At 41.5% G+C, this 72,089-nt stretch overlaps 1 protein-coding gene across 1 annotated transcript; it reads right to left on the bottom strand.

Moving 5' to 3' along the window:
• Positions 1-16,623: 16,623 nt before the first annotated feature.
• On the bottom strand, positions 16,624-57,715 carry LOC123743368 (NLR family CARD domain-containing protein 3). Its single transcript, XM_082972248.1, has 10 exons — positions 57,520-57,715; positions 42,102-42,173; positions 38,194-38,310; positions 37,820-37,904; positions 34,371-34,599; positions 32,205-33,975; positions 25,348-25,521; positions 19,977-20,150; positions 19,666-19,712; positions 16,624-19,331 (listed from the first exon to the last, which is right to left on the bottom strand). The coding sequence occupies exons 2-10, from the start codon at positions 42,155-42,157 to the stop codon at positions 18,778-18,780; spliced, it is 3,207 nt and encodes a 1,068-aa protein (XP_082828374.1). The 5' UTR covers positions 42,158-42,173; positions 57,520-57,715; the 3' UTR covers positions 16,624-18,777.
• Between the last annotated feature and the right edge of the window lie 14,374 nt (positions 57,716-72,089).

Below are 72,089 nucleotides of genomic sequence, written 5' to 3'. Positions count from 1 at the left end.
TACAGGTGTAGTGTACAGATGTAGTGTACAGGTGTAGTGTACAGGTGCAGGTGTAGTGTACAGGTGTAGTGTACAGGTGTAGTGTACAGGTGTAGTGTACAGGTGTAGTGTACAGGTGTAGTGTACAGGTGTAGTGTACAGGTGTAGTGTACAGGTGCAGTGTACAGGTGTAGTGTACAGGTGTAGTGTACAGGTGTAGTGTACAGGTGTAGTATACAGGTGTAGTGTACAGGTGTAGTGTACAGGTGTAGTATACAGGTGTAGTGTACAGGTGCAGGTGTAGTGTACAGGTGTAGTGTGCAGGTGCACTGTGCAGGTGCAGTGTACAGGTGTAGTGTACAGGTGTAGTGTACAGGTGCAGGTGTAGTGAACAGGTGTAGTGAACAGGTGTAGTGTACAGGTGTAGTGTACAGGTGTAGTGTACAGGTGTAGTATACAGGTGTAGTGTACAGGTGTAGTCTACAGGTGCAGTGTACAGGTGTAGTGAACAGGTGTAGCGTACAGGTGCAGGTGTAGTGTACAGGTGCAGTGTACAGGTGCAGTGTACAGGTGCAGTGTACAGGTGTAGTGTACAGGTGTAGTGTACAGGTGTAGTGTACAGGTGTAGTATACAGGTGTAGTGTACAGGTGTAGTGTACAGGTGTAGTGTACAGGTGTAGTGTACAGGTGCAGTGTACAGGTGTAGTGTACAGGTGTAGTGTACAGGTGTAGTGTACAGGTGTAGTATACAGGTGTAGTGTACAGGTGTAGTGTACAGGTGTAGTATACAGGTGTAGTGTACAGGTGCAGGTGTAGTGTACAGGTGTAGTGTGCAGGTGCACTGTGCAGGTGCAGTGTACAGGTGTAGTGTACAGGTGTAGTGTACAGGTGCAGGTGTAGTGAACAGGTGTAGTGAACAGGTGTAGTGTACAGGTGTAGTGTACAGGTGTAGTGTACAGGTGTAGTGTACAGGTGTAGTATACAGGTGTAGTGTACAGGTGTAGTGTACAGGTGCAGTGTACAGGTGTAGTGAACAGGTGTAGCGTACAGGTGCAGGTGCAGTGTACAGGTGCAGTGTACAGGTGCAGTGTACAGGTGTAGTGTACAGGTGTAGTGTACAGGTGTAGTGTACAGGTGCAGGTGTAGTGTACAGGTGTAGTATACAGGTGTAGTGTACAGGTGTCGTGTACAGGTGTAGTGTACAGGTGTAGTATACAGGTGTAGTGTACAGGTGTAGTGTACAGGTGTGGTATACAGGTGTAGTGTACAGGTGTAGTGTACAGGTGTAGTATACAGGTGTAGTGTACAGGTGTAGTGTACAGGTGTAGTGTACAGGTGCAGGTGTAGTGTACAGGTGTAGTATACAGGTGTAGTGTACAGGTGTAGTGTACAGGTGTAGTATACCGGTGTAGTGTACAGGTGTAGTGTACAGGTGTAGTATACAGGTGTAGTGTACAGGTGCAGGTGTAGTGTACAGGTGTAGTGTACAGGTGTAGTGTACAGGTGTAGTGTACAGGTGTAGTGTACAGGTGTAGTGTACAGGTGTAGTGAACAGGTGTAGTGTACAGGTGTTGTATACAGGTGTAGTGAACAGGTGTAGTATACAGGTGTAGTGTACAGGTGTAGTATACAGGTGTAGTGAACAGGTGTAGTGTACAGGTGTAGTGTACAGGTGTAGTATACAGGTGTAGTGTACAGGTATAGTGAACAGGTGTAGTGAACAGGTGTAGTGAACAGGTGTAGTGTACAGGTGTAGTGAACAGGTGTAGTGTACAGGTGTAGTATACAGGTGTAATGTACAGGTGTAGTGAACAGGTGTAGTGAACAGGTGTAGTGTACAGGTGTAGTGTACAGGTGTAGTGTACAGGTGTAGTGAACAGGTGTAGTGTACAGGTGTAGTGTACAGGTATAGTGTACAGGTGTAGTGTACAGGTGTAGTGTACAGGTGTAGTGTACAGGTGCAGTGAACAGGTGTAGTGTACAGGTGTAGTATACAGGTGTAGTGTACAGGTGTAGTATACAGGTGTAGTGTACAGGTGTAGTATACAGGTGTAGTGTACAGGTATAGTGTACAGGTGTAGTGAACAGGTGTAGTATACAGGTGTAGTGTACAGGTATAGTGTACAGGTGTAGTGAACAGGTGTACTGTACAGGTGTAGTGTACAGGTGTAGTGTACAGGTGTAGTGTACAGGCGTAGTGAACAGGCGTAGTGTACAGGCGTAGTATACAGGCGTAGTGTACAGGCATAGTGAACAGGTGTAGTGTACAGGTGTAGTGTACAGGTGTAGTGAACAGGTGTACTGTACAGGTGTAGTATACAGGTGTAGTGTACAGGTGTAGTGTACAGGTATAGTGTACAGGTGTAGTATACAGGTGTAGTGTACAGGTATAGTGTACAGGTGTAGTGAACAGGTGTAGTGTACAGGTGTAGTGAACAGGTGTAGTGTACAGGTATAGTGTACAGGTGTAGTGAACAGGTGTAGTATACAGGTGTAGTGTACAGGTATAGTGTACAGGTGTAGTGTACAGGTGTAGTGAACAGGTGTAGTGTACAGGTGTTTGTTAGCCAGGGGCTCTCTCAGGAGAGGAGTCTCTTCAACTCTGTCCTCCATCAACAACAGGAGTACAGTACTTCTCTTAGAACAGTCTTTACAATGTGTCACAATGACTATCAAGATGTTCACCTTGATGATGACATCAAATTCAATTCCTTTACATTGATTCTGTGTATATTTGTATCCTAACTCTTTCCCTGAACATGAGGCCTCTGATCTAAATGATGATAATAGAATGGTTGCTGCTACTGTTGAAAACATGGAACCACTCTGCTAAAGCCTCAGAGCCAGGCTCTGATTTAGCATCATGGGACATGGTCCTGGTGAGGGTGGTCCTGGTGAGGGTGGTCCTGGTGAGGGTGGTCCTGGTGGACATGGTCCTGGTGAGGGTGGTCCTGGTGAGGGTGGTCCTGGTGGACATGGTCCTGGTGAGGGTGGTCCTGGTGAGGGTGGTCCTGGTGAGGGTGGTCCTGGTGGACATGGTCCTGGTGAGGGTGGTCCTGGTGAGGGTGGTCCTGGTGGACATGGTCCTGGTGAGGGTGGTCCTGGTGAGGGTGGTCCTGGTGAGGGTGGTCCTGGTGGACATGGTCCTGGTGAGGGTGGTCCTGGTGAGGGTGGTCCTGGTGGACATGGTCCTGGTGAGGGTGGTCCTGGTGAGGGTGGTCCTGGTGGGGGTGGTTCTGGTGAGGGTGGTCCTGGTGAGGGTGGTCCTGGTGGGGGTGGTCCTGGTGAGGGTGGTCCTGGTGGACATGGTCCTGGTGAGGGTGGTCCTGGTGGACATGGTCCTGGTGGACATGGTCCTGGTGGGGGTGGTCCTGGTGTGGGTGGTCCTGGTGGACTAGTTCCTGGTGGGGGTGGTCCTGGTGAGGGTGGTCCTGGTGTGGGTGGTCCTGGTGGGGGTCGTCCTGGTGGACATGGTCCTGGTGAGGGTGGTCCTGGTGGTGTTGGTCCTGGTGGTGGTGGTCCTGGTGGTGTTGGTCCTGGTGGTGGTGGTCCTGGTGGTGTTGGTCCTGGTGGATGTGGTCCTGGTGGTGGTGGTCCTGGTGGTGTTGGTCCTGGTGGATGTGGTCCTGGTGGTGGTGGTCCTGGTGGTGTTGGTCCTGGTGGTGGTGGTCCTGGTGGTGGTGGTCCTGGTGGATGTGGTCCTGGTGGTGTTGGTCCTGGTGGTGGTGGTCCTGGTGGTGGTGGTCCTGGTGGATGTGGTCCTGGTGGTGGTGGTCCTGGTGGTGGTGGTGGTCCTGGTGGATGTGGTCCTGGTGGATGTGGTCCTGGTGGATGTGGTCCTGGTGGATGTGGTCCTGGTGGTGGTGGTCCTGGTGGATGTGGTCCTGGTGGTGTTGGTCCTGGTGGTGTTGGTCCTGGTGGTGGTGGTCTGCCCAGAGGCAGTTAGTGTCATCTCCACTCCACACTTGAGTTAAACATCTAACCTGACGACTAGATGGTGAACCCAGGTGCTAGAAAACACCAGGAATGACGGACAATATAGTGAGTGTGTGTGTGTGTGTGTGTGTGCATGCGTACGTCCATCTGTTTGTGTGTACGTGCATATGTGTGTGTGTACGTCCGCGTCTGTGTGTGTGTGTGTGTGTGTGTGTGTGTCAGAATATATTTGGATTGATTGCCACACATCCAGGTTAGTGTAAAAGCATTAACCTTTCCAGGTGGGTTAAATTAATCCAATGTTCTGTTCTGTTCTATTCCTATGTGGACTCAATGACACAGCACTGCCTCACTGTCCTGTAACATATAGAGACTAGAGAGACAGACGACAGCCTCACTGTCCTGTAACATATAGAGACTAGAGAGACAGAACACACCACAGCCTCACTGTCCTGTAACATATAGAGACTAGAGAGACAGAACACAGCCTCACTGTCCTGTAACATATAGAGACTAGAGAGACAGAACACAGCCTCACTGTCCTGTAACATATAGAGACTAGAGAGACAGAACACAGCCTCGCTGTCCTGTAACATATAGAGACTAGAGAGACAGAACACAGCCTCACTGTCCTGTAACATATAGAGACTAGAGAGACAGAACACAGCACAGCCTCACTGTCCTGTAACATATAGAGACTAGAGAGACAGAACACAGCCTCACTGTCCTGTAACATATAGAGACTAGAGAGACAGAACACAGCACAGCCTCACTGTCCTGTAACATATAGAGACTAGAGAGACAGAACACAGCACAGCCTCACTGTCCTGTAACATATAGAGACTAGAGAGACAGAACACAGCACAGCCTCACTGTCCTGTAACATATAGAGACTAGAGAGACAGACCACAGCACAGCCTCACTGTCCTGTAACATATAGAGACTAGAGAGACAGAACACACCACAGCCTCACTGTCCTGTAACATATAGAGACTAGAGAGACAGAACACAGCACAGCCTCACTGTCCTGTAACATATAGAGACTAGAGAGACAGAACACAGCACAGCCTCACTGTCCTGTAACATATAGAGACTAGAGAGACAGACCACAGCACAGCCTCACTGTCCTGTAACATATAGAGACTAGAGAGACAGAACACACCACAGCCTCACTGTCCTGTAACATATAGAGACTAGAGAGACAGAACACAGCCTCACTGTCCTGTAACATATAGGGACTAGAGAGACAGAACAGAAGCACACTAGTATTGCACCCTATTATCTATATAGTGCACTACATTTGACCAGGGTCTATATCTAGGGTGCAGTGGAGGCTGCTGATGGGAGGACGGCTCATAATAATAATGGTAGGAAAGGAGCAAATGGAATGGCATCAAACACATGGAATCCATGGAAACCATGTGTTTGGTGTATTTGATACCATGCCGCTAATTCCACTACAGCCATTACCAGGAGCCCGTCCTCCCCAATTAAGGTGCCACCAACCACCTGTGGTAGGGAACAGGGTGCCATCCAGGATGCAGATAAAGAGACAGAACAAACCTATATATATGTGGGAAGAGATTTATTCTGCTACAAACCCTGAAATCACACCAGAGAATACACTCTGGAGAGAAACCTTTTGGCTGTGATCAATGTGGGAAGAGTTTTACTCAGCTAAACAACCTGATAGTACACCAGCGGACACACACAGGAGAGAAACCTTATGGCTGTGATCAATGTGGGAAGAGTTTTACTACATCTAGCTGTCTAACTATACACCAGAGAATACACTCTGGAGAGAAACCTTATGGCTGTTATCACTGTGGGAAGAGTTTTATTGGGCTACAAACCCCGAAATCACACCAGAGAATACACACTGGAGAGAAACCTTTTAGCTGTGATCAATGTGAGAAGAGTTTTACTACATCTAGCTGTCTAACTAAACACCAGAGAACACACACTGGAGAGAAACCTTTTAGCTGTGATCAATGTGAGAAGAGTTTTACTACATCTAGCTGTCTAACTAAACACCAGAGAACACACACTGGAGAGAAACCTTTTAGCTGTGATCAATGTGAGAAGAGTTTTACTACATCTAGCTGTCTAACTAAACACCAGAGAACACACACTGGAGAGAAACCTTTTAGCTGTGATCAATGTGAGAAGAGTTTTACTACATCTAGCTGTCTAACTAAACACCAGAGAACACACACAGGAGAGAAACCTTATGGCTGTGATAAATGTGGGAAGCGATACTCTGATAAAAGATCTCTGATTAAACATCAGAAAATACATGAAGGAGTTGTTTCATGATATCGATGAAATAATGTCAGAATGTAAAATGTTTTAACATTGTAGTAGGAGTATTTTAATGATGTCACAATGTAGAGTGTTTTAACATTGTAGTAGGAGTATTTTAATGATGTCACAATGTAGAGTGTTTTAACATTGTAGTAGGAGTATTTTAATGATGTCACAATGTAGAGTGTTTTAACATTGTAGTAGGAGTATTTTAATGATGTCACAATGTAGAACCTGAACGTTTGTCCCCTGTTCTATTGATTTCAACATGATATGGATATTAGCCTCAGGGGGAAAATCCAGGCTCTGAGTTGGAAGAGTTACTATTTATGAGATTTAACAAAAAGTGACAAAAAAAATGTGTTACACTTACCATGTTGGTGACCCACTTGAATCAAAATGCAACACTTCAAAATGTTTAGGTTTTCAATTTATCACAAACTGTCTACATATTGGTTATTGATTTGGACACGTTAAAACTGTGTTTTGACATTGCACTATTCTCATTTAGCAAAATGTCATTGAAAAGACGTTGAAAATAAGACTATGCCCGAGGTCCAATATATGTTTGGTTGTTGTTGAAAGTGAAAGTGGAAAAGATGCATTTTCGGGTTGTTTTTTCAATGACTTGAAAACAGCTTCATTTCAACCTACTTGCAGCCTATACACATGGACGCAGTATAATAAATTGGTCTATAATCAATTTTATTAACAATCCTACATCACTCCAGTATTTCTTTACAACATTCAAGTGCTAATTGTCTTTATTCCACTACTGAAGAAGCATGACTCAAATCACCTCATATTTAAAAAATAAAAAATACAAAAATAAAATACAAAAATAAAATGTATGAAATGTATGTATTCACTACTGTAAGTCGCTCTGGATAAGAGCGTCTGCTAAATGACTAAAATGTAATGTAAAATGTATATCTGATGGTTCCGTATTACTGGTACAGCTGGTAGTAACCTCAGTCAACCATAGAGGGCAGTAGTGGTCTGTCATTTAGAGTTGGAATGAACTGTCGATCTCTAACTGAGAATGAATAGGCCAAACGTATTTACACACAGTGCAGTTACAAATACTGCTCTCTCACTGCCTGCTGCTCTGTTAGGAGGGTTTGTTGGATGTCATTACATGAATGAAAATAGATCCTAGTCTTATCTTGAACTTTGAAGTTAATCCTACCATCTTGAAGGCGGAGGCAGTACAGGTGTATCAAAGCTGGGACCGAGAGACTGAGAAACAGCTGCTATCTCCAGGCCATCAGACTGTTATTCACCACCTGCCGGCCTCCGCCCAGTAACCTGCTCTGAACTTAGACACTGTTACTATCCGGCTATCACCCGGTACTTTACCCTTCACCTTAGAGACTGCTGCCCTATGTACAGTAAATAGTCATTGAACACTGGCAACTTTAATAATGTTTACAAATTGTTTCAACCACTTTAAACACTATATTTAAAGTATGTGGACACCCCTTCAAATTAGTGGATTCGGCTATTTCAGCCACACAGGTATGTAAAATGGAGCACACAGCCATGCGATCTCCATAGACAAACATAAGCAGTAGAATGGCCTTACTGAAGAGCTCAGTGACTTTCTTTTTTTTATTTCTTTTTTTAATATATTTTATTTTTGCATTTTCCAATTAAGAACATTCAAAACAAAAGTGAAAATATGTTAGACAACGAAGGACAAAGTGACGGTAACAGACGAGCGTAATAAAAAATAAAAATTATATATACGGACATACATAATACATAAAAACCATACATGATACATAAGTCATAATAAAGAGTAAAATAAAAAATAATAATAATGAGACATTGAATCATATGGTCACCTGCCGTAAGCTACATATTATACATTACGTGCTAAACATTATATACGAATTATATAGAGATTCAATCAATGTGATGTGAGGGGAGATTCTCCATATAGTCAATAAAAGGTTGCCAAATTCTGTAAAATGTCTTTAACTTATTCCTCAAGCAGTAAGTGATTTTCTCCAGTGGGATACAACTTCCGATAGCCACATTGCAACTGGTAGGAAGGAATCCGATTTCCATTTCAAGGCAATACATTTCTTGGCAATCGCTAGCAATATTTCTGTTAGCTTTATAGTATGACTTTGCCTAAGATTGGTGTTAGTATAGTTACCCAGTAGACAGACCTCTGGGTCTAAAGGGAATGCAACCCCGTGGATTGAGGATATGGTATCGCATACCCCCTGCCAGAAACCGTGTAGTTTTGAACACTGCCAAGTTCCTTCATCTGAGCCACATCTAAAACATAGGGAGGAGATATCAGGGTTGAACTTGTGCAGTCTAGATGGGGTGATATAGAGCTGATGGAGGAAATGAAACTGGATCAGTCTGTATCTGGAGTTCAATGTGGATGTAACACCATCCCTGCATAGGTCACTCCATAGACCCTCATCAAGATCAATACCCAGATCTTTTTCCCATCTAAGTAGGGGTTTATCTAGCTCAGGCAGTGTTAGTCCTGACATAAGAGCATCGTAAACACGGGAAATGGTCTTGAATAGTGGTTGGTCTGCGTGGCAGAGTTGTTCAATAAGTGACATCTTAGGTAGGTTCCATTGTCCCTTGAGAGTCACCCTAATAAAGTCTCGTAGTTGTAGGTAGCTAAAGAAGTCCCTGTTAGACAAGTGGTATTTCTGTTTCAGCTGTTCAAAAGACATAAGAACTCCCTCCTCATAACAGTGTTCCAGAAGAGTGATCCCCTTATCAGACCATGGTCTAAAGTTACTATTCTGGAAAAACATAGGGATCAATCTATTGTTCCATAGAGGGGGTTTAGGGGAAAGAAATCCCTCTCGTCTGAACAGCTCATGCAGTTTGCACCATGCCAGGACAGAATGTATGATTAAAGGGTTGTCTGTCCTGGTTTTAATAGATTTTCTGTCCCATTTGTAAAACAATTCTGCCCCCGTGTCATCATTCACCTCAAGCTTTTCAATGTTCAACCATGAGGGAGAGGGACCATTGTCAAACCTCTGAGCCAGAAACCTAGACTGTGCAGCCCAGTAGTACATTTTAAATTGGGGAGGTTTAAGCCCCCTTGACCGTAATCCAGGGTCAGTTTGTCCAGGCTTACCCTCGGGGTTTTGCCATGCCAGATAAACCGTCTGGTCAGCTTGTCGAGAGAGGAAAAGAATGCTGCGGGCACAGGGATAGGGAGAGATTGAAACAAATATAGAAATCTGGGCAGGATATTCATTTTAATCACATTGATTCTACCCAGTAGAGTGAGAGGCAAGTCCATCCACTTACACATGTCACCCTCCACCTTTTGCAACAAGCTGGCCAGATTGAGTTTATAGAGGTTGTTCAGGTTACCATCCACCATTATGCCCAAATATGTGAAGCCCAGAGACGACCATCGAAAAGGAAACTTGTGCTTGATGGTATGATGGTCAAAGACAGACAACGGTAAGATTTCGCTTTTATCGAAGTTAACCTTATATCCAGAGAAAGAACTATAACACTGTAGTAGGATCTGCAAGTGAGAGAGGGAGTGTTCTGGGTTTGTTAGAAATAAGATAAGGTCGTCCGCAAAGAGTGATAATTTATGGGTATGGGGGCCCACCTCAAAGCCATGTATGTCAGGGCACGATCTAATAGCCTCAGCCAACGGTTCGATGGCGAGGGCAAAGAGGTGGGGGCTAATTGGGCAACCTTGTCTGCTCCCCCTATAGAGAGGGAAAGAGGAGGAAGTAATCCCATTGGTAGCAATCCTAGCTTTAGGAGATTTGTAGAGTGATTTTATCAAATTTACAAACACAGTACCTAAACCAAACTTTTCCAAGACGCGATAGAGGTATGGCCATTCAACCCTATCAAAGGCCTTTTCAGCATCGAGGGAGACTGCGACACTAGGTATTTTGTTTTTGTTAGCAAGGTGAATTATATCAAAGAACCTTCTGAGATTATTGGAGGACAGTCTATTAATTATGAAGCCAGTCTGATCTGGGTTGACCAGCAGGGGAAGACATGACTCCAGTCTCTTAGATAGCATCTTGGTGACCAGTTTACAATCTGTGTTAAGGAGAGAGATTGGTCTATAGGAGGCGCACTTTAGCGGGTTTTTCCCTTTCTTGTGGATTACAGTAATCACTGCTTGAGAGAAAGACTCTGGAAAGCAGTTGTCTTCCCCGGCTTTTTTAAGTACCTCCATAAGGTAGGGGACCAACAGCTACCTAAATTCTTTATAGGACTCTGGAGGGAAGCCATCCTCCCCAGGAGATTTATTAGTCTTTGAACGAAAACAACGACTCCCGGTCGGAATATTATCGCTATTTTACGAGAACAATTGCATAAAAATTGATTTGAAACATTTGACATGCGTTTGACATGCTTCGAAGTACGGTAATGGAATATTTAGAAATTTTTTGTCACGATATGCGCCGGGCGCGTCACCCTTCGTTATCCTTCGGATAGTGTCTTGAACGCACAACAAAACACCGCTATTTGGATATAACTATGGATTATTTGGAACCAAAACAACATCGGGTGATGAAGTAGAAGTCCTGGGAGTGCATTCTGACGAAGAACAGCAAAGGTAATCCAATTTTTCTTATAGTAAATCTGAGTTTGGTGAGTGCCAAACTTGGTGGGTGTCAAAATAGCTAGCCATGATGGCCGGGCTATCTACTCAGAACATTGCAAAATGTGCTTTCACCGAAAAGCTATTTTAAAATTGGACACCGCGATTGCATAAAGGAGTTCGGTATCTATAATTCTTAAAATAATTGTTATGTTTTTTGTGAACGTTTATCGTGAGTAATTTAGTAAATTCACCGGAAGTGTTCGGTGGGAATGCTAGTTCTGAACGTCACATGCTAATGTAAAAAGCTGTTTTTTGATATAAATATGAACTTGATTGAACAAAACATGCATGTATTGTATAACATAATGTCCTAGGAGTGTCATCTGATGAAGATCATCAAAGGTTAGTGCTGCATTTAGCTGTGGTTTTGTTTTTTGTGACATTATATGCTAGCTTGAAAAATGGGTGTCTGATTATTTCTGGCTGGGTACTCTGCTGACATAATCTAATGTTTTGCTTTCGTTGTAAAGCCTTTTTGAAATCGGACAGTGTGGTTAGATAAAGGAGAGTCTTGTCTTTAAAGATGTAGTTTAAGTGTAACTCTGATGGTGTGTGAAGTTTGTAACTCTCCTCATTTGGTAATGCAGAAATTAGCCACCACACATGTTAAAAACAACACACCCTCAGCCTCATTAATCTGTTCCTCCATCAACATCACCATCGTTGTTGTAGTCAACACCCTCAACCTCATTAATCTGTTACTCCATCAATATCACCATCGTTGTTGTAGTCATCACCCTCAACCTCATTCATCTGTTCCTCCATCAATATCACCATCGTTGTTGTAGTCATCACCATCAGCCTCATTAATCTATTCCTCCATCAATATCACCATCGTTGTTGTAGTCATCACCCTCAGCCTCATTCATCTATTCCTCCATCAACATCACCATCGTTGTTGTAGTCATCACCATCAGCCTCATTAATCTATTCCTCCATCAATATCACCATCGTTGTTGTAGTCATCACCCTCATCCACTGAAGGCGAAACAATAAGTAGAACCTTGACTTACAGAATATTCAAGCCATGAATTGTCTTTATACCAGGAGCTGTTGAAAGCCCTTTTCCTAGAACAATGCTGAGTTATGGGAAATGTTTTCAAACACGGCTGTACAGGACCCTCTTCTCTGGATCTTGAAATGTCTGAAATACACGTTAAATAATGTGTCATATCTCCATGGAAATGTATCATTAATAAGGGATCCACAAGATTAGATACTAACAGCTGCTAACTAAAATGTGTAGTTTAAAGTATAGGCCTGGCCTACCATTGGGTCCTTTTGGAGCAGCATATATGGTGCTTGATGCAGTTGGGAGGGGCTCGATGACATCTCCTGGCAGCTCTGGCTCACTGTCTTGTTCAGAGCCAGAGGTCTCTGTGTCATCCCTTGATACATCTATTACATTACAATAACACAACAACCATTAGTGTATAATCACAATAAAAATGACACAGCTATCAGAACAAGAACACACATGAATCAACAACCAACATTTTAAAGTGAGGCTTAATCTGACAAAATCATCTATTACAAGCTGAAGCTCAACTTAAATTCTGAACTGGGCATGTGACCGACTGCCTGGTAGATGCTCTGACCTGGTGGTGGTAGACTGGGTCCTTGTGAAGTCTGACCACACTGACTCTGACTAGCCTCAGGTAGGGAGCTGCTCTGACCTGGTGGTGGTAGACTGGGTCCTTGTGAAGTCTGACCACACTGACTCTGACTAGCCTCAGGTAGGGAGCTGCTCTGGGATCCCCTGGTGATGCTAGACTGGGTCTGTTTGCACCTGATCTGCCTGTTTGTGCTTCTTTAAAAAGAAGTCTGATATCTCTCCCTTTCTTTTCATGTTTAATTGACCCTATGCATAAATACGTCAGTCTGTGGTTACATCTAAGCATCCAATTACCCACATTTTAGTCCAATCTCAATCTTAGTTACAAATCCCCATTATCATAACTGTACCTTAAAATCAACTACCAGCCTAAGTTACTTGTTAGATCATGGCCCTACTCTGCAGTAAGTAACTTAGCTAGCTATAATGTCTTACACCTTTCCGATAGCAAACAAGCTATCTGCATATTGTGGTAATCTGTTGAGTAACGTTACCAGATTGATAATAATAATTGTTCGTTTTGAGGTCAAGTACGAAAATCTAACTGAGTTAATGGATTTCAAATTGCTGAATGTTAACTTGCTGAACACTGACAGCTGTAGCCTACTAGTTACCCCACATTAGCTAAACATTCGTATACTGTAACTTACAACACTGTAAATGCTTATTTCAACAAGAGGTGAAATGAGATCAACTGTCAGTAGCAAATTACATTTTGGGGTTGCACCCAGGGTGGCAAATCAGCACCTAGCCCGAGGGGTGTCCGGGGTGGCACTGGACACCCCTGGCATCTGAATGCCACCCCGGACACCCCTCTGGCTCCGCCCCTGTTGTGATACAGCCTGGATTCGAACCAGGGTGTCTGTAGTGACACCTCTAGCACTGAGATGCAGCGCCATAGACCACTGCGCCACTCGGGAGCCCTAGAGATGTAAATAAATTGTGTTTCTTTAAAAAGATGGACCTGGCTGAAATGGACTGTTTCCTCACCTTATTCTCCTTGTGGTTATCCATGGTTGTTGGTTTTTTACCTGGTAATAACAAGTGAAAACGAAACAAGGACTGAAGCACTCCTTATTTTAGTCAATTAGCGACTGAATGAAATGGTGTTTCTTTGAAAAGATGGGCGTGTCTGATATGAAACATACATACAAGGGGAAAGGATCCACAGACACAGTCTGATATGAAACATACATACAAGGGGAAAGGATCCACAGACACAATCTGATATGAAACATATATACAAGGGTAAAGGATCCACAGACACAGAGGCTGATATGAAACATACATACAAGGGGAAAGGATCCACAGAGTCTGATATGAAACATACATACAAGGGGAAAGGATCCACAGAGTCTGATATGAAACATACATACCAGGGTAAAGGATCCACAGACACAGAGTCTGATATGAAACATACATACAAGGGGAAAGGATCCACAGAGTCTGATATGAAACATACATACAAGGGGACAGGATCCACAGACACAGAGTCTGATATGAAACATACATACAAGGGGAAAGGATCCACAGACACAGAGTCTGATATGAAACATACATACAAGGGGAAAGGATCCACAGACACAGTCTGATATGAAACATACATACAAGGGGAAAGGATCCACAGACACAGAGTCTGATATGAAACATACATACAAGGGGAAAGGATCCACAGACACAGAGTCTGATATGAAACATACATACAAGGGGAAAGGATCCACAGACACAGTCTGATATGAAACATACATACAAGGGGACAGGATCCACAGACACAGAGTCTGATATGAAACATACATACAAGGGGAAAGGATCCACAGAGTCTGATATGAAACATACATACAAGGGGAAAGGATCCACAGACACAGAGTCTGATATGAAACATACATACAAGGGGAAAGGATCCACAGAGTCTGATATGAAACATTCATACAAGGGGAAAGGATCCACAGAGTCTGATATGAAACATACATACAAGGGGAAAGGATCCACAGAGTCTGATATGAAACATACATACAAGGGGAAAGGATCCACAGAGTCTGATATGAAACATACATACAAGGGGAAAGGATCCACAGACACAGTCTGATATGAAACATACATACAAGGGGAAAGGATCCACAGACACAGAGTCTGATATGAAACATACATACAAGGGGACAGGATCCACAGACACAGAGTCTGATATGAAACATACATACAAGGGGAAAGGATCCACAGACACAGTCTGATATGAAACATACATACAAGGGGAAAGGATCCACAGACACAGAGTCTGATATGAAACATACATACAAGGGGAAAGGATCCACAGACACAGTCTGATATGAAACATACATACAAGGGGACAGGATCCACAGACACAGAGTCTGATATGAAACATACATACAAGGGGAAAGGATCCACAGACACAGAGTCTGATATGAAACATACATACAAGGGGAAAGGATCCACAGAGTCTGATATGAAACATACATACAAGGGGAAAGGATCCACAGACACAGAGTCTGATATGAAACATACATACAAGGGGAAAGGATCCACAGAGTCTGATATGAAACATTCATACAAGGGGAAAGGATCCACAGAGTCTGATATGAAACATACATACAAGGGGAAAGGATCCACAGAGTCTGATATGAAACATACATACAAGGGGAAAGGATCCACAGACACAGAGTCTGATATGAAACATACATACAAGGGGAAAGGATCCACAGAGTCTGATATGAAACATACATACAAGGGGAAAGGATCCACAGACACAGAGTCTGATATGAAACATACATACAAGGGGAAAGGATCCACAGACACAGAGTCTGATATGAAACATACATACAAGGGGAAAGGATCCACAGACACAGAGTCTGATTATCTTTCTGCACATCTCTTTATTTACAATGCTGGTTGCCATGGTTAACACAAACACAGGACATTAAGTGCTACCTGAATTGACTCAGAATAGTAACATAAGTAATCCTACAGTATCACAGAGAGGTCAAACTGTTGTGTGTGTTAGTCAGATTACCCAGTGTCCACAGCAACACTGGGATGGAAACTAAAACCTCCAGTCTATGAGTCTGGTCCCATTGCCAGGATGGAAACCAATACCTCCAGTCTATGGGTCTGGTCCCCTGGCTAGGATGGAAACTAATACCTCCAGTGTATGGGTCTGGTCCCCTGGCCAGGATGGAAACTAATACCTCCAGTCTATGGGTCTGGTCCCCTGGCTAGGATGGAAACTAATACCTCCAGTCTATGGGTCTGGTCCCCTGGCTAGGATGGAAACTAATACCTCCAGTCTATGGGTCTGGTCCCCTGGCTAGGATGGAAACTAATACTTCCAGTCTATGGGTCTGGTCCCCTGGCTAGGATGGAAACCAATACCTCCAGTCTATGGGTCTGGTCCCCTGGCTAGGATGGAAACTAATACCTCCAGTCTATGGGTCTGGTCCCCTGGCTAGGATGGAAACCAATACCTCCAGTCTATGGGTCTGGTCCCCTGGCCAGGATGGAAACTAATACCTCCAGTCTATGGGTCTGGTCCCCTGGCCAGGATGGAAACTAATACCTCCAGTCTATGGGTCTGGTCCCCTGGCTAGGATGGAAACTAATACCTCCAGTCTATGGGTCTGGTCCCCTGGCTAGGATGGAAACCAATACCTCCAGTCTATGGGTCTGGTCCCCTGGCCAGGATGGAAACCAATACCTCCAGTCTATGGGTCTGGTCCCCTGGCTAGGATGGAAACTAATACCTCCAGTCTATGGGTCTGGTCCCCTGGCCAGGATGGAAACCAATACCTCCAGTCTATGGGTCTGGTCCCCTGGCTAGGATGGAAACTAATACCTCCAGTCTATGGGTCTGGTCCCCTGGCTAGGATGGAAACCAATACCTCCAGTCTATGGGTCTGGTCCCCTGGCCAGGATGGAAACCAATACCTCCAGTCTATGGGTCTGGTCCCCTGGCTAGGATGGAAACTAATACCTCCACTCTTTCAGGTTTTTGATGAGGTCACATGAAGAAGTACATGGTCCTCGCCTGCAAAGAAGACTTCATCCAAGAGGTATTAGAAGTCTGTAAAAAGAGGACAACATCCAAGAGGTATTAGAAGTCCGTGATCAGAGTCAGAGAAAAAAGAGGACAACATCCCAGAGGTATTAGAAGTAATTGTATTTATGATATATTTATTTATGGATCCCCATTAGCTACTGCAGGAGCTACTCTTCCTGGGGTTCGGCAACATTTTAAAAACATTACAATACATTCACAACATATTTCACAACACACAATGTGTGCCTTCAGGCCCCTACTCCACTACCACATACAGTTGAAATCGGAAGTTTACATACACTTAGGTTGGAGTCATTAAAACTAGTTTTTCAACCACTCCACAAATTTCTTGTTAACAAACTATCGTTTTGGCAAGTCGGTTAGGACATCTACTTTCCAACAATTGTTTACAGACAGATTATTTCACTTATAATTCACTGTATCACAATTCCAGTGGGTCAGAGGTTTACATCCAGTAAGTAGACTGTGCCATTAAACAGCTTGGAAATTCCCGAAAATTATGTCATGGCTTTAGAAGCTTCTGATAGACCTCTACAAGTCTGGTTCATCCTTGGGAGCAATTTCCAAATGCCTGAAGGTACCACGTTCATCTGTACAAACAATAGTACTCAAGTATAAACACCATGGGACCACGTAGCCGTCATACCGCTCAGGAAGGAGACGTGTTCTGTCTCCTGGAGATGAACGTACTTTGGTGCAAGAAGTGCAAATCAATCCCAGAGCAACAGCAAAGGACATTGTGAAGATGCTGGAGGAAACAGGTACAAAAGTATCTATATCCACTGTAAAACGAGTCCTATATCGACATAACCTGAAAGGCCGCTCAGCAAGGAAGAAGCCACTGCTCCAAAATGCCATATAAAAAACAGAATACGGTTTGCAACTGCACATGGGGACAAAGATCGTACTTTTTGGAAAAATGTCCTCTGGTTTGATGAAACAAAAAAAGAACTGTTTGGCCATAAGTACCACCATTATGTTTGGAGGAAAAAGGGGGAGGCTTGCAAGCCAAAGAACACCATCCCAACCGTGAAGCCCGGGGGTGGCAGCATCATGTTGTGGCGGTGCTTTGCAGGAGGGACTGGTGCACTTCACAAAATAGATGGCATCATGAGGCAGGAAAATTATGTGGATATATTGAAACAACATGTCAAGACATCAGTCAGGAAGTTAAAGCTTGGTCGCAAATGGGTCTTCCAAATGGACAATGACCACAAGCATACTTCCAAAGTTTGACAACAACGTCAAGATATTGGAGCGGCCATCACAAAGCACTGACCTCAAGCCTATAGAAAATTTGTGGTCAGAACTGAAAAAGCATGTGCGAGCAAGGAGGCCTACAAACCTGACTCAGTTACACCAGCTCTGTCGAGAGGAATGGGCCGAAATTCACCCAACTTATTGTGGGAAGCTTGTGGAAGGCTACCCAAAATATGAGACCCAAGTTAAAAAATGTAAAGGTAATGCTACCAAATCTAATTGAGTGTATGTAAACTTCTGACCCACTGGGAATGTGATGAAAGAAATAAAAGCTGAAATAAATCCTTCTCTCTACCATCACTCTGACATTTCACATTCATAAAATAAAGTGGTGATCCTAACTGACCTAAGACTAGGATTAAATGTGAGGAATTGTGAAAAACTGAGTTTAAATGTATTTGGCTAAGGTGTATGTAAACTTCCGACTTCAACTGTATCTACAACACTAAATCCATGTGTACGTGTGTGTTTACAGCATCATACAGTAGTAGTAACAGAATGATTAGTGAGTGTGTACAGCATCATACAGTAGTAGCAACAGAATGATTAGTGAGTGTGTGTGTACAGCATCATACAGTAGTAGAAACAGAATGATTAGTGAGTGTGTGTGTACAGCATCATACAGTAGTAGCAACAGAATGATTAGTGAGTGTGTACAGCATCATACAGTAGTAGTAACAGAATGATTAGTGAGTGTGTACAGCATCATACAGTAGTAGCAACAGAATGATTAGTGAGTGTGTGTGTTTACAGCATCATACAGTAGTAGAAACAGAATGATTAGTGAGTGTGTGTGTGATCATAAAAGCTTCCTGTTCAACTGAACTGTACTGTCATATTGCGATCAATTACTGAACATGACTAGAGAGATATTCTACATTGTTGCTCCAGTGTGTCTTACTGAACATGACTAGAGAGATATTCTACATTGTTGCTCCAGTGTGTCTTACTGAACATGACCCTGATTAGAGTGAAACATCATGTTGTGTTTGACACAGGGACAACCTGACACAGGGACACTGAGGAGTCATCATAAACCCTAAACCCTGGATAGAGGGGCTCAGTGAATGTGGTGTGGAATGTGTACAGGTGGGTCAGTGTGTCAGAGGAAGCTCTATAGAAGGACAGAGTTCCGGCTGGCCAGTCCAGATACACTCCTACTCTGTGGGAGCTGGAGGAGGGGACGTCTATGGTAGTGTCATTATTATTGTGACAGGCAATGTAACTGTTGTCAGAGCAGTCCAGACTCCAGGACTTGTCATTGTATCCAAGACCACATTCCTCAACCACTCCTCTCCTGTTGATTCCTTTATATGTCACTCCTATATCAGACCTTCTCACACTCCACTCTACCTCCCAGTAACAGCGCCCAGTCAGACCCTCTCTACACAGCACCTGTCTACAGTCCTCAAATCTCTCTGGGTGATCAGGATACGGCTGCTCCTCTCTCCTACATGTCACCTTTCTGTTCTCCTCAGACAGAGAGAGGTGTCTGTTTACTGTGTTTGGGTCCAGTGTGAGATCACAGACATCTGATGGATGAAACCAGACACAATATTAGAAATCATCATTCACACACACGCACACACACACACACACACACACACACACACACACACACACACACACACACACACACACACACACACACACACACACACACACATACACACATACACACATACACACATACACACATACACAGACACACTCACATATTCAAAGCAACTCTTTGTAAACTTTGATGTCCCTGATTCCTGCTTCTGTAGAACTACAGCTGATATTTAATATGACCAAGTAAGTAATGATGGTGGTCTTTGACTTAACTTGAATTAAGACTTATTCTTAACAGCAGTCAACACTCACATTTTCTAAGCCCAGGTTTCATTGTGTTCTCTCCACCATGTTCCACACTGTAGCGGTAAGCAGAAGAACAGACAGTCATTGAGTGATACACCTAAACTCACACAGGACACACACACACACACACACACACACACACACACACACACACACACACACACACACACACACACACACACACACACACACACACACACACACACACACACACACAGCATATAACTTTGTCCAAGTGGTGGTCAGAATGTTTGTCTTAACTAGCCTGATAAGTCAAACATGTCTGATATGAACATTGACATAAACCCTATAAATACTTGAGTTTCTCCAGTCTGCAGTGTGGATCCTCCAGTCCAGCAGAGAGCAGCCTGACTCCTGAGTCTCCTGGGTGATTGTAGCTCAGGTCCAGCTCTCTCAGGTGTGAGGGGTTTGACCTCAGAGCTGAGACCAGAGAAGCACAGCCTTCCTCTGTGACTAGACAGCCTGACAGCCTGCAAAGAGTCAAATCATATTAAAATCACACTGCTATTCTTTGTGGTGAAAATAGCTGCAGTACATTTTTTTTTATTCGTAACTTATTTTGTACATAATGTTTCTGCCACTGTCTCTTATGACCAAAAATAGCTTCTAGATGTCAGGACAGCAATTACTCACCTCGTGCTGGACAAAGATTTTTTCTTTAACAAGTCGGACGCGAAGGATGTACTTTTGACACCCGACAAGGCCCAAATCCCCGTGATTCACATGAGAAAGAGACAGAGATATCGGGGACGTAGGTCGGGGATCCGACGGTGAGTGGGTAATCTGCCTCTAGCATCAGTCCTATTAGCCAACGTACAATCATTGGATAACAAAATAGACGAACTACGATCACGAATATCTATTGTTTCACCGAGTCGTGGCTGAACGATGACATGGATAAAATACAGCTGGCGGGTTTTACGCTGCATTGGCAAGGTAGAACAGCCGCCTCCGGTAAGACAAGGAATGACGGTCTGTGTATATTTGTAAACAACAGCTGGTGAACAGAATCTAATAGTATGGAAGTCTTGAGGTGTTTCTCGCCTGAGGTAGAGTATCTCATGATAAGCTATCGACCTATTTACCAAGAGAGTTTTCATTTATATTCTTTGTAGCTGTCTATTTACCACCAAAAATCGATGCTGGCACTAAGACCGCACTCAATGAGCTGTATACGGCCATAACCTAACAGGACACCCAGAAAAAAAAACTCTACATCACCTTTACTCCACACACAGAGATGCATACAAAGCTCTCCCTCACCCTCCATTTGGCAAATCTGTCCATAATTCCATCCTCCTGATTCCTGCTTACAAGCAAAATCTAAAGCAGGAAGCACAAGTGACTAGATCAATAAAAAAGTGGTCAGATGAAGCAGATGCTAAACTACAGGACTGTTTTGATATCACAGACTGGAATATGTTCCGGGATTCTTCCGATGGCATTGAGGAGTACACCACATCAGTCATTGGCTTCATCAATAAATGCATCGATGACGTCGTCCCCACAGTGACCGTACGTACATACCCCAACCAGAAGCCAAGGATTACAGGCAACATCCGCACTGAGTTAAAGAGCTGCCTCTTTCAAGGAGCGGGACTCTAACACGGAAGCTTATAGGAAATCCCGCTATGCCCTCCGACGAACCATCAAACGGGAAAAGCCTCAATACAGGACTAAAATCGAGTCATACTACACCGGCACCGATGCTCGTCGGATGTGGCAGGGCTTGCAAACTATTACAGACAAAGGGAAGCACAGACGCTAGCTGCCCAGTGACACGAGCCTACCAGATGAGTTAAGTTACTTCCATGCTCGCTTCAAGGCAAGCAACACTGAAGCATGCATGAGAGCATCAGCTGTTCTGGACAACTGTGGGATCACGCTCTCCGTAGCTGTTGTGAGTACAACTTTAATTAGGTCAACATTCACAAGGCCGCAGAGCCAGATGGATTACCAGGACGTGTACTCCGAGCATGTGCTAACCAACTGACAAGTGTCTTCACTGACATTTTCAACCTGTCCCTGACTGAGTCTGTAATACCAACATGTTTCAAGCAGACCATCATAGTCCCTGCGCCAAAGAACACTAAGGTAGCCTGCCTAAATGACTACCGACCCGTAGCACTCACATCTGTAGCCATGAAGTGCATTGAAAGGCTGGTCATGGCTCACATCAACACCATTATCCCAGAAACCCTAGACCCACTCCAATTTGCATACCACCCCAACAGATCCACAGATGACGCAATCTCTATTGCACTCCACACTGCCCTTTCCCACCTGGACAAAAGGAACACCTATGTGAGAATGCTATTCATTGACTGCAGCTCAGCGTTTAACATCATAGTGCCCTCAGAGCTCATCACTAAGCTAAGGACCCTGGGACTAAACACCTCCCTCTGCAACTGGATTCTGGACTACCTGACGGGCCGCCCCCAGGAGGTAAGGGTAGGTAACAACACATCTGCCATGCTGATCCTCAGCACGGGGGCCCCTCAGGGGTGCGTGCTTAGTTCCCTCGTGTACTCCCTGTTCACCCATGACTTCATGGCCAGGCATGACTCCAACACCATCATTAAGTTTGCCGACGACACGACAGTGGTAGGCCTGATCACAGAAAACGATGAAACAGCCTATAGGGAGTTGGTCAGAGACCTGGCCATGTGTTGCCAGGATAACAACCTCTCCCTCAACATGATCAAGACAAAGGAGATGATTGTGGACTACAGGAAAAGGAGGACCGAGCACGCCCCCATTCTCATCGATGGTGTTGTAGTGGAGCAGGTTGAGAGCTTCAAGTTCCTTGGTGTCCACATCACCAACAAACTATCATGGTCCAAACAGACCAAGACAGTCGTGAAGAGGGCATGACAAAGCCTATTCCCCCTCAGGAGACTGAAAAGATTTAGGATGGGTCCTCAGATCCTCAAAACGTTCTACAGCTGCACCATCGAGAGCATTCTGACTGGTTGCATCACTGCCTGGTAGGGCAACTGCTCGGCCTCCGACCGCAAGGCACTACAGAGGGTAGTGCGAATGGCCCAATACACCACTGGGGCCAAGCTTACTGCCATCCAGGACCTCTATACCAGGCGGTGTCAGAGGAAGGCCTAAAATTGTCAAAGACTCCAGCCACCCTAGTCATAGACTGTTCTCTCTGCTACCGCACGGCAAGCGGTACTGGAGCGCCAAGTCTAGGTCCAAGAGGGTTCTAAACAGCTTCTACCCCCAAGCCATAAGACTCCTGAACAGCTAATCAAATGGCTACTGCTACTCTTATGCTGCTGCTACTCTCTTTTTATTATCCATGCGTAGTCACTTTAACTCTACCTACATGCGCATATTACCTCAATTATCTCAACCAACCTGTGCTCATTGACTCTGGTACCGGTACATTGACTCTGTACCGGTAGCCCCTGTATATAGCCTCGCTGCTGTTTTTTTACTGCTGCTCTTTAATTATTTGTTATTTTTACTTACGTATCTATTTTTTACTTAAAACGTATTTTTCTTAAAACTGCATTGTTAGGGCTTCCCAGTGCCGCATCGGTCTAAGGCACTGCATCTCAGTGCAAGAGGTGTCAATGCAGTCCCTGGTTCGAATCCAGGCTGCATCACATCCAGCAGTGACTGGGAGTCCCATAGGGCAGCGCACAATTGGCCCAACGTCGTCTGCATTTGGCTGGGGTAGGCCGTCATTTTGTTCTTAACTGACTTGCCAAGTCAAATAAAGGTTAAATAAAAAATACGAATTAATTGTTGTAGGCTAATGTGATTAGCATGAGGATGTAAGTAACAAGACAATTTCCCAGAACATAGACATATCTGATATTGGCAGAAAGCTTAAATTCTTGTTAATCTAACTGTACTGTCCAATGTACAGTAGCTATTACAGTGAAATAATACCATTCTGTTGTTTGAGGAGAGTGCACAGTTATGAACTTGAAAAGTTATTAATAAACCAATTAGGCACATTTGGCAGTCTTGACACACACATTTTGAACAGAAATGTAATGGTTCATTGGATCGGCCTAAAAGTTTGCACATACACTGCTGTCATCTAGTGGCCAAAATCTAAATTGTGCCTGGGCTGGAATAATACAGTATGGCCTTTCTCTTGTATTTCAAAGATGATGGTACAAAAAAAACGCTTGGTTTATCTTTGTATTATCTTTTACCAGATCTAATGTGTTATATTTTCTTCCATTCATTTCACATTTCCACAAACTTCAAAGTGTTTCCTTTCAAATGGTATCAAGAATATGCATATCCTTGCTTCAGGTCCTGAGCTACAGGCAGTTAGATGTGTCGTTTTAGGCAACATTTAAAAAAAGGGGAGTATCCTTAATGCTTGTAAGTAAGCATTTCACTGTAAGGTCTGCACCTGTTGTATTAGGCGCAATTGTTATATTTGATTTGATTTAGTCCGCCCATTTGCAGAAGTCATAGGTATTCTGAAACATTTTCTTATAGAGTATTAAAGTAGTCAACAGATGAGTATTTGGTTGTAAATATGGTTGAATTTGCAGTTTGTTTTGGGTTATGTTTTGCCCAAAAGTAACTGAATGCTGGATGATGACTGGGGTAATTGTCTGTTTAAGTGTGTAGATAACATGTTTCTAAACACTACTAAATTGATCCTGATGATGCCATGATTAATACAAATCATAAATCAATCATGAAAAATGATGAGTGAGAAAGTTACAGAGGCTACAACAAAACAGCTAACCTCTCACCATTACCAATAACAGAGGCTACAACAAAACATGCTAACCTCTCACCATTACCAATAACAGAGGCTACAACAAAACATGCTAACCTCTCACCATTACCAATAACAGAGGCTACAACAAAACATGCTAACCTCTCACCATTACCAATAACAGAGACTACAACAAAACATGATAACCTCTCACCATTACCAACAACAGAGGCTACACCAAAACATGATAACCTCTCACCATTACCAACAACAGAGGCTACACCAAAACATGCTAACCTCTCACCATTACCAATAACATGAGAGGTTAGCATTTATTCTGATCTTTGTGCCTCTGTAACTTTCTCATTGATCATCATTCACGATTCATTCATGATTATTCATAATCATGGTAGCATCCACATGAATGTAGAAGTGTTCAGAAACATCTTCTATTCTTACTGACAATACAAGTGAAGTGACTCCAAAATGACAGGACATTATTCACCATTCAGTTTCTATTAGGAAAAACATCATCCAAAACACAACCAAGACAAACTGCAAATACATTTAACAAGTTAGTAGAATCACAAGCTCAATGTAATCACTGCAGGAATGGAATATGGGACCAAATACTTAAATGATGACTACTTTAATACAATATAAGTGAATTTATCCAAATAATTAAGACTTCTTCAAATGGGAGATCTAGATATAGAAAATGCTTTCATTTCTAAACGGTAGCACAGATATGTATGAAAACCCTCAAATAAAGGGTGACATTCTGTACTGTCACTTAACATGAAACATTCGATCTGAAATCCAAAATGCTGGAGCATAGCACCACATTTAAAACTGTAATCTTCACGGTCCAAACACATATGGTGTGGACTATGTGTGCCTGGTAAACACATGTGGATCTGGTGAACAGTTATCACTTGTTGACCAACTACAGGAATACTGACCTCAGAGTCTCCAGTTTACAGTGGGGATTCCCCAGTCCAGCAGAGAGCAGCTTCACTCCTGAATCCTTCAGGTCATTGTTACTCAGGTCCAGCTCTCTCAGGTGTGAGGGGTTTGACCTCAGAGCTGAGACCAGAGAAACACAGCCTTCCTCTGTGACTAGACAGTCTGACAGCCTGCAAAGAGTCAAATCATATTAAAATCACACTGCTATTCTTTGGTGGTGAAAATAGTGGCAGTATATTTTTTCAACATATTCAGATATCAGTGTCCTGAAACATTCCATATCTATTCATAAATGAATGTATCATTATTATAAACTACATATTATCAAGGTATTGCTTGTAGAGAGAAAAATGCATATTACAAATATTTGAGTAGACTGACCAGACCAGTTTAAAAAGCAGTATCAGTCAAAAGACAGACAGTGAGGTATAAGATTTAGATTGTATTGAGTATACAGTCCACACCATATCTATTTGGACAGTGAAGCTAACGTTTTAAATGTGGCTCTATACTCCAACATTGTGGATGTTTCAAATGTTTTTATTTTAGGATATTTTAATAAGATTTTGACTACTTTGACTACTTTAATATACTATGAGTGAACTGGTGAAAATACTTATGACTTCTTCAAGTGAGCGGACTAAAGTGACAGGACATTATTCAACATTCAGTTTCTATTAGGAAAAATATCATCCAAAACACAAGTAAGACAACCTGCAAATGCATTCAACAAGTTTGTGGAATCACAAGCTTGATATAATCACTGCAGGAAAAAAATATTGGACCAAACACTAAACTTTTGACTAAATGATTTGTACAAATAATTAGGACTTCTTCAAATGGGAGAACTACATACATAAAGTACTTTTATATCTAAACGGTAAAACAGATATGTATGAATACCTTTAAATTAAAGCTAACATTCTGTACTGTCACCTAATATGAAACATTCTATCTCAAATCTAAAATGCTGGAGTATAGCACCACATTTAAAACTGTAATCTTCTCTGTCCAAACACATATGGTGTGGACTATGTGCGCCTGGTAAACACATGTGGATCTGGTGAACAGTTATCACTTGTTGACCAACTACAGGAATACTGACCTCAGAGTCTCCAGTTTACAGTGGGGATTCCCCAGTCCAGCAGAGAGCAGCTTCACTCCTGAATCCTTCAGGTCATTGTTACTCAGGTCCAGTTCTCTCAGGTGTGAGGGGTTTGACCTCAGAGCTGAGACCAGAGAAGCACAGCCTTCCTCTGTGACTCCACAGCCTGACATTCTGACAAAGAGATCATCATGACATGTTAGTTTTTTTTGCATATATTTCTATTTATTTCAATCTCTTTTTCATTTTTCAAATTAAATATACGTTCCTGCAACCAGCCTCACCCAATTACCTTTAGCTCAAACTCCAGCTGCTTTTATCCCGGATAATACCTGCTAGTCTGCACAGCGCGATATCAACTCTGAGCATATCGGACTGCTTTTCTCCGCTACATAACCGGATTCCTTCCGCAAGCTCTGGACCATTATACCGGATCATCACAGCTAGCTAGCTGCTACCGAGTGGCTCTGCCCCGAAGCTAGCACCAGCTAGCCTCAAGCTAGGCCCATCTCCCGGCTAGCCAACGAAGTATACCAGCTAACTTTTGGGCTACAATACCTCTTTTGCCAATTGGCCTGGACCCTTTATTGTCGACACGGAGCCCAGCCGATCCATCACGACTGGTCTGCCGGCGTAATCGTCCGATGGTTTTCAACATGCTTTTCCATTGCGATGTTGCAGAAGAGCCATCCGCTAGCCCTGGCCCGCTAGCTTTCTGAACGCCGTGTCTCCCGGCCCGCTAGCTTTCTGAACACAGTGTTTACTGCTCGCCTACCGTAGTAGCGACTACTGAACGGCTCCCTTTCTCACCTATTGCTGCTCAGTGGACCCTATGATCACTCGGCTACACAGCTGATGCCTCCTGGACTGTTCACTAACACGGTACTTCATTTTGTTTAACTGTCGGCCCCAGCCTCAAACTCAGGTCCTGTGTGTACCTAACTGACCCTCTCTGCCCATTCATCGCCTTTTACCCATTGTTGTTGCCTTAGCTGTTTACCCATTGTTGTTGTTGTCTTACCCGCAGTTGTCTTAGCTCTCCAAATCAACACCTGTGTTTGCTTTATGCCTCTCTCTAATGTCAATATGCCTTGTCTACTGCTGTTTATTGTTATTGTTTTATTTTACTGTGGAGCCCCCAGTCCCGCTCAACATGCCTTAGATAGCTCTTTTGTCCCACCCCCCACACATGCGGAGACCTTAACTAGCTTAACTGGGGCCTCCAGAGATGCAACCTCTCTCATTGTCACTCTATGCCTAGGCTTACCTCCACTGTACTCGCATCCTACCATACCCTTGTCTGTACATCATGCCCTGAATCTATTCTACCACGGCCAGAAATCTGCTCCTTTTATTCTCTGTTCCCAACGTACTGGACGACCAGTCCTTATAGCCTTTAGCCGCACCCTCATCCTACTCCTCCTCTGTTCCTCTGGTGATGTAGAGGTTACCCCCGAGTACTACACCCATTCCCCAGGCGCTCTCATTTGTTGACTTCTGTAACCGGAAAAGCCTTGGATTCATGCATGTTAACATCAGAAGCCTCCTCCCTAAGTTAGTTTTATTCACTGCTTTAGCACACTCCGCCAACCCTGATGTCCTAGCCGTGTCTGAATCCTGGCTTAGGAAGGCCACCAAAAATTCAGAAATTTCCATCCCCAACTACAACATTTTCCGTCAAGATAGAACTGCCAAAGGGGGCGGAGTTGCAATCTACTGTAGAGATAGCCTGCAGAATTCTGTCATACTATCCAGGTCTGTGCCCAAACAGTTCGAGCTTTTAAAAATGTATCTTTCCAGAAACAAGTTTCTCATTGTTGCCGCTTGTTATAGACCCCCCTCAGCTCCCAGCTGTGCCCTGGACACCATATGTGAGTTGATTTCCCACCATCTATCTTCAGAGTTCGTACTGTTAGGTGACCTAAACTGGGATATGCTTAACACCCCGGCCGTCCTACAATCTAAGATAGATGCCCTCAATCTCACACAAATTATCAAGAAACCTACCAGGTACAAGCCTAAATTCATAAACATGGACACCCTCATTGTCACAGGCGTCGATAAAAGGGGACCAAAACGCAGCGGGTATAGTGCTCATCTTCGTGTATTTATTTAAAGAGAGTGAACACTTAAACAAAATCACAAACGACAATCAACAGTTCTGTAAGGTACATAGACTATACAGAAAACAACCACCCACAAAAGCACAGGAAAAACAGGCTGCCTAAGTATGGCTTTCAATCAGAGACAATGAAAGACACCTGCCTCTGATTGGAAGCCATACTTGGCCACACATAGAAAAAGAAACATAGAAATAGAAAACTAGAACCAAAATCCCCTAGAACCAAAAAAAAACAAAAAATACACAAAAAACAAACACCCCCTGCCATGCCCTGACCATACTACAATTACAAATGACCCCTTTACTGGTCAGGACGTGACACTCATAGATATCATCCTGACCAACTTGCCCTCTAAATACACTTTTGCTGTCTCCAACCAGGATCTCAGCGATCACTGCCTTATTGCCTGCATCCGTAATGGGTCCACCGTCAAACGACCACCCCTCATCACTGTCAAACTAAAACACTTCAGCGAGCAGGACCTTTCTAATCGACCTGGCCCGGGTTTCCTGGAATGATATTGACCTCATCCCGTCAGTAGAGGATGACTGGTTGTTCTTTAAAAGTGCTTTCCTCACCATCTTAAATAAGCATGCCCCATTCAAAAAAAATTGAACTAAGAACAGATATAGCCCTTGATTCACTCCAGACTTGACTGCCCTTGACCAGCACAAAAACATCATGTTGCGTACTGCACTAGCATAGAATAGCCCCCGCGATTTGCAACTTTTCAGGGAAGTCAGGAACCAATATACACAGTCAGTTAGGAAAGCAAAGGCTAGCTTTTTCAAACTGAATTTTTCATCCTGTAGCACTAACTCCAAAAGACTGTAAAGTTCATGGAGAATAACAGCACCTCCTCCCAGCTGCCCGCTGCACTTAGGCTAGGAAACATTGTCACCACCAATAAATCTACGATAATCGAGAATTTCAATAAGCATTTTTCAACAGCTGGCCTTGCTTTCCACCTGGCTACCCCTACCCCGGCCAACAGCTCTGCACCCCCCGCAGAAACTTGCCCAAGCCCCCCCCAGCTTCTCCTTCACCCAAATCCAGATAGCTGATGTTCTGAAAGAGCTGCAAAATCTGGACCCCTATAAATGAGCTGGGCTAGACAATCTGGACCCTCTCTTTCTAAAATTATCCACCGCAATTTTGCAACCCTTATTACTAGTCTGTTCAACCTCTTATTCGTATCACGAAATGTTTCGGGTAGATTTCCACAAGCTTCCCACAATAAGTTGGGTGAATTTTGGCCCATTCCTCCTGACAGAGCTGGTGTAAATGAGTCAGGTTTGTAGGCCTACTTGCTCACACATGCTTTTTCAGTTCCGCCCACACATTTTCTATGGGATTAAGGTCAGGGCTTTGTGATGGCCACTCCAATACCTTGACCTTGTTGTCCTTAAGCCATTTTGCCACAACTTTGGAAGTACTGTATGCTTGGGGTCATTGTCCATTTGGAAGACCCATTTGCGACCAAGCTTTAACTTCCTGACTGATGTCTTGAGATGCTTCAATATTTCCACATAATTTTCCTGCCTCATGGTGCTGTCTATTGTGTGAAGTGCACCAGTCCCTCCTGCAGCAAAGCACCCCCCCAACATGGTGCTGCCAGCGCTGTTCTTCACGGTTGGGATGGTGTTCTTCGGCTTGCAAGCCTCCCCCTTTTTCCTCCAAACATAACGATGGTCATTATGGCCAAATAGTTCTATTTTTGTTTAATCAGGCCAGAGGACATTTCTCCAAAAAGTACGAATAAGAAATATCAGTTTTAGTACAGGGACACAGTCTTGGAAATTCGTGTTTGCGCGCACTATGAAGGCAGGACTCACCTGCTAAAATCGGTTTCCTATTGAACATACTTCTATCTGAAGAAATATTATAGTTTGATTACATTTTAGGGTATCTGAGGAGTAAATAGAAACTTGTTTTGACTTGTTGAAACAAAGTTTAGGAGTAGATTTTAGGATTCCTTTCTCTGCAGTTTGAACGAGCAAGCGGGACGCCCAGCCCTAAAAGGAACCGACTTGCCAAAACTATAGTTTGTTAACAATACATTTGTGGAGTGGTTGAAAAAGGAGTTTTAATGACTCCAACCTAAGTATATTTTATCTTTCGACTTCAACTGTATATCCATCCTGCCTTGCCTTTCTAAAGTCTTCGAAAGCCAAGTTAACAAACAGATCACTGACCATTTCGAAAACCACCATACTTTCTCCGCTATGCAATCTGGTTTCAGAACTGGTCATGGGTGCACCTCAGCCACGCTCATGGTCCTAAATTAAATCATAACCCCCATCAATAAAAGACAGTACTGCGCAGCCGTCTTCATCGACCTGGCCAAAGCTTTTGACTCTGTCAATCACCGTATTCTTATCGGCAGACTCAACAGCCTTGGTTTCTGAAATGACTGCCTCACCTGGTTCACCAACTACTTCTCAGACAGAGTTCAGTGTGTCAAATCGGAGGGCCTGCTGTCCAAACCTCTGGCAGTCTATATGGGGTTCCACAGAGTTCAATTCTCGGGCCGACTCTTTTCTCTGTATATATCAATGATGTAATTTACAAAATAGTCTCCAACACTCTACTCAGCAAACTGGATGTAGTCTATCACAGTGCCATCCGTTTTGTCACCGAAGCCCCATATACTACCCACCACTGCGATCTATATGCTATCATCGGCTGGCCCTCGCTACATATTCGTTGAACCCACTGGCTCCAGGTCATCTATAAGTCTTTGCTAGGTAAAGCTCCACATTGTCTCAGCTCACTGGTCACCATAACAACACCCACCCATAGCACGCACTTCAGCAAGTATATTTCACTGGTCATCCCCAAAGTCAACACGGGCTTTGGCCGCCTTTCCTTCCAGTTCTCTGCTGCCAATGACTGGAACGAATTGCAAAAATCACTGAAGTTGGAGACATATCTCCCTCACTAACTTTAAATATCAGCTATCAGAGCAGTTTACCGATCGCTGCAGCTGTACACAGCCTATCTGTAAATAGCCCATCCAACAACCTACCTCATTCCCATATTGTTTTTTTCGCTCTTTTGCACCCCAGTATTTCAACTTGCACATCATCATCTGCACATCTATTCACTCCAGTGTTATTGCTAAATTGTAATTATTCCGCCACTATGACCTATCTATTGCCTTACCTCCCAAATCTTATTTCATTTGCTTACACTGTATATAGATTTTTCTATTGTGCTATTGACTGTACGCTTGTTTATTCCATGTGTAACTCTGTGTTGTTGTCTTTTTGTCGCACTGCTTTGCTTTATCTTGGCCAGGTCACAGTTGTAAATGACAACTTGTTCTCAACTAGCCTACCTGGTTAAATAAAGGTGAAATAAAAAATTTAACAACTGTTAATTTAACGAGTAGTGTAGATGGACAATGGCAGATGCATTTGGTTTATTCTCTCAAACAACATATAGATTCACCTTCTGTCTCCTAGAATTGTATGGTCACAATGTTATACCAATGTGAAAATCAATGCATTGATTCAATATGTTTTTCAATATAATATTATATACATATTATAATACATACTTTTCTTTAAACTGAATATTTTGTTGTGATGATTAATTCTTATATGTCATTTTATGTACTCACAGAACAGCTCTGGAGGCTTTGACCACTGGTAGCAGCCTCAGAAGACCTTCCTCTGATCTGGAGTATTTCTTCAGGTCAAACACATCTAGCTCCTTTTCTGAAGTCAGCAACACAAAGACCAGAGCTGACCACTGTGCAGGTGATAGGCCGGCTCTAGAGACACTTCCTGATCTCAGGTAGCTTTGGATCTCCTCCACTAGAGAATGGTCATTCAGTTCATTCAGACAGTGGAACAGATTGATGCACCTCTCTGGAGAGGGATTCTCCCTGATCTTCTCCTTGATGTACTTGACTGTCTCTTCATGGTTCTGTGAGCTGCTTCTTGTCTTTGTCAGTAGACCTCGTAAGTGCTTCTGATTGGACTCCAGTGAGAGGCCCAGAAGGAAGCGGAGGAACAGGTCCAGGTTTCCTGTCTCACTTTGTAAGGCTTTATCCACAGCACTCTTGTAGAAAGTAACTTCAGGCTCGTCTTTTGTTTGCAGTTTGTCCATGAGATTCTCATTGTTGTTGATGAATGAGAGGAACACATATACAGCAGCCAGAAACTCCTGAATGCTCAGATGCACGAAGCAATACACCTTGACCTGGTACAGCCCACATTCCTCTTTAAAGAGCTGTGTGCACAATCCTGAGTACACCGAGGCTTCATTGACATCAATGCCAGCTTCACTAATGTCTTCTTCATAGAAAATCAGATTGCCCTTGACAAGCTGTTGAAAAGCCAGTTTTCCCATTGACAGAATGCTCTCCATATTCCAGTGTGGACCTGTCTCTTCTTTCCCAAGATACTTTTCATTCTTCTGTTTGGTATGAAACACCACAAGGTGTGTGTACATCTCAGTCAGAGTCTTGGGCATCTCTTCTCTCTTATGTTTCAGCATGTGTTCAAGGACTGTTGCAGAAATCCAACAGAAGACTGGAATGTGGCACATGATGTGGAGGCTCCTTGATGTCTTTATGTGTGAGATGATTCTGCTGGCCAGGTCCTCATCACTGAATCTCTTCCTGAAGTACTCCTCCTTCTGTGGGTCATTGAACCCTCGTACCTCTGTCACCTGGTCAACACACCATGAAGGGATCTTATTGGCTGCTGCAGGTCGGGTAGTTATCCAGAGGAGAGCAGAGGGAAGAAGATTTCCCTTGATGAGATTTGTCAGCAGAACATCCACTGAGGTTGACTCTGTGACGTCCCAACAGATCTTGTTCTTCTGGAAGTCTAGGGGCAGTCGGCACTCATCCAGACCATCAAAGATGAACAGAACTTTGTACTTGTCGTAGTTGGAGATTCTTGATTGTTTGGTTTCCATTGAGAAGTGATTGAGAAGATTAACCAAAGTGTGTTTTTCCCCTTTCATCAAATTCAGCTCCCGAAAAGGGAATGAAAATACAAACTGGACATCTTGATTTGCTTTTCCTTCAGCCCAGTCCAGAATGAACTTCTGCACAGAGACTGTTTTTCCAATGCCAGCGACTCCCTTTGTCAGCACAGTTCTGATATGCTTGTCTTGTCCAGTTAAGGGTTTGAAGATGTCGTTACATTTGATTGCAGTCTCTGGTCTTGCTTGTTTCCTGGTTGTTGTCTCAATCTGTCTCAGCTCATGTTCATTATTGACCTCTCCTTTTCCACCCTCTGTGATGTAGAGCTCTGTGTAGATCTTATTGAGAAGTGTTGGGTTTCCTTGTTCAGCGATCCCCTCAAATACACATTGAAACTTCTTCTTTAGATTAGATTTGAGTTCACGTTGGCAAATCACAACAAGCTCATCTGGCTCTAGAAATAACACAGAGGATATTAATATTAGGTCTGTTTTAATGCCTACACTATTGTAGGACTGTTATGAAGTTTAAATTATAATCATTTATTCTATTAACTGACTGTATAAATGTGTAAATGTTTTCATAATGCATTACAGACTGGTGTGACTGATTATATTATTATTGGTATTACTGATGGTATTATTAATGTTGTCTCTCTCTCTCTCTCCCTCTCTCTGTCTCAAAAAATGAATCAACACAACACATCCCTGCTGCTACTTGATGAGGTCACTAGGTGTTGTCTTAAGGCTGCTACAATATCATTGAGTTACACAGCTACTTTAGCTGTACATTAGCTTCAGCTTTTAAATGTTATAAAACAGCATTCAAAATGAGACAGACAGCTCTTACTTTTCTCCAGTGTGTCAGCAAGCTCCTTCTGGTTCATTTTCCTCAGGACGTGCAGTGTGATCTTCAGAGCCCCCTCTCTGGCACTGCTCTCCTGCTTCTCATCTTCAGCATCCACCACTTCCTTATCCTGCTTCTGACTCTCAAAGCCTTCTGGGAGTTCTGGACTAAGAATCCTCTTGAACATCTTCAGCTCGTTCTTCATAAATGTCATAATATTCTCTTCAAGCAACTGAAATAAATCAAGTAAATAAGATAAGCAAGAGAAGAAATGCTTTCTAATTTCCTGTTTCCGGTCACAACTTGCAGACTTGTTTACGTGCTGCTGTGCGTTTTGTTGCCAATCTACTTTGCTACCTGACAACTTTACGGTTTTTACTTTCTGATTACCGTTTATATTTTTAGTTTTTTCCTCACTCAACTTTTTTCATTCAACTTTTTCACTCCAGAGGTTTTATCTGGACATGGTTCATCAGGAGTTCCAACAGCCGAAGCTAAGTAGTAACATTAACATGATGCCTTCTAATTGCAGTTGTTGTACTCATAATATACAGGAGAACGATCGCCTTACGGCGAGGATAGCTGTGCTGCAAGCCCAGCTTCAGACGCAATCGTTAGGCAAGGGTAATTTCAGTGTAGGAAAGTATGAAACAGCGTCTGTGCCACCAGTAAGTACAGATAGTAACGTTAGTATAAACCCCCTCGCATGGTCCCTGCAGCCGGACAACTTTCTCATGGCTTCTGGAGGGAAACGCTGTAGGAATGCTCAACCGGTGTCGCTTATTCAGCCGACAGAAACTTTCAATTGGTTCTCCCCATTAAGCAGTGAGTCGGAGTCAGATGTCGAGACTTCTCTGGTCTCTTCTCCTCCCGTTATGCAATCGCGGTGTCCGATTTTAAAATAGCTTTTCAGTGAAAGCACATTTTGCAATATTCTGAGTAGATAGCCCGGCCATCATGGCTAGCTATTTTGACACCCACCAAGTTTGGCACTCAACAAACTCAGATTTACTATAAGAAAAATTGGATTACCTTTGCTGTTCTTCGTCAGAATGCACTCCCAGGACTTCTACTTCAACACCCAATGTTGTTTTTGTTACAAATAATCCATAGTTATATCCAAATAGCTTCGTTTTGTTCTTGCGTTCAAGACACTATCCGAAGGGTGATGCGCCGGCGCATATCGTGACAAAAAAATTCTAAATATTCCATTACCGTACTTCGAAGCATGTCAAACGCTGTTTAAAATAAAATTTTAATTCAACTGTAAATTTCGGTGTTCCTCAAAGTTCTGTTTTAGGACCACTATTGTTTTCACTATGTATTTTACCTCTTGGGGATGACATTCGAAAACATAATGTTAAATTTCACTGCTATGCGGATGACACACAGCTGTACATTTCAATGAAACATGGTAAAGCCCCAAAATTGCCCTTGCTAGAAGCCTGTGTTTCAGACATAAGGAAGTGGATGGCTGCAAACTTTCTACTTTTAAACTCGGACAAAACAGAGATGCTTGTTCTAGGTCCCAAGAAACAAAGAGATCTTCTGTTGAATCTGACAATTAATCTGGATGGTTGTACAGTCATCTCAAACAAAACTGTGAAGGACCTCTGCGTTACTCTGGACCCTGATCTCTCTTTTGAAGAACATATCAAGACTGTTTCAAGGACAGATTTTTCCATCTATGTAACATTGCAAAAATCAGAAACTTTCTGTCCAAAAATGATGCATTAAAATGTATCCATGCTTTTGTTACTTCTAGGTTGGACTACTGCAATGCTCTACTTTCCGGCTACCCGGATAAAGCACTAAATAAACTTCAGTTAGTGCTAAATATGGCTGCTAGAATCCTGACTAGAACCAAAAAATTTGATCACATTACTCCAGTGCTAGCCTCCCTACACTGGCTTCCTGTTAAGGCAAGGGCTGATTTCAAGGTTTTACTGCTAACCTACAAAGCATTACATGGGCTTGCTCCTACCTATCTTTCCAATTTGGTCCTGCCGTACATACCTACACGTACGCTACGGTCACAAGACGCAGGCCTCCTAATTGTCCCTAGAATTTCTAAGCAAACAGCTTGAGACAGGGCTTTCTCCTATAGAGCTCCATTTTTATGGAATGGTCTGCCTACCCATGTGAGAGACGCAGACTCAGTCTCAACCTTTAAGTCTTCACTGAAAACTCATCTCTTCAGTAGGTCCTATGATTAAGTGTAGTCTGGCCCAGGAGTGTGAAGGTGAACGGAAAGGCTCTGGAGCAACGAACCGCCCTTGCTGTCTCTGCCTGGCCGGTTCCCCTCTCTCCACTGGGATTCTCTGCCTCTAACCCTATTACAGGGGCTGAGTCACTGGCTTACTGGTGTTCTTCCATGCCGTCCCTTGGAGGGGTGCGTCACTTGAGTGGGTTGAGTCACTGACGTGGTCTTCCTGTCTGAATTGGCACCCCCCTTGGGTTGTGCCGTGGCGGATATCTATGTGGGCTATACTCAGCCTTGTCTCAGGATGGTAAGTTGGTGGTTGGAGATATCCCTCTAGTGGTGTGGGGGCTGTGCTTCGGCAAAGTGGGTGGGGTTATATCCTGCCTGTTTGGCCCTGTCCGGGGGTATCATCAGATGGGGCCACAGTGTCTCCTGACCCCTCCTGTCTCAGCCTCCAGTATTTATGCTGCAGTAGTTTATGTGTCGGGGGGCTAGGGTCAGTCTGTTACATCTGGAGTATTTCTCCTGTCTTATCCGGTGTCCTGTGTGAATTTAAATATGCTCTCTCTAATTCTCTCTTCCTCTCTTTCTTTCTCTCTCTCGGAGGACCTGAGCCCTAGGACCATGCCTCAGGACTACCTGGCATGATGACTCCTTGCTGTCCCCAGTCCACCTGGCCGTGCTGCTGCTCCAGTTTCAACTGTTCTGCCTGCGGGTATGGAACCCTGACCTTTTCACCGGACATGCTACCTGTCCCATACCTGCTGTTTTCAACTCTCCAGAGACAGCAGGAGCGGTAGAGATACTCTCAAAGATCGGCTATGAAAAAGCCAACTGACACTTACTCTTGATTTGCTGACTTGTTGCACCCTCGACAACTACTATGATTATTATTATTTGACCATGCTGGTCATTTATGAACATTTGAACATCTTGGCCATGTTCTGTTATACTCTCCACCCGGCACAGCCAGAAGAGGACTGGCCACCCCTCATAGCCTGGTTCCTCTCTAGGTTTCTTCCTAGGTTTTGTCCTTTCCTAGCCACTGTGCTTCTACACCTGCATTGCTTGCTGTTTGGGGTTTTAGGCTGGGTTTCTCTACAGCACTTTGAGATATCAGCTGATGTAAGAAGGGCTATATAAATAAATTTGATTTGATTTGATTTCTCATTAACACATTAATGAATAATTGACAGATCAACTTTACTTGAGGTAAACAAAAACAAATGTACGTAACAGGACCACATACACTGAATATGGAGTCCAGGTCTGTTTGATGACTTGGGGGAGACTGACCACTGACAATATCTGACTCGGATCTCTCCTGTTGGTTTCTGTGGACAAAACACACACACACACACACACACACACACACACACACACACACACACACTCTCACACACACACACACACACACACACACACACACACACACACACACACACACACACACAGGGAGGAAATGTTGTGTTTCTTTAACATTGTTTTAGGACTATGAAAATGGGAAAAAGGATTAGCCTATGGATTATGAAAACAACAAAATAAATGGGAAAATGGGAGAGGAGAAATGACTAGAGACAGTGGTGTTTAACTCACTGACCATGACCCATGAGTTCTTCTTACCTTTGTTCAGTAGAAAAGTCTCCCTCTCTAAAGAATATAGGAGGTTCCATAGAGCAGTCACTCTTCATGGACACACAGCTGGGAACAGGGGAGGCTGGTCTCTTCCGCTTTATTGGTCTTCAACACAACAGAGAAAAACATTACATCTCTCATCTACTCTGAGCTCAGATGGGGAAACAAGAGTTTCATTCCAAAACGCTATATATCACTTTTCAGAAATGTTTGTTAATAAGCTTTTATTTCTTAAAGACATTTTGAAAGAGATTGGTGTGTTTTTTCACTATCTAATCATGGCATGGGGTTGTTCAATGACAGACATGTATTTGTTTAAAATCTATCACTTGATGGTTTCATTTCAGAGAGACAAATAATCATGTTTTCTTGCTAAATGCTATATATCTGCCTTACTCTCAGAGAAATCAGTATTACTGCTAGGTTTTATACAGTCAAATGTGATAGACCGGCTCGATTCGGTCTTATGTAGCAAAATTCGAAATAGTGTTTTCACTTTGGATATATGCAGATACTCAGCGCTAGAAATTGTATAGCATACACTACAGTTGAGGATCAGTGGGAAAGTAAATCTGCTTTAATAAACTTTGATGAACTTGTACCCTCACTTTTGAGAAAATGGCCTTTGAATTTTTTGGCACCTACTGGAGAGCTCTTATTTGTCTACAGGGCTGTTACTTTGGCAGATAATGTCACCCTTCTAAATATCTATTTTACTTTATATAATTAACTAAATGTATGTTGTTTTTGATTTATGTCAGTTTCATTGTTTGTTATGTAATAAATTGTTATTTTATGGTTGTAAGTGGTATAATGAACAGTTTTTAGTTTTTTTTCATTATTCACTCAATTCGATGTCTACGAACAAAGATTTTGATGGATATCAAATTACCCAGCAGCCATTTAGAAACAACAAGTCGTCAAAATTATTTCTTAATAAAAAAAGCTATTCTTCGCCGTTTAAATCGGCCACATCTTGAAAAAGAGGACAGGGACATGGGTTTTGTTTAGGTTGTATACCTTTTTCTGAAAACAAATATGGTTAACCATGACCAGAAAATGTTTAATGTTTGATGGCTATTAAGCCATCCCTAGCACTGTAGGTCATAAAAACTTGTACTGAGGAGAACAGGGAGCATCCTCACAAAGTAGCCGTAAACCTGTTAATAATAAGTTACCTGAGGTAAGCCTACAATGTGAATGCAGGCAGTTCTCGTTGATGCCAATAGCGATGCTGCCATTGTGATGCAGAACAATGGGCTGGGAATAGAACGTTCAGAAGGTGAGTTGGTGCCACGGTGCTCAATAGAACTAATAGGAGATGGCAGGGTGAAAAATCACCTAAAATATGGCATGTTGTTTCGCGATTACTTCACAACTAGAGACATAAGTTAGTGTTATGAAACTGGGCTCCATGGTGGATGCAATTAAGTAGTTTTTATCAGAAAAAAAAAAACTTTGTTAAAAATGGAATGTGTCCAGCCTACTTGAGGCACCACAAAAATAATATTCAAAAGTTCGGTCCTTGGACATAGAAGGGTTAAATACTAAAGTTACCGTCCATCTAGTGAAGAGAGGAGAACCGGACAGAGGTAGCCAGCATCCGTCAATGAGAGAGGGAGAAGCCCTCCACGGGATTTAACAGGTGGAAGAAACAACCGGGGAGCTCCATCGGTCCACAAGAAATGCAGGCAGCCGGTGATGATGTAGTGGTAGCTAGAATAACTAGGATGCTGCTGGTAGAGTAGCTAGCTAGCTTACCTAGCTGTACCGACTAGCTAGAATAACTAGGATGCTGCTGGTAGAGTAGCTAGCTTAACATGTATGTACTGTTGTCTCTCTTGTTGTGATGTGTGTTTTGTCCTATTGTCACGTCCTGACAATAGAAGCTTTTATTTTCTATGGTAGAGTAGGTCAGGGTGTGACGGGGTTGTGTCTAGTTTAGATTTTCTATGTTGTCATGTTCTTGTTTCTGGATTTCTTGTTTTTTTGGGGGGGATGATCTCCAATTAGAGGCAGCTGGTCATCATTGTCTCTAATTGGAGATCATACTTAAGTAGGTGTTTTTCCCACCTGGGTTTGTGGGAGATTGTATTTTGAGTTAGTGTATGTTGCACCTCTTCGTCACGGTTTGTTGTTTTGTTTATGAGTTTATTTGTATGTCTTGCATACTTTCACAGTTATAATAAAATGTGGAACGATACACACGCTGCGCTTTGGTCCCATTCTTCAGACAGCCGTGAAACCTATATTTATATTTTATTTATTTATAATCCCAGCCCCCTGTCCATGCAGGAAGCCTTTTGCCTTTTGGTAGGCCGTCATTGTAAATAACAAATTGTTCTTAACTGACTTGCCTGGTTAAGGTTAAATAAATGTAAAAAATAGTAAAAAATTACCTAGCTGTACTGACTAGCTTGGTTAGCTAGCAGCTCGTTCATCTGTCCCTCGTCTCGAGGATAATGACGAATCCGGTTAACCACAAAATGCAACAAGGATAGAGAGTGAAAAGGATCTGGTGACACATACTGTCCCTGACCGTAAAGCAAAAAGCAAATTGAACAATAAACTTTGGCGTCTCAACACTGTAACAAATTCCGTCGTTATTCCCCAAGATCACCTCAAGCCACTCTGCGTGTATTTCTATATGATCAATCCATTAATAATATATGTCTTGTGCTTTTGGCAATGATTTATGTATAATACTTATATGTAACAAGTGATACCATGTATGTCTCTAAAACATTTTGTCTTCATTTTGGCAGATTAACTCATGCTTATTTCAGAAAATTAACTCAGGTTTTCACCCAGCGGCTAAGGAGTTGGAGCTGTGGCAGGAGTTGGACCTGTGGTTGAAAGGTGGCTGGTTTATATCCCGGGCCGGGCGCTGGAAAAAACGGGAGGAATTGATCTGACCCCTGGAGGGCTGCTGGGTTCACGTCCTCAAAACATTAACCTTTCGTTGATCAGAACTCTAGAGGTTCTTCTTCACTGAACCCAAAAATATATATCACTTTTAGTGGTTCCATATATTAAGGAAGTGATAGAAGCCTTTTTGGTTCAATAAGGAACCTTCTTTTCTAAGAGTGTATAATAAACACGTTTTTCTTTTGATTATTTAATTATCTACATCATGTTATTTCAAGATATCCCTTTGGAGCGGAACATCACGTTGTTAAAAAAATATTCCTAAATTGGACATGGCTATAAATTGGGCAATTGCAGGCATCTAGGGCGTAATATGTGTTAGATGAAAATGAACATTGTATGCAACGTTGTAGGCAACCTTATTGGCAAGGGACTTGATGCCTACTATGCCAAAGCTATTTAGAGTTGTTAAATGGGAGTGAAGAGTATTTTGATATAGCGGTAATATGGTCAAAATTCCGCTTGTAAGAACCATCAGAACTGGTAAAAAAAATACATGCATGCCAACCTATTAGTCAATATTTAGGAGTAGGCAAAGTGGTCGTGTCATGTGAAAATTCTATCTAATGTCTTACATTGCAACGAGTACAGTCAGGGTGCCGTGGAACCCCTGCAGTACCTCCACAGACCCCGGATTGAGAACCCCTGATTTAGCAGATGCTCTTATACAGAGCGATTTACAGTAAGTGCATTCATCTTAAGATAGCTAGCTGAGACAACCACATAATACAGTCAAAAATACAGATACGAATATTCCATTCCAGCTAAACAATTGATATATAGCGTTTTGAAGAAGAAAAAAAAAATATTATATACATCTAAAATCTATTAATAAATAATCTGAGGACACTAATATTGAAGGTAGCCAAGAGCAACCATGTCTGATTAAAAAACAAATGTGAACATTTTTAGAAATAGCATTTTTGAAATAAATTCTTAATAATTCCAAAACAAAATTGTAATCTCACCTCTTAGCTTTGGTGTCATGTTCCCCAACCTCCTCTCTCTCCCCAGAGAGACTCATTTTAGAGAACGGACCCCTAAACAGAGATCCAACATGTTGGTTGTGGTTAACACAGTGACAACTAAACAGAGATCCAGCATGTTGGTTGTGGTTAACACAGTGACAACTAAACAGAGATCCAGCATGTTGGTTGTGGTTAACACAGTGACAACTAAACAGAGATCCAGCATGTTGGTTGTGGTTAACACAGTGACAACTAAACAGAGATCCAGCATGTTGGTTGTGGTTAACACAGTGACAACTAAACAGAGATCCAACATGTTGGTTGTGGTTAACACAGTGACAACTAAACAGAGATCCAGCATGTTGGTTGTGGTTAACACAGTGACAACTAAACAGAGATCCAACATGTTGGTTGTGGTTAACACAGTGACAACTAAACAGAGATCCAACATGTTGGTTGTGGTTAACACAGTGACAACTAAACAGAGATCCAACATGTTGGTTGTGGTTAACACAGTTATTCTTGAATGTCAATTGTTATCATTTATTAATTATCTCTTATAAAACATTTACTAACAGACATAGAAGCAGTCATGTGATTTAATGCAATCACGTGAACATGTAGTTGTGACATTTCATCTCCATGGTAACTGTCAATAATATTAATAAGTCACTGTTTGTTAAGGTAGTTATAGACAGTACAGCAACAACAATAATAATAATAAAAATAATAATAATAATAATAATAATACTAGTAAGTCACTGTTTGTTAAGGTAGTTCTAGACAGTACGGCAACAATAATAATAATAATAATAATAATAAGTCACTGTTTGTTAAGGTAGTTATAGACAGTACAACAACAATAATAATAATAATAATAATAATAATAATAATAAGTCACTGTTTGTTAAGGTAGTTATAGATAGTACAGCAACAACAATAATAATAATAATAATAATAATAATAAGTCACTGTTTGTTAAGGTAGTTCTAGACAGTACAGCAACACAAGGCCATGTCTCACAATTATTTGTATTCATTAACAGTAGACTATTTATTGTCTTTCAATCTGTTATTTTTTAAACATATCTGAGAATATAGTCAGAAGGGCTAATTGATCTGAGGGGGAAATCATTGATCCATTCAGAAAGTTTATTTGCAACAAGTAAGAGATTTTATATTATGTAAAGTAGACTAGGTTATAATGTATAATAGAGGTTTGTTAGTGATATGAAGATCGAGGTCTATACCTTGGCTTTAGCCTACATATCATAGATGACCAGTCTAAACCTGTTCAGATCAGTTCACATAATGTTATAGTCCTACCAGTAGCAGGACAGAGAATGTACTGTATATAACCTACATATCATAGATGACCAGTCTAAACCTGTTCAGATCAACATAATGTTATAGTCCTACCAGTAGCAGGACAGAGAATGTACTGTATATAACCTACATATCATAGATGACCAGCCTAAACCTGTTCAGATCAACATAATGTTATAGGACTACCAGTAGCAGGACAGAGAATGGAGCCTGTTAAAGATAGGGGGCAGTATTTTCACGTTTGGATGAAAAACGTGCCCAAATTAAACTGCCTCCTACTCAGACTCAGAAGGTAGGATATGCATATTATTAGTAGACTTGGATGGAAAACACTCTGAAGTTTCTAAAACTGTTTGAATGATGTCTGTGAGTATAACAGAACTCATATGGCAGGCAAAAACCTGAGACAAATCCAACCAGGAAGTGGGAAATCTGAGAATTGTAGTTCTTCTTTTGAATCCCTATCGAAACTTCAGTGTCTGTGGGGTCACGTTGCACTTCCTAAGGCTTCCATTGGCTGTCAACAGCCTTTAGAAACTTGTTTCATCCGTCTCCTGTTACTGGGCAGAAAATAGGAGCTCAGTCAATCAGTGGCCTGTTTGAGGACAAAGGACTTGGTTATGAGCGAGCCCGCGAGGGCGCCGTTCCTTCTTTTTCTTCTTGAATGAATACGCTATTGTCCGGTTGGAATATTATCAATGTTTTATGTTAAAAAGACCCTAAGGATTGATTGTAAACAACGTTTGTCATGTTTCTACGAACGGTAATGGAACACTTTAACGTTTCGTGTCTGGATTTACACTCGCACGTTATGCCATTGGATAGTGATCTGAACGCACGAACAAAACGGAGGTATTTGGACATAAATATGGAGTATTTCAAACAAAACAAACATTTCTTGTGGAATTAGGAGCCATGGGAGTGCATTCTGATGAAGATCAGCAAAGCTAAGGGAAGATTTATAATACTAATTCTGAGTTTTATTGATGCCATGACTTGGCGGGTAACTGTATAGCTTCCTTTGATGGTTGATCTATGTAATCAGAATATTGACAAATGTGCTTCTGCCGAAAAGCTATTTTAAAATCTGAGACAGCGGTTGCATTAAGGAGTAGTATATTTATAATTCTTTCAATAACTGTTGTAAAGTTTATCAACGTTTATGATGAGTATTTTTGTAAATTGATGTGCTCATTCACCGTAAGTTTTGGGTGGCAATACATTTTCTGAACTTCACCCGCCAATGTAAAATGGGGTTTTTGGATATAAATATGAACTTTATCTAACAAAACATACATGTATTGTCTAACATTGAGTCCTGGGAGTGTCATCTGATGAAGATCGTCAAAGGTTAGTAATTCATTTTAGCTGTATTTGTGGTTTTTGTGACGCCTCTCCTTACTTGCAAAATGGCTGTTTGGCTTTTCTTGTTTAGGTGATGTTTTTATTTTATTTATTTTATTTAACCTTTATTTAACCAGGAAGGGCTCATTGAGATTTAAAATCTATTTTTCAAGAGCGTCCTGGCCAAGATAGGCAGCGCCAAGTCATTACAAAAATTACAGAAAAACCTCATGAAAAACTACAAGTAATCTAGTAAAAACCATAGAATTCACAAAGAATATAACAAAAGTCAAAAACAGCAAATTAAAAACATTGACATGTCAGGGAATCAGTCTGAAGATCATTCATCAGTGATTTAAAAATACCAATCGGGACAAGTTCTTCCAGTTTAAAAGTATTTTGTAAGGCGTTCCAAGACGATGGCGCAGAGTACATAAAAGCCCTTTTACCAAATTCAGTTTGGACATTTGGAACAGTTAGCAGGATAAAGTCCCGCGAACGAAGAGAGTACCCACCACATTTCTGAACAATAAAAATGCCCAAATAAAAAGGTAGTAAACCCAAAATGGCTTTGTAAATAAAAGTATACCAGTGAATGAGCCTATGAGAGACTAGAGAAGGCCAGCCAACCCTGGTATACAAAGTGCAGTGGTGCGTAAGGGTTTTGCAATTTAAAATAAATCTCAGAGTGCCATGGTAAAGGGTGTCAATTGATCTCAAACACTGAGCGGAAGCATTCATATATAAATTATCCCCATAGTCTAGTAAAGGCATAAATGTAGCTGATACTAGCCTCCTTCTGGCTTCAAAAGAAAAACAAGCCTTATCCCTAAAATAAAATCCTAATTTCAGCTTCAATTTTTTTCTAAGTTGTTGAATATGCATTTTAAAAGAGAGGCCATCATCAATCAAAATTCCAAGATATTTATATGAGGTTACAACCTCAATCTCCTTGCCCTGACAGGTAGTAATAGGTGAAAGGTTCAGAGGTCTATTTCTTGCTTTAGAAAACACCAGTAGTTTAGTTTTGTCAGTATTGAGGATAAGCTTCAATCGAGACAAGGTATGTTGAACAGTATTAAAAGCAGTTTGCAAGTTCTGGAAAGCTTTTGTAAGAGATGAGGCACAACAGTAAATAACAGTATCATCAGCATAAAAATGAAGTTGTGCATTTTGGACATTTTTGTCTAAATTATTTATATAAATAGTGAATAAGAGAGGACCAAGTACAGAGCCTTGGGGCACACAATTTAAGACAGACAATTTAACAGACCTAAGCCCATCAAATTGAGTGCACTGAGTTCTATCAGACAGATAGTTAACAAACCATGCAACTGTATGCTCTGAAAGACCTACACTCGACAATCTCTGCCTTAGTATAGCATGATCAACTGTATCAAAAGCCTTAGAGAGATCAATAAAAAGTGAGACACAATGCTGTTTTTTGTCAAGAGCTTCAGTGATACCATTTAAAACCTTTATGGCTGCTGTAATTGTGATATGCTTCTTCCTGAAACCCGATTGGTACATTGACAAAATAGAGTTAGTAAATAAAAAATATTTTAGCTGTTCACTCACAAGGGTTTCAAGTATTTTCACCAGGGGTGACAGCTTTGAGATTGGCCTATAATTATTTAAAAGAGTTGGATCTCCCCCTTTTAAAAGTGGCAGGACAAATGCTGATTTCCAGATCTTTGGTATTTCATTACATTCCAGGGTTAGATTAAACAGATATGTAAGTGGTTCAGCTATGAAATCAGCTGCCAGATTTAAAAAGCAGGGATCAAGAAGATCAGGACCTGCAGGCTTTCTCTGATCTAAGGATTTCAGGGCTTTATGTACCACCTGCACTGAGAATGGCAAAAAGCTAAAAGTTTGACCAGCTCTCACTGGTTCATCCACACAAGGTTGTACAGAGACAGAGGACACTGAATCAAACAGCCTACCAGATGATACAAAGTGCTCATTGAAACAATTCAGCATTTCAGTTTTGTCATATATAGCAACAGAGTCCTTCAATACACATGACGGTAATTCATTAACATTACTGTTACCAGACATAGACTTAATAGCCTTCCAAAACTTTGTAGGGTCATTCAGGTTATCAGTGGTAACAGACATAAAATATTCAGACTTGGCCTTCCTAAGAAGAAAAGAACACTTGTTTCGTAACTGCCTAAAAACAAGCCAACCAGCATCAGAACACGATTTCCTTGCTTTAGCCCAGGCTAGATTACGGTCGTGAACAATGCAAGAATGCTCAGACGAAAACCATGGATTATCCCTCCCTTTAACCCTGAACCTGCGGAATGGAGCATGTCTGTTTACTATTTGGAGAAAACCATCATGAAAGAATTTCCAGGCAGTTTCCACATCAGGGATAAGCTCAATCTTGCTCCAGTCAAAATAAAACAAATCATGAAAGAAAGCCTGCTCAATGATGTGCTAACGTAATCTAATGTTTTGCTTTTGCTGTAAAGCCTTTTTGAAATCGGACACTGTGGTTAGATTAACGAGAATCTTATCTTTAAAATTATCTATAATACTTGTATGTGTGAGAAATTTGAATTATGAGATTTTTGTTTTTTGAATTTGTCGCTGTGCTATTTCACTGGCTGTTGTCAAATCAATCCCGCTAACGGGATTCGCGTGTTAACCTCTATGGGCTACGTAACAGCCACTGCCAGCCTGTGGCGCGATTTTCAAAACCTTAAAAATCCTATTACTTCAATTTCTCAAACATATGACTATTTTACAGCCATTTAAAGACAAGACTCTCGTTAATCTAACCACACAGTCCGATTTCAAAAAGGCTTTACAACGAAAGCAAAACATTAGATTATGTCAGCAGAGTACCAAGCCAGAAATAATCAGACACCCATTTTTCAAGCCAGCATATAATGTCACCAAAACCCAGAAGACAGCTAAATGCAGCACTCACCTTTGATGATCTTCATCAGATGACAACCCTAGGACATTATGTTATACAATACATGCATGTTTTGTTCAATCAAGTTCATATTTATATCAAAAACCAGCTTTTTACATTAGCATGTGACGTTCAGAACTAGCATACCCCCCGCAAACTTCCGGGGAATTCGCTAACATTTTACTAAATTACTCACGATAAACGTTCACAAAAAGCATAACAATTATTTTAAGAATTATAGATACAGACCTCCTCTATGCACTCGATATGTCCGATTTTAAAATAGCTTTTTGGTGAAAGCACATTTTGCAATATTCTAAGTACATAGCCCAGGCTTCACGGGCTCGCTATTTAGACACCCGGCAAGTTTAGCACTCACCATAATCATATTTACTATTATAAAAGTTTGATTACCTTTTGTTGTCTTCGTCAGAATGCACTCCCAGGACGTCTACTTCAATAACAAATGTTGGTTTGGTCCAAAATAATCCATCGTTATATCCGAATAGCGGTGTTTTGTTTGTGCGTTCCAGACACTATCCGAAATAGTAAAGAAGTGTCACGCGCATGGCGCAATTCGTGACAATAAAATTCTAAATATTCCATTACCGTACTTCGAAGCATGTCAACCGCTGTTTAAAATCAATTTTTACGACACTTTTCTCGTAGAAAAGCGATAATATTCCGACAGGGAATCTCCTTTTCGGCAAACAGAGGAAAAAATCCCAAAGGCGGGGGCGGTCGGGGTCACGCGCATAAGGCCAGAGTCCCTTGATCGGCCACTTGAGAAAGGCGATAATGTGTTTCAGCCTGGGGCTGGAATGACGACATTCTGTTTTTTCCCGGGCTCTGAGCGCCTATGGACGACGTGGGAAGTGTCACGTTAGAGCAGAGATCCTTAGTAAATGATAGAGATGGAAAAGAAGTTCAAGAAATGGTCAGACAGGCCACTTCCTGTAAAGGAATCTCTCAGGTTTTGACCTGCCATTTGAGTTCTGTTATACTCACAGACACCATTCAAACAGTTTTAGAAAATTTAGGGTGTTTTCTATCCATATGTAATAAGTATATGCATATTCTAGTTACTGGGTAGGAGTGGTAACCAGATTAAATCGGGTATGTTTTTTATCCAGCCGTGTCAATACTGCCCCCTAGCCCTAACAGGTTTTAAAGGGTCACTAAGAGGCTAGACCTGATATGTTTTACATTTTCAATGGAGGCCATCAGGTCGGTCGGCATGGTAAGTGATCATAGCTCAAACCTACTCTGACTTTTGAATGCCTGACGTCGATCTAACCTTATAATAGTTTGTAGGTAGCCTAGACCTACAGTACGAGAGTCTGCCCGTCTTTCCTACATATCAACGCATCTAGCCATCATCCGAGACATGTGCTACACAGTTTCAACAGCCGTTTTGTAACTGCGTAGGCTACACACTTCCTTTCACATTCATGTGAGGAAATCATATAACTTCTGAAAGTCACTGTTGCAGCTGCCTGTTTTCTTGCAGATGAAGTATCTTTCACAGGCAACTCATTAAATAAAAGATGTCAAATGGTCAAAAGTGAATCCTGATATAGCCATATACATTAGAGAGAGGTATATTGTTAACTTCTCTAGGGCCAGTGGGACGATTTCGTCCCACCTACGGAACAGCCAGTGGAATCCCGTGTCGCGTTATTCAAATACCTTAGAAATGCTATTACTTAAATTTCTCAAACATATGACTATTTTACACCATTTTAAAGACAAGACTCTCGTTAATCTAACCACACTGTCCGATTTCAAAAAGGCTTTACAACGAAAGCAAAACATTAGATTATGTCAGCAGAATACCCAGCCAGAAATAATCAGACACCCATTTTTCAAGCTAGCATAGAATGTCACATAAACCCAAATCACAGCTAAATGCAGCACTAACCTTTGATGATCTTCATCAGATGACAATGTTAGGACATTATGTTATTCAATACATGCATGTTTTGTTCAATCAAATTCATATTTATATCAAAAACCAGCTTTTTACATTAGCATGTGATGTTCAGAACTAGCATACTTCCGGTGAATTTACTAAATTACTCACGATAAACGTTCACAAAAAACATAACAATTATTTTAAGAATTATAGCTACAGAACTCCTCTATGCACTCGCTATGTCCGATTTTAAAATAGGTTTTCGGTGAAAGCACATTTTGCAATATTCTAAGTAGATAGCCCGGCATCACAGGGCTAGCTATTTAGACACCCAGCAAGTTTAGCCCTCACCAAAGTCAGATTTACTATAAGAAAATGTTATTACCTTTGCTGTTCTTCATCAGAATGCACTCCCAGGACTTCTACTTCAATAACAAATGTTGGTTTGGTTCAAAATAATCCATAGTTATATCCAAATAGCGGCGTTTTGTTCGTGCGTTCAAGACACTATCCGAAAGGGTAAAGAAGGGTGACGCGCCCGATGCGTTTCGTGACAAACAAATTCTAAATATTCCATTACCGTACTTCGAAGCATGTCAACCGCTGTTTAAAATCAATTTTTATGCCATTTTTCTCGTAAAAAAGCGATAATATACCGACCGGGAAATCGTGTTTTAGTACAAAGAGAGAGAAAATAAAAACATGGTGTCGCCCCGTGCACGCGCCTCAGTCTGATGGTCCTCTGATAGACCACTTACCAAAGGCGCTAATGTTTTTCAGCCAGGGGCTGGAATTACATCATTCAGCTTTTTCCCGGGTTCTGAGAGCCTATGGGAGCCGTAGGAAGTGTCACGTTACAGCTAAGATCCTAAGATTTCAATAAACAGAGCCAAGAAGCCCAAGGAATGGTCAGAGATGGCACTTCCTGTACAGAATCTTCTCAGGTTTTTGCCTGCCATATGAGTTCTGTTATACTCACAGACACCATTCAAACAGTTTTAGAAACTTTAGGGTGTTTTCTATCCAAAGCCAATAATTATATGCATATTCTTGTTTCTGGGCAGTAGTAATAACCAGATTAAATTGGGTACGTTTTTTATCCAGCCGTGTAACCCTAACAGGTTAAGCCAGTTTGAGCCAGTTTGCTACAGCAGGAAAATAATCCTACAGCAACAAGACCTTTTAAATATTATGTGGATTATAATTAAACATTTTAAAATGGAAAAGTGGAATTTATCATCTTCAGATTTTTTTTTTAAAGCTTAAATACACTCAAACGCACTACACATTTTCGTTTTCCTGCAACAGGGTGATCAAACTTAGATCCTACATCGGTATAGAGATTATGTCTTTATCTGAATAAGTCAGTTTGAGTTATTAGCAATAATGTAAACCTCTGTGATTGGATGTTATAGACCCCCATCTGAACAGTTTCTTTCCCCATGCTGTGGCCCTCACCAACTGGCCATCTGGCCCATAGAGACTAAAGGACTAGGCTGTGGCCCTCACCAACTGGCCACCTGGCGCATAGGGACTAAAGGACTATGCTGTGGCCCTCACCAACTGGCCACCTGGCCCATAGAGACTAAAGGACTATGCACTCTACAATGCACACCACATCAAGCCAACTGGACACTAAATAACTGAACTATACTGCATTAAATCTCTGTTCATCTCTCTTAGATATATTTATACTGATACTGTAAATGTGGACATTCACTGTTTATCAACTGTATAGCCACTGTACTGTATATCAACTGTATAGCCACTGTACTGTTTATGAACTGCATAGCCACTGTACTGCATATCAACTCTATAGTCACTGTACTGTTTATCAACTGTATATCCACTATAATATATATCAACTGTATATCCACGGTTCTGTATTTATTATTATTTGTATTTTTATTTCACCTTTATTTAACCAGGTAGGCACTCCAGGGAAGTTCTCATTTACAACTGCGACCTGGCCAAGATAAGGCACAGCAGTTTGACACATACAACAACACAGAGTTACACATGGAATAAACAAACATACAGTCAATAATACAGTAGAAAAAAGAAAAATCTATTTACAGTGAGTACAAATGAGGTAAGATAAGGGATGTAAAGCAATATATAGGCCATGGTGGCGAAGTAATTACAATATATCAATTTGACACTGGAATGGTAGATGTGCAGAAGATGAATGTGCAAGTATAGATACTGGGATGCAAAAGAGCAAGATAAATAAATAAATACAGTATGGGGATGAGGTAGTTGGATGGGCTGTTTACAGATGGGTTATGTACAGGTGCAGTGATCTGTGAGCTGCTCTGACAGCTGGTGCTTAAAGCTAGTGAGGGAGAAATGGGTCTCCAGCTTCAGTGATTTTTGCAGTTCATTCCAGTCATTGGCAGCAGAGAACTGGAAGGAAAGGTGGCCAAAGGAGGAATTGGCTTTGGGGGTGACCAGTGAGATATACCTGCTGGAGCGGGTGCTACGGGTGGGTGCTGCTATGGTTACCAGTGAGACGAGATAAGGTGTGGCTTTACCTAGCAGAGACTTGTAGATGACCTGGAGCCAGTGGGTTTGGCGACGAGTATGAAGCGATGGCCAGCCAACGAGAGCGTACAGGTTGCAGTGGTGGGTGATATATGGGGCTTTGGTGACAAAACGGATGGCACTGTGACAGAATGCATCCAATTTGTTGAGTAGGGTGTTGGAGGCTATTTTATAGATGAAATCGCCGAAGTCGAGGATCGGTAGGATGGTCAGTTTTACAAGGGTATGTTTGGCAGAATGAGTGAAGGATGCTTTGTTGCAAAATAGGAAGCCGATTCTAGATTTAATTTTGGATTGGAGATGCTTAATGTGAGTCTGGAAGGAGAGTTAACAGTCTTACCAGAAACCTAGGTATTTGTAGTTGTCCACATATTCTAAGTCAGAACCGTCCAGAGTAGTGATGCTGGATGGACGGGCAGGTGCGGGCAGTGATCGGTTGAAGAGCATGCATTTAGTTTTACTTGCATTTAAGAGCAGTTGGAGGCCACGGAAGGCGAGTTGTATGGCATTGAAGCTCATCTGGAGGTTAGTTAACACAGTGTCCAAAGAAAGGCCAGAAGTGTACAGAATGGTGTCGTTTGCGTAGAGGTGCATCAGAGAATCACCAGCAGCGAGAGCGACATCATTGATGTATACAGAGAAGAGAGTCGGCCCGAGAATTGAACCCTGTAGCACCCACATAGAGACTGCAAGGATTCGAAATGATTCGAAATGGTCGGTAATCTGTTTGTTGACTTGGCTTTCAAAGACCTTAGAAATCCAGGGTAGGATAGATATAGGTCTGTAGCAATTTGGGTCTAGAGTGTCTCCCCCTTTGAAGAGGGGGATGATCGCGGCAGCTTTCCAATCTTTGGGAATCTCAGACGATACGAAAGAGAGGTTGAACAGGCTAGTAATAGGGGTTGATACAATTTCGGCAGATAATTTAAAAAGAGAGGGTCCAGATTGTCTAGCCCGGCTGATTTGTAGGGGTCCAGGTTTTGCAGTTCTTTAAGAACATCAGCTATCTGGATTTGGGTGAAATGGGGGAGGCTTGGGCGAGTTGCTGTGGGGAGTGCAGGGCTGTTGACCGGGGTAGGGGTTGCAATGTGGAAAGCATGGCCAGCCGTAGAAAAAGGCTTATTGAAATTATCAATCATAGTGGATTTATCGGTGGTGACAGTGTTTCCTAGCCTCAGTGCAGTGGTCAGGTGGGAGGATGTGCTCTTATTCTCCATGGACTTTAACAGTGTCCCAGAACTTTTTTGAGTTTGTGCTACAGGATGCAAGTTTCTGCTTGAAAAAGCTAGCCTTAGCTTTCCTAACTGCCTGTGTATATTTGTTTCTAACTTCCCTGAAAAGTTGCATTTCACGGGGGCTATTCGATGCTAATGCAGAACGCCACAGGATGTTTTTGTGCTGGTCAAGGGCAGTCAGGTCTGGAGAGAACCAAGGGCTATATCTGTTCCTGGTTCTACATTTTTTGAAATGGGCATGCTTATTGAAGATGTTGGGGAAGACACTTTTAAAGAATGACCAGGCATCCTCTACTGACAGGATGAGGTCAATATCCTTCCAGGATACCCGGGCCAGGTCGATTAGGAAGACCTGGTTGCTGAAGTGTTTCAGGGAGCATTTGATAGTGATGAGGGGTGGTCATTTGACCACAGACCCGTTACGGATGCAGGCAATGAGGCAGTGATTGCTGAGATCTTGGGGGCAATCTGTTCACATATGGTGTCCAGGTCACAGCTGGGGGCCGAGGGTGGTGTATAGCAAGCGGCAACGGTGAGAGACTTGTTTCTGGAAAGGTGGATTTTTAAAAGTAGAAGCTCGAATTGTTTGGGTACAGACCTGGATAGCCTGCAGAGTTCTGTCTTACTATCTCTGCAGTAGATTGCAACACCGCCCCCTTTGGCAGTTCTATCTTGTCGGAAAATGTTATAGTTAGGGATGGAAATTTCAACGTTTTTGGTAGTCTTCCTGAGCCAGGATTCAGACACGGCTACGACATCCGGGTTGGCAGAGTGTGCTAGGGCAGTGAATAAAACAAACTTAGGGAGGAGGCTTCTAATGTTAACATGCATATATATATATATCAAGTCTATAGCCACTGTTTATCAACTGTATAGCCACTGTACTGTATGTCAACTGTATATCCACTGTACTGTATATCAACTGTATAGCCACTGTACTGTATATCAACTGTATATCCACTGTACTGTATATCAACTGTATAGCCACTGTACTGTATATCAACTGTATATCCACTTTACTGTATATCCACTGTATAGCCACTTTACTGTATATGTGTATATCCACTGTTCATTCTCTTATAGCTCTATGCTCACTCTACATAGTTGTTTATAATGTAGTATGGAAACGTTGAGTAAACTCTTCTGCCTGTATTCTCTCTATAAATGTTGTCTGTCAATAGCAGCAGCATATACACTTGTAGTGTATTTGAGGTTTAAAAAGGCTTCTGAAGTTTGTAATTCTCACTTAGAAATTTCAGACTTCAGACTTGTATCAACCCCTACAATAACGTCCATTAATTATAATTCACATAATAATTCACATTTTCCTGCTGTAGCAAACTGACTCAAATTAAGATCCAACATATGTATGTGAAAATGTACTTTGTGAATAAAGGTGATTCTAATTCTCCAAAGGTTGAGTCTCTAGATTCCCTTGCTGCTCTGGAGAAATAATGAAATGGTTCTCATGGTGATTTAAACTGGGACTGGTTATCTCCAAATTCTGAACACAGAAGACAAGTCTTAATCAAAACTTACCAATATTATCCTAAAATACTTTCCCTCATATTATTGTGTCTCTTTGTTCAACAGGTAGCCTATGCTATTAACATTGTAGAAAACAGTGGGGCAGGGCAGTGAACCCAGGTTGCTGGTGAAAAAGGCAAACACCCTATGCATCGCAACAATAGTGTTAACTGTGGTGGATGAATCAGAATTAGTTGGGTAACATAGATAATTAAGATGTTTTATTATTATAATATGCTTATGTGAGATACTTGTCATTAGAAAGTGTCCTTTGGACTCTGGTGTCTTTCAGTTGCACGTTTCCCTAAGCTGGGGCTCAATCACCTGGGGCCCAGAGAGGGGAGAGGTCAGACTTGTTTTTTACATGTCTCTGTTGCTATGCTGAATATCAGCAAGAGAGGAGGACAGAATGAAACTGTCTTCATATGTGAATGTCTTTACCTATTCTTAAACCATGTGAAGGGATGGCGTGATTAATGGGGAACCAATTATTTGTCTCTACAATGTCTATGCACAGGTCACTCCCCTCAGTGAGCTTGTCCAGGAGTGGGGTCAAGAGGGGGTTTGCTTGAGATGGAAGTATCTAGAGTTGACAATTGATATATGCCATTGGATGAAGTTGTGTTTTTGTTCTATGAAGTACCAGGGACGAGATTAGAACCTCGTCATTAGGGATCAAACTGAACGATAATTTATAGCGGAAGCTATCTGGCTGTAGATACTCCTTTCTAAAGTAAACAGTCTTTCTTTGTGAGCCGTTCCTAAATTAGCCACCACATAACCCAGTATCAGTATAAATAGGGTTAACCCAGTATCAGTATAAATAGGGTTAACCCAGTATCAGTATCAATAGTGTTAACCCAGTATCAGTATAAATAGTGTTAACCCAGTATAAGTATAAATAGTTTTAACCCAGAATCAGTATAAATAGTGTTAACCCAGTATAAGTATAAATAGTGTTAACCCAGTATAAGTATAAATAGTGTTAACCCAGTATAAGTATAAATAGTTTTAACCCAGTATCAGTATCAATAGTGTTAACCCAGTATCAGTATCAATAGTGTTAACCCAGTATCAGTATCAGTAGTGTTACCCCAGCATCAGTACAAATAGTGTTAACCCAGTATCAGTATAAATAGTGTTAACCCAGTATCAGTATAAATAGGGTTAACCCAGTATCAGTATAAATAGTGTTAACCCAGTATCAGTATAAATAGTGTTAACCCAGAAATCAGTATAAATAGTGTTAACCCAGTATCAGTATCAATAGGGTTAACCCAATATCAGTATAAATAGTGTTAACCCAGTATCAGTATAAATAGGGTTAACCCAGTATCAGTATAAATAGGGTTAACCCAGTATCAGTATCAATAGGGTTAACCCAGTATCAGTATCAATAGGGTTACCCCAGTATCAGTATAAATAGGGTTAACCCAGTATTAGTATCAATAGGGTTACCCCAGTATCAGTATAAATAGTGTTAACCCAGAAATCAGTATAAATAGTGTTAACAACCAGAACATGTCAAGTCATTGAGATATTTTCTGTTCTGATGAGAGAGCAGCTTCCTGATGACTAGAGCTCTGTATATTCTGATGGATGAGGCCTGAGCTGGAATGTGAAGATAACTGAAGCTGATAGGGTTAATGATGACCAGCACTCTGTATATTCTGATGAATGAGGCCTGAGCTGGAATGTGAAGCTAACTGAAGCTGGCTAACTTTAGAAAACCAGTATATCTAGCTTGCATCATATATACCCCTCAGGCTACGTTCAGGTTTCAGCATCAGGTAGGCATCAACAGCCAAGTTGTTGGCTACAACCTGGGTTGTATTCATTAGTTTACTCCACAGCCAGCAGTTTTAAATGTTACTTAAATTAACAGTTTACTCCAAACACTGTACAATGTGGACTAAACGGTTTCTGTTGCCAAACGTTTTGCTACGGTGGGCACTAATGAATACACACAGTCTGTTTTGAGGAAGTGTAATTTGTTGTTAGTCTTTCCACAATATTTATCTGTCTCTCTTTCACACAACATACCTTCCTGAGTGAAAAGCATAAACTTTAGACTAGAAAGAGAAAATGTTTGTTGCTTGTTGTGTTTTAAGCCTGTTTTGAGAAGACAAGTCTATAGACCTATGATACAGTACACACTTAGAATAAAGGGTTCCATACGGGTCCTCCGGCTGTCCCCATAGGAGATTATTTGGGGTTCCAGGTAGAACCCTTCTGGCTTCAGTGTAAAACCCTCTGTGGAAAGGGTTCTTCATGGAACCCAAAAGGGTTCTACCTAGTACCAAAAAGGGTTCTACAAAGGGTTCTCCTGTGGGGACAGCCAAATAACCTTTTTAGATTCTCGATAGTGTAGGAGCGATCACCCTGGGGCACACAGATGGGCACAGAACGAATTCACCCCACACATCTAATTTATATCGAAAATATCATCAACTATTTGAACAGACATAACAATATCATCAACTATATGAATACACATAACAATATCATCAACTATATGAATACACATAACAATATCATCAACTATATGAATACACATAACAATATCATCAACTACATGAATACACATTTGTTGTCTTACCTTTTATCTCTCAATAGAAACAGAGTCTGGAATGATCATTAGGTCGTCGAAGTTGCTTTCGTTTACTCTGCTCATTTACATATCAGGTTCTGCCTGTTCTCTCTCCACTCCCTCTCTCTTAACAGCTCTTACAATGTGCCTTGGCATACATTCTACAACTGTCTGGAACTCTATTGGAGGGATGTGACACATTCTTCCACAAGAAATTCCATCATTTGGTGTTTTATTGATGGTTGTGTTCAATTAGGTTGAGACCTGGTGACTGAGACGGCCATGGCATATTGTGAAACATCAGCAAGTTCAGCAGTCTTCATCACTGAAGCTCCTGACAAACGTTCCACAACAATCAACAAACGTTAAGCTCTTATAGAGCATGGTCGCAGTCTCTCCTGGTTGCAGCTCCTCTCTCCCCAGGGGTAGCACCTCCTCTCTCCCCAGGGGTAGCAGCTCCTCTCTCCCCAGGGGTAGCACCTCCTCTCTCCCCAGCGGTAGCAGCTCCTCTCTCCCCAGGGGTAGTAGCTCCTCTCTCCCCCAGGATTTGAAGACATTGGTGGCTTAGCCTACAGCCAGTAGGGGGGTCTGGGACGAAATTTCAACAGCTAAATCCATGAATACATCTAAATTGTATTGCCAAAACCCACTCCACCACTTCAAACATAGACTCTGACCTGTCCAATGAACCAAACTGATGAAAGAATCCCACAGTACCTAACCACCCTCTCTCTCTCACACACACACACACACACACACACACACACACACACACACACACACACACACACACACACACACACACACACACACACACACACACACACACACACACACACACACACACACACACACACACACACACACACACACACACACACACACACAATGCAGTAATTAGAATCCCTATAGCAGCTTACTGATACAGTCTGCTGTGTGCTCTCCCCTCTGCCTCTCTCCATCACTTTCTCTGTGTCGTCTGTTGCTGTCGCCGTGTCTTGTCTGGTGTCTCTCTCCATCATATCCTATTCTTCTGTTGCTGTCTCCGTGTCTTGTCTGGTGTCTCTCCATCATATCCTATTATTCTGTTGCTGTCTCTGTGTCTTGTCTGGTGTCTCTCCATCATATCCTATTCTTCTGTTGCTGTCTCTGTGTCTTGATTGGTGTCTCTCTCCATCATATCCTATTCTTCTGTTGCTGTCTCCGTGTCTTGTCTGGTGTCTCTCCATCATATCATATTCTTCTGTTGCTGTCACTGTGTCTTGTCTGGTGTCTCTCTCCATCATTTTATTTTCTTCTGTTGCTGTCTCTGTGTCTTGTCTGGTGTCTCTCCGTCACCTGAAAAATAGGTGAGGGTAAGGTCTACTACGATGCAACATTCAAAACATGACAACAGAACTACGTAACACCATTAAATACAGTTGGTTACGACAATACAACATTCACAACATGACAACACAACTACGTAACACCATTAAAAACAGTTGGTTACTACAATACAACATTCACAACATTTGAGGGATACTACAATACAACATTCCAGCCCTTGCACTTAGTCTGCCACCAGTCACTCCTATCGTCATGGGTACACCTTCCTGAAAACAATGACACCATACTTCGCTGAAACCTGTTCTGCCAGTTCATGTCCTTAAAGACTAGAATGTTCCAATGTGGTCACCCAAAAAGATGTCAAGATCGTTCACACATTCATCATCCAGGGTTACTGTCAAACAGATACAGTTGAAGTCAGAAGTTTACATACACTAAGGTTGGAGTCATTAAAACTCGTTTTTCAACCACTCCACAAATTTCTTGTTAACAAACTATAGTTTTGGCAAGTTGTTTAAGACATCTACTTTGTGCATGACACAAGTAATTTTTCCAACAATTGTTTAGAAACAGATTATTTCACTTATAATTCACTGTATCACAACTCCAGTGGGTCAGAAGTTTACATACACTAAGTTGACTGTGCCTTTAAACAGCTTTGAGAATTACAGAAATTATGTAATGGCTTTAGAAGCTTCTGATAGGCTAATGGACATAATTTGAGTGAATTGGAGGTGTACCTGTGTATGTATTTCAAGGCCTACCTGCAAACTCTCTTTGCTTGACACATGGGAAAATCAAATTAATCAGCCAAGACCTCAGAAAAAAATGTAGACCTCCCTAAGTCTGGTCATCCTTCGAAGCAATTTCCAAACACCATGGGACCACGCAGCCGTCATACCGCTCAAGAAGGAGACGCGTTTTGTCTCCCAGAGATGAAGGTACTTTGGTGCGGAAAGTGCAAATCAATCCCAGAACAACAGCAAAGGACCTTGTGAAGATGCTGGAGGAAACAGGTACAAAAGTATCTATATCCACAGTAAAACGAGTCCTATATCGACACAACCTGAAAGGCCGCTCAGCAAGGAAGAAGCCACTGCTCCAAAACCGCCATTAAAAAGCTGGACTACAGTTTGCAACTGCACATGGTGTCATGACGTTGGCCTCTTTGAGTACAGGGAGGACAGTTGACCCCCTCCCCCTCCCCCTTGCACCATCCCCCAACCTACCTCCCCCCACCCAGTCCCTGTGTGAAGGGGTGGTAAAATTCCAGAGGAGAATCTCTTGCCACATGGCCCATAGAGACACACATGAAATTCTTCCAACTCACAGAATTGGGGAACCGAACAACATTTATGTTCTGGAGAAGGTATGGAAGATTGGTGAAGAATCCAGCTACGAACTGGTCCGCTTGATACAAATTTGTGATACTCAGAAGAGACAATATTGCAATATTACCATAAAACTGTTGATATAAGAGCCTCAGCTGTGGGACTGGCATCCAAATGGTTGTATAGAATGTATTAATAAGGATAAAGCTATTTTGTTATACATTGAGATGCTGTGTACTGATGTTAATGTGATAGAATGTATTTATGTTCAAAGATTAAATCAGTCATCGGCACGCCCCCAGGGACACAGACAGGACCAGGCGTCATGTGACAAGCCTGTTCTGTGTTCACTATAAAACCCCACCCTGATTTACTTTCTTCGGACCAGGCCTCCACTCCATTGCGAGTTGGCCAATAGGTTTGACCATCCAATTCCTCTACTGAAAGTGAACTATACCACGTGGTTAACCTCTCTATGGTAGGTGGCACCAAATCGTCCCACCTACGTAACAGCCAGTGGAATCCTGTGGTGCGTTATAAAATACCTTAGAAATGCTATTACTTCAATTTCTCAAACATATGACTATTTTACAGCATTTTAAAGACAAGACTCGCGTTAATCTAACCACACTGTCCGATTTCAAAAAGGCTTTACAACGAAAGCAAAACATTAGATTATGTCAAGTTCATATTTATATCAAAAACCAGCTTTTTACATTAGCATGTGACTAGCATGTGACTAGCATGTGACTAGCATTCCCACCGAACACTGCCGGTGAATTTACTAAATTACTCACGATAAACGTTCACAAAAAGAATAACAATTATTTTAAGAATTATAGATACAGAACTCCTCTATGCACTTGATATGTCCGATTTTAAAATAGCTTTTCGGTGAAAGCACATTTTGCAATATTCTCAGTAGATAGCCCGGCATCACAGGGCTAGCTATTTAGACACCCAGCAAGTTTAGCACTCACCAAAGTCAGATTTACTATAAGAAAAATTGTATTACCTTTGCTGTCTTCGTCAGAATGCACTCCCAGGACTTCTACTTCAATAACAAATGTTGGTTTGGTCCCAAATAATCCATCGTTATATCCAAATAGCGGCGTTTTGTTCGTGCGTTCAAAACACTATCCGAAAGGGTAAATAAGGGTGACGAGCATGGCGCAATTCGTGACAAAAAAATTCTAAATATTCCATTACCGTACTTCGAAGCATGTCAACCGCTGTTTAAAATCAATTTTTATGCCATTTTTCTCATAAAAAAGCGATAATATTCCGACCGGGAATCTGGGTTTAGGTAAACAGACGAAAGAAAATAAAGCATGGGGTCGACTCGGGCACGGCCACTTGCCAAAAGTGATAATGTGTTTCAGCCAGAGGCTGCCTCGATATTGTTCAGCTTTTTCCCGTGCTCTGAGAGCCTATGGGAGCCGTAGGAAGTGTCACGTTATAGCAAAGATCCTCAGTCATCAATAAAAAGAGACAAGATGAAAGACAACTTGTCAGACAGGCCACTTCCTGCATGGAATCTTCTCAGGTTTTGGCCTGCCATATGAGTTCTGTTATACTCACAGACACCATTCAAACAGTTTTAGAAACTTTAGGGTGTTTTCTATCCAAAGCCAATAATTATATGCATATTCTAGTTACTGGGCAGGAGTAGTAACCAGATTAAATCGGGTACGTTTTTTATCCGGCCGTGTCAATACTGCCCCCTAGCCCTAACAGGTTAACTTTTAGACTATCGATACCGACAGAATAAGAACAAGTCTTTGATATTAATTAATAGTCTGCAGCTAGAAATTATATCATTGAACGCGAAGACCGACGAAACATCCATCTATAACGACATTAATGAATGTCGCTTTGAAAGATCCATTCTAACCGAGAGAGAGAGAGAGAGAGAGAGAACTCTCCAGCAGAACGACGCTCCAACAAGGATCCCGACGACACACTGAGCGTAAATATATATTGATTGCAGTTGTTCCCGAATGAGTGAGCGTTCATGTACAAAGGATTAGCATATCAATTGTTAATATTAATGAACTCTGTGTGCCTCCTCAGCTGACCGTTTATGACCCTTTGTTCAACAGGCCGCCATGCCTGTTTAGCCCACTAGGGCACATTACTCTACCGATTCTTTGTGATGATAATTACTGTTTGTATGCTTTCTGTGAATTACTTAGTTTAGTAAATAAATGATTTTAAGACAATTGATGTATGGATGACTTTAGTAAAGACTGGGTTCGTGCAGATACAACAATTTACGACGTTTGGAATGAGACTGGACGCGAGGTAAAATACATCATTTAAACCAGAAGATAATCGGCCTATACTATAATAGAATATAATATATAATGTTATAATATAGGAAAGTTATATTAGGAAAATTATAACTTTGTAATCTGAATATTTTCCTTGGTGCCCCGATCTCCTAGTTAATTACAATTAAACGATTAATCAGTTTAATCGCATGATAATAATTGCAGGGAGTTAATTGATAAACATGTCTTCAGTTTAATGGTACCCCAAAGACACGACATTTATGGAGCCCCCGTGTGAGGAATCTAAGATAGAATTGGACTTTGCTGTGAAATTCTATATATCAATTGTGCGAACAAAATTGTACAAACAGCCTGCTATCTAAACAAAGTGATTGTGTATTTTCCATTGGGAGAAGCTATTTAGAGTGGCTCCGGTCGTACGTCGATAGCAGTGAGGGATAAATTCCAGATTTAGTCCGTTAGGCCAAACGGTACTATTTCTGTCGGTCAATATTAACTTCTAGAGTAAGGTTAGAAATTAGAAGATAACTGTCCGGTGACCGAGCCGAATAATTTGTCTACCGCACTAAGACAGTGTGGACAGACCGTATGCGTATCTGTATTTAAGTACCGTGTCGCTCCGGTCAACATAAACGCTAGCAGAATATGCTGAATGGGGTTAAGGTGAGACGTCACTAGAAAACCCACCCTTTCCATTGTGAGAGGACCCTATTTTGGTGCTTGGAAGTGATACTCCTGAACAAAGTTAGGAAGAGCTTAGCATTACTGCAAGCTAACAGAGAGGGAACATTTTACCCTCCCTGTGCCACGTTTAAAATTCCTCCGCTAGCGCGACGGAAGTCCCGACCTTTGTACTTCCGTTTAATTCCAGCATTCTATACCCTGGTGGTGAAGAATTGCCAGTACATCTCTAGGGGAAATCCAAACGTGGATCACGGTAAGATATCCAGACAATCGCAATTAACTGGATATGACGTCTCATTCAATTTAACTAACAAGTGAAATTGCCAGATTTACCTTTTCAAGTGGATCTTTTAAATAATATCCCAAATTGATTGGGCATCTACAATGAGACATGATTAACTTTTTCCAAACTTAACTTAGATGAAGCAATGCTCTCAGGTTAATTGAAAGTTAATTCCCAGATAGCCTATACAGGTTTGATTTATCATAAATAGATTAATCAGTAAAATCTGCTTTAGCAAAGCACATTCAGTAAAACCCATTACTGACGGGAGTGAATCCCATGTGGCTTCAGCCTTAAGGGAAAGTATAGTGGTGAATGTACCCTAAACATTTAAACTACATTACTGTTATGATAACCCCGCAATCTGAATTGCTTGGGTATCATTGCCTCATTCAATTTATTTAGTTAAATTGTCGAACATACCTTTCTAGGTTCTTCCAGTTAATGTGGGATCATCTGTGATGAGACCGGTCATATTTCATTACTGAATTGTATTATTTTTAGAGTGGTAATTTTTAAAACCTGAATTTTGTCCACCCTCCTCTAGCCATTTCTACCTACATGTGATAAAGGTTCTCTCTGCTTTCAGTCTATAAATATCATCCAACTTGTGTTGTAGATCAAACAGAACAGATTTATCCTCCTCTGAAAGACTTTCAACAGACTTTTGAACAAGACAGGTGATGTTTGTAATTACACTTTCTTCTTCAGCTCTCCTGGTCTTGGCAACAACACTCAAACGTTTTCTTGCATATTTTCCAACCTTAAAAACCTGCCAGTTATTACTGTATGAATTGTTATTTATAGCGTTGTTCCAGAAGTGTGTAATTACATTGTTTATCTCCATCTGGACCAACTCATGTTTTATAGAGCTATTAATCTTCCAATAGGATGCTCTGCCAGGGCCATTATCAGAGATAAACAGTGTAATGTCAATATAAACAGCTCTATGATCAGTAAGGGCCAATATCAGAGATAAAGTGTAATGTCAATATAAACAGCTCTATGATCAGTAAGGGACATTATCAGATATAAACAGTGTAATGTCAATATAAACAGCTCTATGATCAGTAAGGGCCATTATCAGAGATAAACAGTTTAATGTCAATATAAACAGCTCTATGGTCAGTAAGGGCCATTATCAGAGATAAACAGTGTAATGTCAATATAAACAGCTCTATGATCAGTAAGGGCCAATATCAGAGATAAACAGTGTAATGTCAATATAAACAGCTCTATGATCAGTAAGGGACATTATCAGATATAAACAGTGTAATGTCAATATAAACAGCTCTATGATCAGTAAGGGCCAATATCAGAGATAAACAGTGTAATGTCAATATAAACAGCTCTATGATCAGTAAGGGCCATTATCAGAGATAAACATTGTAATGTCAATATAAACAGCTCTATGATCAGTAAGGGCCATTATCAGAGATAAACAGTGTAATGTCAATATAAACAGCTCTATGATCAGTAAGGGCCAATATCAGAGATAAACAGTGTAATGTCAATATAAACAGCTCTATTATCAGTAAGGGCCATTATCAGAGATAAACAGTGTAATGTCAATATAAACACCTCTATGATCAGTAAGGGACATTATCAGAGATAAACAGTGTAATGTCAATATAAACAGCTCTATGATCAGTAAGGGCCATTATCAGAGATAAACAGTTTAATGTCAATATAAACAGCTCTATGGTCAGTAAGGGCCATTATCAGAGATAAACAGTGTAATGTCAATATAAACAGCTCTATGATCAGTAAGGGCCAATATCAGAGATAAACAGTGTAATGTCAATATAAACAGCTCTATGATCAGTAAGGGACATTATCAGATATAAACAGTGTAATGTCAATATAAACAGCTCTATGATCAGTAAGGGCCAATATCAGAGATAAACAGTGTAATGTCAATATAAACAGCTCTATGATCAGTAAGGGCCATTATCAGAGATAAACAGTGTAATGTCAATATAAACAGCTCTATGATCAGTAAGGGCCATTATCAGAGATAAACAGTGTAATATCAATATAAACAGCTCTATGATCAGTAAGGGACATTATCAGATATAAACAGTGTAATGTCAATATAAACAGCTCTATGATCAGTAAGGGGAGTAGCCAGGATGTTAACAGAAATAACCTGTTTATCAAAACATTTAGACACCAACCAAAGATCTGTGGTGATTGTCTGGACCGGGTCTTATTACTCCAAGTGAAAGACTAGTCATTAGGAAACTTTACTATCCAAATATCTATAATATCAAACCTTTCCATAAACTTCCTCAAAGAAATAAAATCCCCACCTACTATAAGTAAAGCATTAGGGAACTTGGTTAGCCAATGGAGAATAGGCTTTTCCAAAGAGTCAAGTCACTGATAATTTTCAAGTTTTGAATTTAACCAATAAATGTAGGTAATAATGATGATGATGTTACAGTTGATGACAAGACACAGAAAGTGACCAATAGGGTCCCAATCTGAGTGCAAAATACTTCCATTGAAATGATTCATTAGAGTGGTAACAACAGCAGAGAGTTCAGAACCATGAGAGAGACAGAAACCATTGAAATGATTCATTAGAGTGGTAACAACAGCAGAGAGTTCAGAACCATGAGAGAGACAGAAACCATTGAAATGATTCATTAGAGTGGTAACAACAGCAGAGAGTTCAGAACCATGAGACAGAAACCATTTCCCCACTGACATCTGCAGAAGTTGACGTAAATCTGTTTGGCAATATAAAAATAAGTCATTGCGCTATACATTATTTCTTAACCCCCTAGCATTGAGTGAAACTATAGACAACGACAAAGTGGAATATAGAACAGAAAGTACTACGAGATAAACAACAATTACAACCTCCAGTAAAGCTGAGAAGAAACCAGAGCTTGACACCATATAGATTTAAATGATTGTTATGCTGACACTATTCTCACTCAAAGATAACTGTCTGACCTCCATATAGATTGAAATGATTGTTATGCTGATACTATTCTCACTCAAAGATAACTGTCTGACCTCCATATAGATTTAAATGATTGTTATGCTGATACTATTCTCACTCAAAGATAACTGTCTGACCTCCATATAGATTTATATTATTGTTATGCTGACACTATTCTCACTCAAAGATAACTGTCTGACCTCCATATAGATTTATATTATTGTTATGCTGATACTATTCTCACTCAAAGATAACTGCCAGACCTCCATATAGATTTAAATGATTGTTATGCTGACACTATTCTCACTCAAAGATAACTGTCTGACCTCCATATAGATTTATATTATTGTTATGCTGATACTATTCTCACTCAAAGATAACTGTCTGACCTCCATATAGATTTAAATGATTGTTATGCTGACACTATTCTCACTCAAAGATAACTGCCAGACCTCCATATAGATTAAAATGATTGTTATGCTGACACTATTCTCACTCAAAGATAACTGCCAGACCTCCATATAGATTTAAATGATTCAGTGAGAATAGTGTAGCATAACAAAGATAACTATCTAGGTATGTCAATAATAACAATAACAGTCTATGACAGTCCTCAAGGAGGAACAAAATTCAACTCCAGTTGAAGAACTGGGATGAACTACAAATCTCATTGTGGGGTAGGACACATGTTATAAAGATGGTTAAAGCTCCTAAACTGAATGACGGCCACATGTTATAAAGATGGTTAAAGCTCCTAAACTGAATGACGGACACATGTTATAAAGATGGTTAAAGCTCCTAAACTGAATGAAGGACACATGTTATAAAGATGGTTACAGCTCCTAAACTGAATGACGGACACATGTTATAAAGATGGTTAAAGCTCCTAAACTGAATGACGGACACATGTTATAAAGATGGTTAAAGCTCCTAAACTGAATGACGGACACATGTTATAAAGATGGTTAAAGCTCCTAAACTGAATGACGGACACATGTTATAAAGATGGTTAAAGCTCCTAAACTGAATGACGGACACATGTTATAAAGATGGTTAAAGCTCCTAAACTGAATGAAGACCACATGTTATAAAGATGGTTACAGCTCCTAAACTGAATGAAGACCACATGTTATAAAGATGGTTACAGCTCCTAAACTGAATGAAGGCCACATGTTATAAAGATGGTTAAAGCTCCTAAACTGAATGAAGGCCACATGTAATAAAGATGGTTAAAGCTCCTAAACTGAATGAAGACCACATGTTATAAAGATGGTTAAAGCTCCTAAACTGAATGACGGACACATGTTATAAAGATGGTTAAAGCTCCTAAACTGAATGAAGGACACATGTTATAAAGATGGTTAAAGCTCCTAAACTGAATGAAGGCCACATGTTATAAAGATGGTTAAAGCTCCTAAACTGAATGACGGACACATGTTATAAAGATGGTTAAAGCTCCTAAACTGAATGACGGACACATGTTATAAAGATGGTTAAAGATCCTAAACTGAATGACGACCACATGTTATAAAGATGGTTACAGCTCCTAAACTGAATGACGGACACATGTTATAAAGATGGTTACAGCTCCTAAACTGAATGACGGACACATGTTATAAAGATGGTTAAAGCTCCTAAACTGAATGACGGACACATGTTATAAAGATGGTTAAAGCTCCTAAACTGAATGAAGACCACATGTTATAAAGATGGTTAAAGCTCCTAAACTGAATGACGGCCACGTTATAAAGATGGTTACAGCTCCTAAACTGAATGAAGGACACATGTTATAAAGATGGTTAAAGCTCCTAAACTGAATGACGGACACATGTTATAAAGATGGTTAAAGCTCCTAAACTGAATGACAGACACATGTTATAAAGATGGTTACAGCTCCTAAACTGAATGACGGACACATGTTATAAAGATGGTTAAAGCTCCTAAACTGAATGACGGACACATGTTATAAAGATGGTTAAAGCTCCTAAACTGAAAGAAGGACACATGTTATAAAGATGGTTAAAGCTCCTAAACTGAATGACGGACACATGTTATAAAGATGGTTACAGCTCCTAAACTGAATGAAGGACACATGTTATAAAGATGGTTAAAGCTCCTAAACTGAATGACGTCATCAGCATGTTTCCACTGTCCATATCTGCCTACACCTTTAACACCAGAGACAAAATGATTAATCTGGACTATTAAAAGGACCAGGATGAACCAAGATAGATTACAGGCAAAGACTTAGAAGGAGGATTAAAGCTCCCTAACATGTAATTATATCAAGAAGACTTTAAAACTGCCTTAATAGGCTCTTTATTGACAACTGTAATAGGACAATTTGGGTCGACCTGGAAGAAGACCTTAATGCCCCATTTGGACCATCATATTATCTGAACACTTAAATGTGGGACTGCAGAATCCCATCATGTCCCAAACTAAGAAATATGGAGTCAGATAAATAAGAGACGGACATCTTCACCTTTCCTGACTGTCACGGCTTCCGCCGCAGTCGGCACCTCTCCTTGTTCGGGCGACGTTCGGCGGTCGACGTCACCGGCTTTCTAGCCATCGCCGCTCCCTTTTTCATGTAACCATTTGTTTTGTCTTGTTCCCTGCACACCTGGTTTTCATTCGCCAATCACACTACATGTATTTATTCCTCTGTTCCCCCTCATGTCTTTATGTAGGATTGTTTGTGTGATATGTGTTTTTGTAGGCTTGCGTGCGTTTTCTCTCGTGTTATTTTCACGAGGTCTGTTTGTATACATTTGATGGTTGTGACTGTTCTTGCGCGTTTTACACTTTGCCTTGTTGGTTGGAGGTTTTTTGGACGCAGCTGCTTCCGTCTGTATATTCTCTCCTGGCGAAATAAAGTGTGCGCCTGTTCACAATTCTCTGCTCTCCTGCACCTGACTTCAGCACAAGTATGCACACGCCTGACACTGACAAGCTCTGCTTCGTTATGGAACAACCATAAATACACATTAGGAGGAAAGGTGGTTGTCTGGAAAGAGTGGGAGAGGTTTTGTTTTAGCCTCAACACTGATACATTTCACTTCTGCTTTTAGTGTCAACTTGAATTAGAGTGTGGCTGTGGAAGACTGGTCCCTTGATGATGTCTGCAAGTGGCTGAGTACCAATGATCTCCATGATTCCATCCCATCATTCCAAGGTTCACAATCTGTCTGAAGAATGCCAACTCTATTCAACTGTCCACTTTGCAACGAGCATCCTTCCTCTGTGTCCAGACTACTGACACATATTGTCCTCTATCACCAGCATGAACCACATGTTGTAATTACCTGTGGAGTTAATGGGTGTGGGAAAACAAATAGATGTTTCAGCGTCTATCAGTCACACACAGAGCTTTAAGATACAACTTAGATGAGAATTGTCCTCATGATGAATCTGAGACTGGGACTGATCCCATTGAAGATGACATGAGTGATGTACAGAGTCTGTCAGAGACTGAATATGTTCAAGCCACAGAGATCAACACTGAGCAGCTAATTGAAGATCTCTAAAACAATATCTGTCTTTTTATTTAGTAAATCAGGAAAGAACACTGCATCCCAGCTACGGTACAGAATAACATTGTTGAGGACCTCAGAACCATTTTGGATGCATTTATGACCCACTACAGTGATCCCCTCAGGTTTCATCTGACAAATAAGCAAATAAATGTGGTTGAACATAACGATCTCAGGGACTTGCTGAACAACTCTGCAGTATCTGAGGAATGCATTAGATGCATAAGCTCTGAGTGGATGCTGGAGCATTACTGTGGGAAAGATTTGGACATGGTCAGGACAATTGAAGTACCACTGAGTAACAAAGAAGGTTATAAAACAAGGTCATTTCAATCAAGCTACATAGTCCCCAGGCTATATGAATATAAAGAGACATGAGACAAAACAACCATAATGAATCAGATTACATGGAGAGGGGGGGATCTGATCCTAGATCATAATGAATCAGATTACATGGAGAGGGGGGACCTGATCCTAGATCATAATGAATCAGATTACATGGAGAGGAGGACCTGATCCTAGATCATAATGAATCAGATTACATGGAGAGGAGGACCTGATCCTAGATCATAATGAATCAGATTACATGGAGAGGGGGGACCTGATCCTAGATCATAATGAATCAGATTACATGGAGAGGGGGGACCTGCTCCTAGATCATAATGAATCAGATTACATGGAGAGGAGGACCTGATCCTAGATCATAATGAATCAGATTACATGGAGAGGAGGACCTGATCCTAGATCATAATGAATCAGATTACATGGAGAGGAGGACCTGATCCTAGATCATAATGAATCAGATTACATGGAGAGGAGGACCTGATCCTAGATCATAATGAATCAGATTACATGGAGAGGAGGACCTGATCCTAGGTCATAATGAATCAGATTACATGGAGAGGGGGACCTGATCCTAAATCATAATGAATCAGATTACATGGAGAGGGGGACCTGATCCTAAATCATAATGAATCAGATTACATGGAAAGGAGGACCTGATCCTAGATCATAATGAATGAGATTACATGGAGAGGAGGACCTGATCCTAGATCATAATGAATCAGATTACATGGACGGGGGACCTGATCTTAAATCAGCACTCCAACTCTGAGACGCTGCCTTTATGAATAAGGAATGCTGTTGTAAAGTTAAGTTACAGCTGGTGTTTACTGCCATCTAGTGGAAGATAACAATAAAACACTTTATTATCGGTGTTTGGAGACAGTTGAGCTGAAACAGAAAGTACATTTGTTATTTGGTATGTTATTTCCTCATTTTAAAGTGAAAGTAAGTGTGTGGTCTACGCCGTTACAAAATTCCTGTTGAAACTGTAGCGCACATTTCTCTGCAACATTAGAAGCAGGATAAATGTGTTGATTTGAAGGACAGACGGGCAGACTCTGGTAAGTCTTGGCTACATATAACTATTATAAAGTTAGGTCGTAGTCAGACATTCAATAGACAGAGTAACCTTGAGATATGATTCTTTATCATGCTGACCAACCTGGACCCGGTTTCCGCGATTGAATTTAGGCTTACGCTTCAAACACACCAACAGAGTTTTCGCATTTTGGTACACCAGAATTACATGATTTTCCAATGAAACGCTGCGTTTGCCTTGCAGCATTGCGTTTGCAGAGGCAGTTGCGGTGCATTCGGTGTGGTGCATAAGTTGGATTTATCGAACATATGCATCAAACTGTATGGGTGGACGGCTTGACAGAAATGGGAGCAGAAGGTGAATGTAGAACTGTTGTTGCAGACATATCCAGATGATGCTGTGTAATAAAACCCTGTCGGTGTGTTCTAAGCGCATAATACATGAGAAAACGATAATTAACAAAATACAAAGTCGAGTAAACGCGTTTACGTGAGTTTACCCTCCACTACATCCCCGTTGATGTGGTGTGCAGTGTAGAGTGTATAGTCATTTAGTCTCTATGGGCCAGAAGACCAGTTGGTGAGGGCCACAGCATAGTCCTTTAGTCTCTATGGGCCAGGTGGCCAGTTGGTGAGGGCCACAGCATAGTCCTTTAGTCTCTATGGGCCAGGTGGCCAGTTGGTGAGGGCCACAGCATAGTCCTTTAGTCTCTATGGGCCAGATGACCAGTTGGTGAGGGCCACAGCATAGTCCTTTAGTCTCTATGGGCCAGGTGGCCAGTTGGT

This window comes from Salmo salar, unplaced genomic scaffold (assembly GCF_965601325.2).
Source record: "Salmo salar unplaced genomic scaffold, fSalSal1 ptg000619l, whole genome shotgun sequence".
NCBI lineage: Eukaryota > Metazoa > Chordata > Actinopteri > Salmoniformes > Salmonidae > Salmo > Salmo salar.
The sequence above is the reverse complement of the archived record's forward strand: the minus strand, read 5'-3'. Positions and strand labels throughout refer to the sequence as shown.

Coding starts and splice junctions, on each gene's coding strand:
- LOC123743368 (XM_082972248.1), bottom strand. CDS start 42,157: ATGAGTCTCTCTGGGGAGAGAGAGGAGGTTGGGGAACATGACACCAAA. Junction 37,905..38,193: donor GACTTTTCTACTGAACAAAG/GTAAGAAGAACT, acceptor TTTTGTCCACAG/AAACCAACAGGAGAGATCCG. Junction 20,151..25,347: donor TGTAAACTGGAGACTCTGAG/GTCAGTATTCCT, acceptor GACTCTTTGCAG/GCTGTCAGGCTGTCTAGTCA.